At 34.6% G+C, this 63055-nt stretch overlaps 4 protein-coding genes across 4 annotated transcripts in view; all 4 read left to right on the top strand.

The window, feature by feature from the left end:
• The first annotated feature begins 2728 nt into the window (after nt 1-2728).
• LOC115989913 (putative F-box/LRR-repeat protein At3g18150) lies at nt 2729-8807 on the top strand. Its single transcript, XM_031113786.1, has 7 exons — nt 2729-3481; nt 3662-3877; nt 4021-4239; nt 5871-6063; nt 6521-6575; nt 7489-7628; nt 8794-8807. The coding sequence occupies exons 1-7, from the start codon at nt 2729-2731 to the stop codon at nt 8805-8807; spliced, it is 1590 nt and encodes a 529-aa protein (XP_030969646.1).
• Nucleotides 8808-28923: 20116 nt separating this feature from the next.
• LOC115989912 (receptor-like protein EIX1) lies at nt 28924-30741 on the top strand. Its single transcript, XM_031113785.1, has one exon. It carries the CDS (start codon nt 28924-28926, stop codon nt 30739-30741), a length of 1818 nt encoding a protein of 605 aa, XP_030969645.1.
• An 8802-nt stretch (nt 30742-39543) lies between these two features.
• LOC115989911 (receptor-like protein EIX2) lies at nt 39544-42291 on the top strand. The gene has a single exon (XM_031113784.1). The coding sequence runs from the start codon at nt 39544-39546 to the stop codon at nt 42289-42291; it is 2748 nt and encodes a 915-aa protein (XP_030969644.1).
• Nucleotides 42292-61231: 18940 nt separating this feature from the next.
• Nucleotides 61232-63055, top strand: part of LOC115989910 (receptor-like protein EIX2) — a 2123-nt gene continuing 299 nt past the window's right edge. The window contains exons 1-2 of the mRNA XM_031113783.1: nt 61232-61721; nt 62411-63055. The exon at nt 62411-63055 is cut by the window's right edge and continues 299 nt beyond it. Of these exons, the coding sequence (XP_030969643.1) occupies nt 61232-61721; nt 62411-63055 (1135 nt within the window). The remainder of the gene's footprint in view (nt 61722-62410) is intronic.

Genomic DNA, 63055 nt, shown 5'->3' with positions numbered 1-63055 from the left:
GCAACTCAATCTATTGAAAATTACAAAATCAAACTCTGATGTGTTTAGAATAGATTTAGGCTAGAAAGAAGGACGATTTTACCAAGATAGATTGTCCAGATAGAGAATAGTACCATTCCCACAATGATTTTATTAACTGAGTTCAATGTCAAAAAAAAAAAATTTACATCATCGCAAATAAAAATGTGATTTAGTGGAATTCCTCTTCTTTTAAGTGCTAATCTTAAGTTGCTTTGGCCAAAAGCCTAATAATTCAACTAACACTTTTTAATATTTATAATAAAGACACCCAAGATTCAAATTCTCATACTCTCAACTATCTAATTATAAATAAATAAATAACTAGGTTATGATGCAATTTAGTACATTAGTGTTGGTATGATCGTACTTAGGGCTGAGCACAGACACGTCCATCCCTACCTAACCTCTCAAGTCTGGGTTTGGCTTACTTCTAATACCTTTTTAACTGAAAGTTTCCTTTTATTTTAAATATACAATGACAAGTGGTAGTGGGTTTTAATTTCCATTTTTTATTTAGTTAATGGGTGATATGAAAGTTTCTCATTAGAACAAAAGGAGATTTTAGTTAAAAAAGTACTAGAAGTAAATCAAATCCTTCAGGTCTTGGGTGGGTAGAATATTGGAAACTCGGGTTGAGTTCTGCCATATATTCTGGTTTGCTTCAGGTCTTGGGTCACTCTCGAGTCCAACCCGACTCGCCCGATTATTAAAAAAAACATAAAATATTTTTTATTGCCGTCCATGATAGAGGTCTTACGTAAATAAAATTGTATTAAGGCTTTTAATTTACGGCTGGGACTTGGAGATGGGAATGCATATACAAGTAACTTTTTGCTATTTCAAGAGGCTGCGTGTTTAGCTTAGTTGAGTTTGCTTAGTTGACTTTCATTACGGGTGTGATTGGTGAGATTTTATATAAGGTTTTTTTTTTTTTTTAGATAATTACAATATGTTGTTAACCCGCAGATCGAACCCCTTTTCCCCCTAAACCCTTAAGCACTTTGTGCATAGAGATGTGTCATTTCAGTTACAAGTTAATTTATTTGAATTAAGGTAGATATGAAGATTAACTATTGTTAATGAGAAAATCAAGCAATCTAAATGTAATCTAAGAATTAAGAGTAATGTTAGAGATACAAACTTTTTTACAAAAAATTTTCCAATCGCTAATGTGGTGAGTTGTTATTGGTTAATGGAAAAGTGATGACAATGATGGCCGGACTAGGATAAAAACTAGTAAGAAGTTGACCACATTAACAATTTCTAAAAATATTGTAAAATAGTCATAAGTTGTAAAATGTTGTAAACTAGTATTTCAGGTTTGAAATTGTTGGTATAGTTTATAAATAAAATTTGTCACGTTTAAAAATGGCATGGCATGATCAATATTAAATTTAGTTATAATTAGTTTAAACTTTTTGATATTATTGTAAGTTGTATGATGATTAATGAACCATTTGACTAATACACTCTTAAAAAAAAAATTATTAAAAAAAAAAAAAAAAAAAAAAAAGGAAAGAAAGAAGTTAACTCAATCCAAATCCGATTTACGCACCAGAGACCCAACCCCACCCAAGTGTGTGAATTTTGGGTGAGAGAGAGTTGTTATTGGTTAATGGAAAAGTGATGACAATGATGGACTAGGATAAAAACTAGTAAGAAGTTGACCACATTAACAATTTCTAAAAATATTGTAAAATAGTCATAGTTGTAAAATGTTGTAAACTAGTATTTCAGGTTTGAAATTGTTGGTATAGTTTATAAATAAAATTTGTCACGTTTAAAAATGGCATGGCATGATCAATATTAAATTTAGTTATAATTAGTTTAAACTTTTTGATATTATTGTAAGTTGTATGATGATTAATGAACCATTTGACTAATACACTCTTAAAAAAAAAATTATTAAAAAAAAAAAAAAAAAAAAAAAAAGGAAAGAAAGAAGTTAACTCAATCCAGATCCGATTTACGCACCAGAGACCCAACCCCACCCAAGTGTGTGAATTTTGGGTGAGAGAGAGTTTGGGCCAATTCTTTAAAGTTGAGTGTGGGTTGGGTCTGAACTCAATCTAGATTATACTCAGCCTTTATTCGGCCCCTAAAAAAAAATAAAAACTGAGTTTCTTTGCTAACATTGTTTCCGTTTCAGAACACATTTGTGCACAATACAAATAACTATCTTGATAAAAATTAAAAAATAGCTATGGTTCCGCTTTAGCTTATTTAGACCTTGCAGCAGGCATAATTAAAGTACTTTTTTGGGCTCATACAAAAAAGGCCTAACAGGCCAAATTATGTGCGCAGAGCCAACCCATTAATGAGCATAGGCTTTTTTTTTTTTTTAATAGGATGTGGGCATGGGCTTTTTTTTTTTTAATAGGACGAGATCCAATTAGTTTCAGCTTTTGGAATGAAATCGAATTCTATTCATTCATGATTCATCTAATCTAATTATTATTATTATTTTTTTTATATAAAATAAAAATTCTATTTTAACTTAATAATTAAAATTTAACAAAAAGTAGTAATAATTGTTTTTCGAATTTACTTAGGAATCCTTTTTCCTAGTCCTACTGTCCTAGGACTCTTCTACTTAGTTTTATAAGAACAACCGTCTATGTATTATATATACACAAGAGTGTCTCCTACATGAGCATACTTAAACAACATCGTTTCTTCTCAAATTTGAGCTTTTCTATGTCATGTTATGGACCGTATATCAGAATTGCCAGAACCTATTCTACAACACATCCTCTCCTTCCTTCCATTTAAACAAGTTTTTCAATGTGCAATATTGGCCAAAAGGTGGAAACATGTGTGGTCTACTTTCCCAATTCTTCGGTTTGATCATACCTATTTCAACTCGTTATCAAAAATCGCGAGAGGCCGGGATGTCTGGCTGAAGAGAGGGGACTTGTACAGTTTTGTGGAGCAGAATTTAGAGAGCCGACGAAAGCAGAGGCTTCTTGTAAAGAATTTTACACTTAGCGACCGCTTGGGTAGACAGAAATCAGCGTCTCGCGTTGACCGTTGGCTTAGCTTTGCACTTGAGAGTAACGTGGAAGAGCTGAATCTTGATTTTGAAAGGTTTGCTAGTGTATGTTATTGCTTGCCTCAGAGTGTTCTGCTTTCTAAATCATTGCGTTTGTTAAGTTTACATCGCTGTAAGTTCGATACAAGTAGTACTGGTGGTCTTATAAACATGTCCTCTTTAAGAAAAGTGTGTTTAGTTGAAGTTCATATGGATAATCAGTTTTTACAAAGCCTAGTTGTTGGGTGTCCTGCGCTAGAAGACATGAATTTGAAATGGTGTTATGGTTTGAAAGGTATAGAATTGTTATGTCATCATGGATTAATGGCTGTTGGCATTGAAGAAAATCGTGACCTCGAGAGAGTTGAGTTGGAAGCACCAAATCTTTGTAGTGTTCATATAGTTCAGACATCTTGTGAGATTAACCTGGTCCATTGTAAAAATCTTAAGAAGTTAAAGTTACAAGCATGTATAACAGACGATTGGCTCAATGACAATCTCTCTGAACTTCCACTCATTGAGACCTTAGAACTAACTTGTTGCTCTCTGCTGAAGAGAATAGAGATTTCAAGTGATCAGCTAAAATCATTGGCCTTACTGGCTTGCTAGAATCTAGTTGAAGTCAAGCTTGATGCTCCTAAATTATGTAGATTCGATCATTATACTCGTTCTGTAATATCGTTATCATCATTGAATGCTTTGAATCTGTCGGTGGCTACTTATGGCATGATTAGTCGTGATGATCCTTGGAATGTTAAGAAGATTGAATTCCTCTCAAAGCTGAGTAATTCAAAGTTATTGAGTTTGTCACTTCAGTCGGCCGAGGTCTTTATGATTTATTTTTTTACTCATCTTCCTCATTGATTTCTTTTGTATTAATTTTTCTTTTCTTACACGTGTTCTCTTGAATATCAAATATTAACATTTATTGTAAAAGTCTAATTTGTTTGTTTGTTTGATTTGTGAAGAATGCGATTATGCCAAAAAGATTGAGAAAAACTGTATCATCACCAACATATAATGTCAAGCACCTGCATTTGATTTTATCTTCTCCAATGTCATTTACAAGATATGCAATTGGCGAACTTGTGGATAGCTTGCTCTGGATTTCTCCTCTTCTGGACTCTCTAACAATAGAAGCCGGCTCCATTTATAAGCCAGATGATTATGACAAAATATCTTTCAAGGTATTATATTTATTTATTTATTTCTTAGAATCTTGAATTTTGCTCCCTATTTTTTGATTGATGAGGATGCTAAATAGTGCTTTGATTGCTTTAAACAAATTCATTATTGTAAAAGATGATTCTTGTTATATGTTTTTGCTTCTCATGCTAAGCAGGTTTCTTTTTCATGTGGTAAGGATTTTGGTGTAGTTAATAGTTAGGGAAGTCCTTATTGTCTAAATGTTTGTTATTTCTATATATGATGCCTGTTTAAGGAGAATGGTCTGATAATTTTATGGTGAAATCTTGTTATCCCACCCTCCCCCAAACATGCGCAAAACAAACATAACATCAAAATTTGGAATTTTATATTTAATTATAGACAAGGTTTCTCTCCAAAATAATTTAGAGAAAAACCCTTCAAACTATTCATATATCTTTCTATTAGATGTGAATTTTAAAATTTTAATCCGTTGGATTGCATGCTATTTATGTTAGTAACACACATGTCAAATTTCATTGAAATAGGATGTTATTTACTATTTAATCAATAAACTTATTTTTTATACATAATTTTATATTACAAAAACTTGAAATATAAACATTTGATTGATGATATAGCTATTCATATCTTCAATTTAAAAAAAAAAAAAAAAAAAATTTGCAAGCATTGAGGATATAATAAGCACATACAAATACAATCTACTAGTTTGATTTTTAAGCAAATATGTTCTATAATTGAAATGACTGCAACTCCTTTTTAGGCTTCACCTAGGGGCACTACGACAATGATCCCTTGATCTACACAATCCAGAACCAAAATACAGATTTTAGTGATCCAAACTTTCTTTTCTTTCTGTTTTTTTAGTTACGCTTTTCAAAATCGTTGTAGTTTTTGCCTTTGTTCAATTCCCCATTGGATGATTGTACAGAAAGCAATAAGGATGGAACTTGATGGCAAAATCTAGAAACCTAATTGCACTACTACAGGAAAATCATAGCAATTTAGTTTGTGTCGGCATAAAACTTCCACTTTTATAAGGTGTAGGTGAGGTTATGGCAGGTACCCAATTTAGCAGTTTAGATTCAAAGTCAAAATTAAAAATAAAGGAGAAGTCTTTGTCTTTTCTCCAAGTAATTGTTGTTCTCGTGTAGAAATTTCCCAACATGAGTATTTTAATAAGTTTTATCATTTATGAGCCCAAAACTTTGTATCATCAATCAAAGGGTCAGCCATATCAAGTAGAAGTAACCTGTCTGTTATTTAGCAAAAAAAGTAACCAATCTGTTATTATCGCAAAGAAGAACATAATTTGCTTTACAGAATTTCTAGCAGCTTCTATCTGAATCTAAACAAGAGGGAGAGAAGATAGGGATAAGAGAAAACTTTAGCAAAATTAATTACTTATAATAATAAATAAATAAAAATTTGCTTGACAATCGATGTCAAAAGTGGCAAAGGCAGTTTTACAATACTAGTGCAATGATGAAAATAAATTCACAGTAAAATCTGATTGTCACTGAAATCATAATTTGATTTTTCACTCAACATTTTCTCTTTTGCCCTTAATGCTATTGAGACTCTTAACTCAAGATGGTTTTTTTATTGGCCTTTACATATTGCTAACTAACTGGTTGCTTGTATATTTCAGCTGTCATATGAAAAGCCTGTTTATAAAGGGGAGAATTCTAGCTGTTGCAAATTCCTTCCATTTCCATGTTGGAGGCATTGCTTGAAGACCGTTGAGATTGACAATCGTAGAGGAAGTGCAGATAAAGAAATCCTAAGCAATTATTTTTTTGAGAATGCAAAAACCTTGGAGAATTTCCAGTTTCTTGTTGGTGGTATTAGTTGAAGAGTCCAAGATTGAAAACTTTAGGGAATATGCATCTACAAAGATCTTTTAAGGGTATACTTTTGTAGGATGCAGAAGTGTTGAGAATGGTCTCACATGTGCTACTTTTGACTCATCTTGTAGAATTTCAGTTAACATGAATTTTATGGAATTAGCAATACTTTGTAAGATTACTTTGGACTTTGCATTAGCAATATTTTGTAGTTATTTTACAGTAAATTTGTGGTTTGGCATCTAAATTATTTCTACTAGTTGCGCAAGACATTTTTAAATAAATGTGTAGCATATTCGTGCTCTATCATTTATGAAATAATTTTCCATTGTCATTTACAATTTAGAAGAAAGGAAAAATTTTCAATTCTAAATAACATGTGCTTACAAGATCTATTGCACCATAAAAGTTATACAATAAATTGGCAATTATTTCTGGGCTGTTTGCTGGACAGGAAAGAAGATCATCGATGATGGGACTTTTGGGACACCAGAATATTGGACCTTTGAGTAGGGAAGATACTATTCTGACCCCATTCTCTGTTTGTTTTTTTGGAGAAACTCCTTTGGTTTAACAATGTTCTCAAGAAAGAAAAATGTTTTCAAAATTTTGCACCATCCTTTTTTTTTTTTTTTTTTTTTTCAAATAAAAAATCTTTCTGGCTTACTTTGGTTTTTTACAATGGAAGGAAGCTCTGCTCCATACACTGTTCTTCATCTTCAAAAGATTACTCCAATAGTGCCATTTACATTGCCAAGATTTGCAATTTGCATTCCCTTAGTTCTCTCCTTTGTCTCTCTCTCCCATTTTCCTTTTTTTTTTTCCCCTTCTTTACTTCAAGTAATTAATACTTAGAGGAGTGCTTTTTAGTTTACAAAATACAAGACTTCTAGTACTACTTAATCCAATTCTAATACAATAGAGCTATTAAGAGAATGACCATGTATATGGCTAAAAATTCATACACTTCAAAAGCAAAACTTTTATCACTCTGAATATAATAAATTATTATTGATTTGAAAAAAAATATGATTAGTTATTTGATTCAATTCTTTATGCATTTCAATGATTATTGTCTAATTTGTAGCCATCTTTTAACTTATTAATAATTTTTTTTTTTTTAATATCATTATAATTAATGTGTTGTAATTTAATTTGAAAGCCTAGGTCGATAGGGAAATTAATCCACTTAACTAGTATTGTATATATTTATGAATTAAAAAAATTAAAAAAAAAAAACCTTATATTGTATATTGTATTGTGTTTATAATACTATTTTAGATAATTGTACATAGTATATATAGATGTAGTATATATTAATAAAAACATTAATCATCTATTTACTACTAGACCCTAGTAAAAAATTCGTAGCTTTGCCACTATGTGGAAAGGACTCCATCCCTTGGGCCTTTACAACCAAAGGGGAGTTCCCCTTAAAAAATCTGCATATATACCTGATTGTAAAATGATTAAACACCTTAAATCCCTCTACTATCTAGATCTGTTGAATCTAGAAAACCAAAATAATCCAATGAAGCCAGTCATTTCTTTGGCTATGTTTGGTTCGAGGGAAAGGGAGAGAAGAGAAGAGAAAGGATCCTTTGTCTTTTTTTTTTTTTTTTTTTTGGGGGGGGGGGCGCGGGGGGAATGAAATGTGGGGAGAAAATTTCTATAGATCCCACCAATTTTGTATTTTTAACTTTCCCTCAAAGTCCATAAAATTACTCTTATTCCCTTAAAAAGTTTTGACTTTTTGTGTGAAATTATGTTTATATCATTATTTCTTTATTAATTAAAATGATAAAGTATAAAATACATTCTATTTCTTTCATTTCTTTTCTAACTCTGTTACATCCAAAGACATTTTTTCCCCTTTATTTTTCCTTTCTATTTCCTTATACTTTTATCTTCTCTTCCCTTCCCTTCCCTTCACTTCTCTTCCCTCTAACCAAACAAAACAAAGCCTTTTGATTTGTGTAAAGGAAAAAAACTTAATGGATATTTTAAGGACAATGGTTTAATAAACTTTTTAGAAATTATTTTTAAGAAAAATACAAAAACAACTGATTTTTTTAATAACTTTTTGGTGTCAAAACTTTCATAAAATGATTCATTAATAAATTTTCTAAGAGCACTCATTAACCAGCAGACCGTGTGTAAATAATAGTATCTCCGGTTCAAGAAGTGTTGGGTTCAAGAGGGCTTTAATCTTGCAACATGTAGTGTGTGTGGTAACCGGTAAGGACCGTGAATCTATAGTACGTGTGTTAATGGACTAGCTTTGCTAAGGACTTTGGAACCAAATTGGTATCCCTCGTACGCTGTTACCTTCCTTAACAGAGAATGGCTAAATTCAAACGGGACCTCCAATTGTGCACTCACTACATTGCAACATTATAGGTCTGCTTGACTTTGTGATGAAAAATGGGTACCCCTTGCAAAAATTAAAATTTCCCAAACAAGTTAGTGGAGCTACTGACTAGCAATATATATACCCAAGAGTGCCTAGGTTGAATTAGATTGGGTTTGAAGTATTTTCCAACCCAACTCAAACATTTTGGGTTGAAAAATCAACAAACCAACACATAGTACTTGTAAACATTAACACAACCTAATTTGTAGGGATCAGGTTGAAATGTGTTGGGTTTTCATTCAACTAATTGCACCATTTATTAAATAAATGGATACAAATTATTCAATTGGTTTTAATATTCCTGTTTTATCTAGGTAGGTCGGATTAATCAGTTAACAATTTTGCTAATCCAAACCCAACTCAAGCTAAGCTTAAAGATGAAAAAAAAAAACCACCGAATCAGCAACTCAAGGTTTTTAATTGGGTTGGGTCAGGTCATGTTGAATGCACACCTCTAATAATACGTCTTGCCTAAATCTAACAATTTCAATTTTCTTTTCTCACATACCTTTTTGGTTTTTAATAATTACATAACTAGTGTGTTTGTGTATAAATAAAAACGAAGTTTCTTCGTGTGCATGAAAATGAAAACTACATAGCACAATTGGAGGCATTTTTTTCCCCAGGGATCAGCATCTAAAACTGGAGTAGATGTTAATGTTCTGTTTTTACTAGTATTATTGTTGGGCTTCTTTTTCTGGCGTACATTATTATTATTATTATTATGGATGTATTGTTTTTTAAAGTCTTACACTTTTTCATTTTTTTGGAGTACAATTATGGTATTGCCCAATTTATCATTTTAAGGAAAACAAGCCAATGAACTATACCATTATCATGTTAAAATTATGGTTAAGAGATTAAATTCATAATTTTCTAATAGTTTAGTTTTTAAAAAAATCTATAATTTATCATATTAAACCAAATTAACCTAATGGATCTTAACATTAATTATTTTTATTATTTTATAAATTTAAATATTTATATCTCTTATAAAAATGTCATTTAATTCTATTTCGGCAAAAGAACATTTATGACTATGATTCCATATTGTAAATTTGTACATTGTACACTTTATTAATGAGACAACAAAATGAACCTAATTTTTTTTTTTTTTAAGAAAGTTTCAACTTATAACATCCGTTCCTGATTTATCTCCACTAAATCTAGAATCATATAGATTTCTAAATCTTTATTCGAAAGGATTTGTCAAGAAGAGGCTTTTATTTTTGGTTTAGTGAAAACATTAGACTTAGTGGTCCTATTTTATAGCAAAAAAAAAAAAAAACTATCTTTATTTTTTATATATAATTTTTATTTTGAGAATCTAATTTATAAATGGATAAAGCAATTTGACCCTATATTTTAGGCAATATTTTAGTGAGAGTTAGAGTTATATCATTACTGGATTGTCCTTTAGTTTTATTTCTATATAAATATAAGAATGTAGGGGTATTTTTGAAAAAAAAAATGAGAATATAAAATAGGAGAAACACCTTAAATAATAGTATAGATAATGAACAATGACCAAGAGCCCCAATTTAATCTAAAGCCCATGTAGAACAAATCCTAATTCCTATAGAGGGTTCATTGTAAGAAATAATTGATAATATGATGCTATTTTGTTAGATCGATGTAGTCATCAATGGTTTTATACTAAAAAATTTAGTCATCAATGGTTTTATACCATATTGAACCACATAACTCTCTATGTTCTCACTTCTACTTTCTCTGGAATATATTTTATGTTTCATTTTAATTTCAACATCTAACTAATGGGTATCAAATTTCAAACATTCAGCCAATGCCTTCTCTCTTATGCTTCAGAATCTCAAACAAATTTCGATATCGAAGAACAAAAACATTAATAAGCTCTTTTATAAGTACTAACATTAGAATCAAGTAATTGATCTTACATTTGCTTTGTACATGCGTAGCAACATGATGGTTTATTTTTTACTTTCGATTTCAATATTACAGATCCTATCACATCATATCATACACACTGTTAGATATAAGAAATAAAATATTTATGGTCTCTTCATTTCCCTTACATGATTATTGATAGATATATTGGTATAGTATTCAAATTTTGCTGAGGACCAAAAAGAAATCAACCTTACTTTATGAACATGAAACCAAATATGATTGATATTAAGATAGGTTTCCTGGATTAATAATTACAATAGAACATCGTGATCCACTTAAAAATGGAACTCGATCGGAATAGGAAACTTCTCCCTTCTACATAAAAATCCAGAAATATAAATATATTTAAAGGGAAAGGGAACCCCTTAGATCCACAGATCAGATACAATAATACAACTTTCTCACTTTGGAGAATCATGAGTGCTACTCTCTCCATGCTCCATGGTACTCTTCTCGTAGTAATGATAGACTGCTGCACTAGAGAGCACCGCCAGTGTTAAAGCTTGTGCGTGCATCCTAGCAACAAAGAAGGCACACGATTTTTGTTAGTATCTTAACACACAAACACGCACTTCTTAGAACTTAAAAAAACAATTTGATACAATATATGAGGCCGATGTACATACCTGGCATGAATAAGCTTTAGGCTTGGCTTGAGGTGAGATCTTTTACGTGAATTATAAGCTAGTGATGCTCCAATTCCTGATGCCCACAGTGCCCCTATAGTAACCATTTCATGATGATGAGTATATTGATAATTCACAAAATTATTCTGATGTTTCAATTACCACAATTTATATTATACATAGAACTTACATGTTAGGGTCTTAGTATTTTTACTACATAGATTTAAGAAGAAGAAGAAGAAGAAGAAAGGATCATATTAATTGAGAAAGACGGTTTACTATACTGACCAATGGTGGTGAGCTTGTTCTTGGAGACCCAGGTTTGAATCGCTTCCATTTTCTTGTTTTACAAAGTACATTCAGTAGTGTGCTAGTGAATGAATCAGTGGGGTGGTGGTGGTTGGCTTAATGCATAGGAAGGTGGGTATTTATAAGTGTTCTATGTTGAAAAATGTGCTTTCGTGTTTAGTTTGGCCCATTGATTTACTTTATTCTCTCTTTTCACTGAACCACTCTTGGTCTTGGAGCTTAAACTAGAGGCTTGTCTAATACTGTGAGCCGTTGGATTTGTATTTAGGGGAAATTCTAGGAGCTGGAGAAGTACAAATCTCGGTCTAGATTTAAGAGTTCACTTTGACTAGGTACTATTGCCCGTGGTATATATAGTGGATTTTCAGCAGAAAAACGCTCATTTCTTCCATTCCTTTTTATTAAAGTAGTTGTCTACTTTTGATGATCTACTTTTTCTTTTTCTTTTTTTGAAATGGATGATCTACTTTTTTTGAGTCAGCTACATAATAATAGAACAATGTCAGAAAACGAAGTGTCATATATTTTAGAAAATAGTAATGATATCTTCTTTAAAATCCAAACTATCGGACAAACAAATTAGTGTTGTGGGTCCAGCCCGATTTTGTGGCAAGAAATCCATGTAGTGAAAGAATTCTATTAAAAATAGGAGACCTCATGATCCAATTTGTGTTTGAGTAGGAGTCTGTGTGCTACAAGGATGGTGTAGCGGCAAGGTATATATATAAACAAGGTTTATTAGGTATTAGGGTGCCGCCCAGTGAAAAGAAAAAGAAATAGGGTGCCACATAGTGAAAAAAGAAAAGAGAAAGGATTGCTGTATTTGAGAAAGAAAATTTATGTGTGTGAGAGCAAAAAAAAAATAAGAGAGATTTTTTTTTTCTTTAGCTGTGAGATATATACAAAAATTATTGTAATTGATTTGATAATAGTGAAGTTATTCAGAGTTTGTCCCTTGGTTTTTCCCTTTAAGAGAAAGGGTTTTCCACGTTGATTGTTATTTTGGATTGATAGTTTTTTTTTTTTTTTTGATAATATTATTTGGGACCCAACAAGTGGTATCAGAACTAGGTTAGAGTGAAAGCAATGGCCGGAGAAGAAGGCAAGGGTTCAGGAATTGAGAAATTTGCTGGAACAGACTTCGTGTATTGGAGGATGCAGCTGATTGAAGATTATCTTTATGTGAAGAAATTGCGTCTGCCTCTTTTGGGGATGAAACCTGAAACTATGAAGGATGAAGACTAGAACCTTCTTGATAGACAGGTATTGGGAGTTATTCGATTAACTCTGTCAAGGGAGTTATTCGATTAACTCTGTCAAGGGAGTTATTCGATTAACTCTGTCAAGATCAATTGCGCACAATGTTGTGAAAGAAAAGACCACAGTGGATTTGATGAAGGCTTTGTCTAGCATGTATGAAAAGCCGTCAGCTAACAATAAGGTGTATCTGATGAAGAAGTTATTTAATATGAAGAAGGCAGAGGGCACTTCTGTAGCACAACATATAAATGAGTTCAATACAAATACTAATCAATTAACCATGATGGGAATTGAATTTGATGATGAGATTCGTGAATTGATACTCTTGGCTTCTTTACCAAACAATTGGGAAGCCATGAGAATGACGATGAGTAATTTTGCAGGGAAAAGCAAACTCAAATATGATGATATTTGAGATTTGATTTTAAGTGAAGAGGTTTGCATGAGATATGCAAATATAGACAATGCACAAGATCAAGCTTTTGTCATGGGGAACAAGAGCAGAGGTAGAAGCAGAGGACCTAATGATCGAAAATTCAATGGTAGGTCACAATCAAGAGATAGATCTCAGTTCAAGGAAACTAGAGAAAGCTTCCATTGTGGGAAAATGGTCACTTAAGAAGAGATTGTTGGCATTGGAATAAGGAACAAAATAAAGGAAAATATGAAAAGAATGATAGTAAGAAAAACACTACAGCTGCTATGATTGATGAGGATGTTGTGGTGCTCTCTATTGAAGAGCAAAAATGTGAGCATGTTACTAATAATGATGTTGAGTGGGTCGTTGATTCTGCAGCCCCCCACCATATTATCCCTAAAAAGGGGTTGTTTACCACATACAAAGCAAGAGACTTTGGTACAGTGAAGATGGGTAATTCTAGTTACTCAAAAATTATGGAAATTGGTGATGTGTGCATTGAAACCAATGTTGGTAGCACTATAATGTTGAAGGATGTGCAACATGTTCCAGATTTAAGGATGAATGTGTTTTCTACATTGGCTATGGATTGAGCAGGTTATTGTAACTACCTTGGTAATGGAAGATGGAAATTTACTAAAGGGCCATTGGTTGTTGCAAGAGGACATGCACGTTGCAGTTTGTACAGGACTCATGTGAAGAAGAAGTTCAATGAGATTAAAAATTTTGAGAAGACTCCAAAGATAAATGTTGGGATTAATGGTATTGAAACTAAGAGGGTGAAATTCTCATTGCCTAATAGTGCTTCAGAAGAGGAAATGGTAGGTGATGAAGAATATGAAGATGCTAAGGCTACATGGGATGATGATGAAGTGAAAGATCCTAGAGATCTTAAGCAAGGGGAGCAATATCTTCCACTAGAGATTATTGAACCCCTTGAGAAAAGGAGTACTGGAAAACATCATACTGTTAGCTTTAAGAATAATTGGGCTTCTAATGAGGGGGAGCCAAGGGATTGGATTAAAGAAATCCAAGATGAGATTAATTATTTGAGAATGAAAGCGATTAACGATGAGATTAATTATTAGTGAAGATAATGAAAATGGTCAAGCCTTGCGTTGACTTGACTGACATAAAATTGAATTGAAGAGATGGAATGAAGATCTTCTCCCATTGGTGGGTTGGAGGGGAAGATTGTTGTGGGTCTAGCCCGATTTTGTGGCAAGAAATCCATGTAGTGAAAGAATTCTATTAGAAATAGGAGACCTCTTGATCCAATTTGTGTTTGAGTAGGAGTTTGTGTGCTACAAGGATGGTGTGGCGGCAAGGTATATATATAAATAAGGTTTATTAGGTATTAGGGTGCCGCATAGTGAAAAGAAAAAAGAAATAGGGTGCCGCATAGTGAAAAAGGAAAAGAGAAATGATTGTCGTCTTTGAGAAAGAAAATTTGTGTGAGAGAGCAAAGAAAAATAAGAGAGATTTTTTTTTTCCTTTAACTGTGAAATATACACAAAAATTATTCTAATTAATTTGATAATAGTGAAATTATTCGGAGTTTGTCCCGTGATTTTTCCTACAAGAGAAATGGTTTTCCACGTAAATTTTGTGTTCTTGTGTGTATTGTTATTTTGGATTGATAGTTTTTTATTTTTTTATTTTTTTTATAATATTATTTGGGACCCAACAATTGGGAGGGACAACGAAATAGTAATTTGTTCAGAACAAACTACTAAGGGTCATGCTAACGAGCGCCTTTAAGACAATTGTTAATGTAGGGCCAGAAAGCTTATGATCCGGCCCACGCTCTATCCGGGCTCAGGGCCCGTGTCGAGGAGGTAGTGTGCCGAGGACGAGTGATCGAAGGCCGAGGGGTTAAGGGGAACAGTTGAGGACGATCCTGTCCTCGGCCCTCCAAGGCTTTGATAAGAAGAGCAAAGTCTCGGTGAAGGTAATCCACAAATAGTCCCCTAGAGAGGATGTGAGTGGAATGGGGCCCACATGGAGGTACGGTGCGAAATAGGTTCGAGGAAAATACGTCCCCTCCACATTAAATGCACCGGCCAACGTCCTGATCATGTTGACGAGAAAAGACGCTTGGACGGTGTAACTTCGATCCTCGCGACTAAACAGAAAAGTAAGAGGGGACAGCTGATGGAACAGGTACAGAAGTAAGCACCTGCCTGACCAACAAATGGAGGGATAGGATCAACCAAGAGGGACTATACAATGTAAAAGTTAGTGCGCCAGAAAGGGGCTGTGAAAAATGGCCAAAAACCAGAGCCTCACAGCCTGCCTCCAAGAGAAAGACTCCAGGGGTGAAGATAACTTAATCATGTACGGATATCACGAAAAACCCACCACCTGGTGACCAAGGCCTAGCCTTTCAAACCCACGTTCTACAAATGATATTGTTTAGGCCTTTTTTACGTGTGAACCCAAAACTGTTACGGTTCGTTACGAATTGTGTCCTTACAGTTAACAATTCATTTTAAAAAAATTTTGACATTATTTTTATGGGAAATAGAAAAAACTGTCAAAATATTAATTATTTTATTATTTTCCCCATAAAAATTTTATTTAAATTAATTATTAACCATTACCTTAAATGTATCTGTTAGCATTTCCCTACTAATAATATTCAATTAAAAAAAAAAAACCTTTTACAAGTTGATGAATACGTTAGTTTCAAAAAAAATTAAAAGTTGATGAATACGTTTACTTTGATGCAATTTATATTCTTGAGAGGTTTCTAAGGTAATAGAACAGTCTTCGGGCACAAAATTTGTCATAGATTATGATGCTCTTTTCTTTTTTCGACAAATTGATGTCCTTAATTAGTGGCACAAAATTTGTGTCATAGACCCTCTTTTTAACAAAAGTATGGGATCTACAGATGTGCACGTGCATCAGCATGACCAAGGAGCTACATTGTATTATTGTAAGAAAAAAAAGAAAAAAAAAAAAGAAAAAAGAAAAAAGAAGAAGAAGTACTAATACAACTAGGAGTGTCATAAGTCTAGTTTCAAAAAATGAACAAATATTTTATGTTTATTTTGAAGCAAAGAAAAAAAAAACCTATGTTTTTATTTTATATATATATATATATAATTTTTATTTTGAGAATCTAATTTATAAATGAATAAAACAATTTTAAAAATCAACAGAAGAGTTAGCCTTTTTTTGGCAATGTTTTAGTGGGAGTTAGAGTTGTATTTTTACCGCATTGTCTTTTAATTTTTTTTCTCTATTTAAACATAAGGGTGTAGAGACATTTTTGAACTAAAAATAAATAAAAATCTCAAACAAAAAAAGGCCTCTTAAATATAAGAGTTCATTAAATCAGTCCATTTTCAACATATCCCTCAGATTCTAAAGCTACAAATATCTTCCAACTTCTTTTATTCCATTTCTATATCCTTATTTTTCTTGAAATATTTTTTTAATAGGAAAATACCCAATAATTAATAAATAACAATCATAAAAAATAAAAATAAAATAAAATAAAACAAAACAAACAAACAAACAAAAAACTAGTTAAAATATTAATAACAATGATTGTATAGAGAAAAAAAAAATGATGGTAACAAGAAAAATCCTTTTAAATAATGTATCAATATATTATTGGTAACCTAGTATATATATAGCTCCAACATATTATGTAGTAGGTTTTTTTTTTTTTTTTTTTATTTAAATTTTTTTATAGGGTTATGGTATGGTTCTAGTATTGTTAATTTGTCACAATTATATTAACAATATGTTTTTGAATTTACTTGCCTATAATTTTTGTTTTGCTTGTAGTTTTTTTTTTTTTTCTTTTTTGTAATAAAAGGTTTCGTTAAAATTAGCTACAAATAGTCTGAGTCAAAGGACGAGTAGAATGATTTATAAAAAAACAAAAAATTTCTAAAATTGGTGACATCCTCTATTCCTTTTTTTTTTAAGATACTGGATCGGTTTTTAATGTTGAGGCCCAAAGAGAATCTCCTTCAGTTTTTGAGCCTCCATTTTAGCTTAGCTAATAGGGCCAAGTTCCTGGGCTTTGCAGCATCATCAAGCCCCAAAATACCAGCCCTCTTTTTTTTGGTGATGTGACTATGTTCCAGCCTACCAAAAGTAAAAGCCTCTAATGCCATCGTTTAATTCTAATGGACTTTTGTGATAGCCTAATATCAATAATATGAAATTGGGACACCACATATTTATTTATTTATTTTTATATAAGATAGAAATTATACTATCTTAATTTAAGTGTATGTGTATATGAAACTTTCTCTTAAGGACTTAAACCCCGGTCCTTACCCCCCATACCTCATAAACACTTATATTTGTAGAGTGACTATCGCGTCAAAAGTACGCGGTAGTGGCCATTACTTATTCATAAACTGATAAAAGTCTCAGAAAATTGGAGTCACTTTTAAAAATGCAAAGTGTACTTGTGGCAAATATTTTTGTCTATTTTAATATAAGAATCAACTTTTTTGATTCTACGCAATAAATTTTCAAAAATACTTATACTAGATTATTTATTCTACATTTTATTTCAATATAATATTCATTTTTTCATTTATTTTTTATTTTTTACTATTTTAATAGATTGGGGAGAGAGACAGAAAAAGAGAAGAAGCAAGAAAAATAAATAAAAAATTAGCATGCACATGAACAATAGTCATATATATTTACACAGTTACTGTAATTTGAATGTCAATTTGCATAATTTTACATAAGTTGATGTGGGTGATTTTTGAGGTTGAATGTGCAAAATTTTTCCCTTAAGCTATCATGCATTGACTAATGTGAGTGTTCTTGCTAAGATAGAAAGTGTAATGAGTCCAATTCTTTGTTGGTTACTTCAACTAAGGGTCCGTTTAGATACTGCTTATTTTGCTGAAAACTGAAAACACTGTACAAAATAAATTTTAAATATGTGAATAGTACCGTGGGACCCATTTTTAATGAAAGTTTTGTTGAAAAAAGAAGTTTGTGGGTCTCGTGAACAGTGCACTGGACCCACTGGAAAGCACTAAAACGTGCTTCTCAATAAATAAATAAAAATAAAAAAACGCTGAAATGCAAATGCACTACGTTTCAGTTGTACCCAAACAGGTACTAAGTGTGCATTTGGATGTGGATTAAAATTATAAATCAATTCACTATTCAGCTTATTTTTACTACTATTCATGGCCTCACTGCACTTTTTGACACTATTCATGAGCTTCACTGTACTATTTCAATTAACTTTTACTTTTATTTACAGTACTTTAAGTCAAAAGATTTTAGTTTCAACAAAATAAACGGTATCCAAACAGACCCTAAGACCTTTTGGTTTAATAAATGGGCCACTTCAAAGGAGTCTAGATCTCCAAAGTGAATTTTTACTAAAAAATAATATTTTTAATACCCTTTATTATTCCACAATCTAGTTAGTAAATACGTGTCCTGTAAACGTACAATACACGTACGTTCATAAAATTAAGAGTCCGTTTAGGATCTGCTTTTTTCTGAAAGTACTGTAAATAAAAGTAAAAATTAATTGAAATAGTACTGTAAAATTCATAAATAGTACCAAAAAAAGCAGTGAGACTTATAAATAATAACAAAAATAAATTGAATAGTAAAATAAGTTAGGAAAAATAATCTTTGCCAAATCGACCTTAAATTAAACTTTTCTCTAACGTTTTGTTTCCATTGGTACAGAAGTAAACGCGTTTTTTAAACTAAAAGTACAATAGCCGTTTGTTACGGCTGTCGTAAAAATCAAATTGTTAAATTCGTAGCTTTAACATTCACAACCGGGAGAAAATATTGGTTCCTTCGGGAGGACCACTGATGTGGTCCTCCCGGCTCCTGCCAGCCAATAAGAAAGTGCCACATGGCCATTTTTTCTGATTCACATCAACACTTACCCATTACCTTAACTCAGTCGGAAACCCAAAATCAAAATTAAAATACAGTCCTCCTCCTTTGATATGCCAATACTACTGCAAAAAAAAAAAAAAAAACCAAAGGCGACAACAAATTGGTAGAGATCCGTTTATGTATTTAACGGCATGTTTTTTTAGCACATTCCAAATTCACAAGCAAGTTTTTCTTTCTTTTCTTTTGTACTATTATACTACACAAATAATTGAAATTCAAATCCATTCACAAATAAAGTTTTTTTTTTATAGAGAATCCACCAAAACATAGAGAGACGCTTCTCTGAATGAACTAAAAGTAAATTTCCTTATTCAAAATCCTCATCAAAATGAACTTGAAGGCGCCAAATATTTAGGAAACAAGAAAAAAAATGTAGAGAAAACAAAAGAGAGAAACTTTAATTAGTATGCGTCAATCTCTATACATGCTTCAACTTCAATATGCATAGTTACAATTATGCTATTTCCTCTGTTTGGCTACCGAGAAAGTGTAAGGAAAAAAAGTGAAGAAAATACAACTCCTAATCTCAGATTCTGCTTAACTCGGCTGAGGTGAGTTATTCCGATCCAAAACCACTTAAAATCTTTTCAAAAAAAAAAAAAAAAAAAAAAACTCGGTTCTGCTTTTTAACTTGCTTTGCTATAATATTTTCTCTGTAACCAAACGGAGAGCAAGAGTTAAAAAGACCTAGAGATTGGAAATGGGAAGTACCTTCCGAGAAAGCCATGGTAGAGGAGAGAAATCTGGAGGCAACGACAGTGACTCTTATCATGCATGGAGAGAGTGGAGTCACGATGGACTCACCGGAGAACCCATGGTTTCCAGCGAAGGTGGATCAGAACCCCAGAAATCACAATAAACAACAACAATAAAAAATTTCCATAGAGAGAAAAAAGAAAAGAAAAAGAGAGATTGAGTTGAGAGCGAATATCAGAAGAAGAAGGAAGAAGAAGTGGGAGCTTGAGGCAGAACAAGTCTTTGATTTTGGGTTTCAGGCTGTGGGTAAGTATGGAGCTGAGTTTTAACCTTGGTTTGGTTTTGTTAACAAGAGTTAAGATAATGGGTAAGTGTTGATGTGGAGCTGAATCAGAAAAATGGCCACGTGACACTTTTCTATTGACTAGCAGGAGTCGAAGGACCACATCAGTGGTCCTCTCGGAGGAACCAATAATTTCTCAACAACCGGGTAAAAATAGCCTGACAGAGTAGGATAAATGGATAAAACACTAAATAAAGCCTACTCATGTGATGGCGTCAATCAAACATTGGAACGGTAGGAATAAAATATTAAAAAACTATCAAATCAATTTCTAAAAAAATATATTAAACACAATAATTCCCATTTAATATACTTATTTTATTATATCTTATTATAAAACTTAAATCTAACCATTTATTAAAAAAAAAAAAAAAAATCAATGCTACAAGTATAAATTATTTTACAATAATTTTATAAAATATTTTTGAGATCAATTTTTACTAATTTTTATTTATTTTCAACAATAACATCACGTTTTTACTTATCAATAACTACTCGCTATATTAGTTGTAAGGACGCGATTCGTGGCGGACCGTAACAGTGTCGGGTTCGCACGTGAAAAGGCCCCTAACAATATCATTTGTAGAGCGTGGGTTTGGAAGGCTAGGCCTTGGTTGATAGGCAGTGGGTTTTTCACGGTGTTCGTACCAGTTTCAGTTTTCCTACACCCCTGGAGTCTTTTTCCTAGAGGTGGGCTGGGAGGCTCTGGTTTCTGGCCATTTTTCCCAACCTCCCAATCGGTGCACCTTCCTTTTTATTATATAGTCCGTCTTGGCTGATCCTGACCCTCTACTTGTAGGTCAGGCAGGAGCTTGTTCCTGTGTCCATCCCATCAACTGTCCCGTCTAACTTTCTATTAGTTGCATGGATCGACGTTTGCACCGCCCAAACGTCTTTTCTCATTAACCAACTCTGGGTATTGGCAGGTACATTTACTGAAGGGGGTGGGACGCACTTTCCTTGGTCCGAGTTCACACCCTGCTTCCCTATGGGCCCCATTCCGTTCTCATCCCTTTGAGGGGGCTGTTTGGGGATTGCCTACACCAAGGTGTTGGTCTTCCTGTTGAAGCTATGGAATGCCGAGGACAGGGTAAGTTCTCAGCCGTTCCCCTTGCTACCTCGGCCACTGAGCATTTGTCTTCGGCAAGGTACCTCCTCGGCACGGGCCCTAGGCCCAGATAGAGTTTGGGCCGGACTGCAGAGCTCTCGGACTCACAATAGCCCCTCAAAATCCTGCTATCCGTCCCCTCGGACGGATAGGAGGGTTTTGATGACATCATGGATCTGCCAATGCCTATCAATCCTTGTCATCTAGCGATTCCCGAGGTTTTTCACCTGCCTAAGGCACGTTCCTAGAGCCGTTGGAAGGCGAAACGTGGCCTCATTAAATACGGGCGGCTTGGTGCTTCCCACGTTCAACGGTGTGATGGGAATCGAACGGTGGTGATCTCCTGGCCTCTTTGGGCGGGAAAAAGGGGCGTGCTGTTTACCCTAGAAAGTATAAAAGATTTTTTGGAGATGGATCCGTCTCTCCAGTTCTATACTTAAGAGTTTTAGTGCGTGTATCCAGGGTTCATCCGAACTTCCGCCCAAATTCAAGTCTATCTCAAGCACATATAGCCCATCCGAAGCTTAATTCTCTTTTTATGTAAGTTCCCTACCTCTATTAACTCACGTTTTTTCTTTTCTGGATTTATTTCTCTTTAGCTCCCTTTCTTTTCCGTCGCGGGTTAGGTTTGTTTTAGTAAATGGCGAAAGCGGCTAAACTGAGATTGAGGAAGTTGGTTGATACTGAAGAGGCGATGAATAAGTTCATCGTTGATTATAGGATTCCCCCTAACGTAAGGCTGGAACACTGTAAGATGGGGGAATGGCACATTAAGAGGGGAACGGGCGCGGTTGTAATTCCCGTCCTCGCCTCTGTAGAGGGAGGTATGAGAATCCCCATGGGACCAGTGACAAGGGGTTACCTCAGGCATTTCCGTTTAGCCCCTACCTAGTGCGCCGGCAATGTTCTTAGGATTTTGGGTTGTGTGGACGCTTTAAACGAGAAGATGGGTTTAAGACTGACCCACCATGATGTAAACTGGTGCTATAACCTCCAAAAATTGAAAGGAAAAACCTACTACATGAGGTCGAGGGATGATAGGATTCGGTTGATCCAGTGCCTCCCTGATTCCAACAAGGGACTGAACAAGGATTTTCTTATCGTCTCTGGGAAGTGGCATGATGGCGATCCATGCCCCGTAGTAGAAGGAGAACCAGGTGGGGTATTAGGAATGGAAGAGGGATAACCCTTTAAACCATTCTAAACTTACTTCCTTTGATGACTAACTATGCATATATGTTTGTTGTTTTAGTAGATGAACGCGCCTATAAACGGCATTTTCATTTAGTCAATCGGGCAGATTTGGAGACCGTTTTACAAGCGGCAGTTTTTGTGAATGACAGTGATGGCCAAGTTCGTGCAGCTCACAAAATACTAGGGTACCCTCCGGTTCAGAAGTCGTTTGGGGACGCGAAGCACGTGATCAGTGCCCGCCGTCCTTGGCTTCCAAAGATTACAGTGGTAGAGAAGGGGTTCTTGATCTCGCAGGAGCCAGCTGTCCCCAAGAACATCCCCCTGGTGGGCCCCTCTTCATCCCATCAAGCAGCAGAGGACGAGGGTGAGCCAGATCAGCCGGAGGAAGGGTTTGGGGTATTCGACTTAATCTGCCAATCCGAGGACCCTCCGGGTGACCTAGGTGACCCAGCCTTGTCCGAGGCGGAATTATCATTAATAGGCACCTCTTCTCAAGCCGAGATGGGAGTCAAAAGAATACCTTTAACCCCCCTTCTCCAACTCCTCGAGGACCAACCAAGGAAGGATACCCAGGAGGCACCACAACCCAATGCTCCTCCTCCACCAGCTCGGCCCCTTACAATTCAAACCAGGTCATCCTCCGCCAAGTCCCAACCACAGTCCACCCGTTACGAACCTCCCACCTCCTCCCAACCAGCTCGGTCTCCTCGACCCGAAGGTGCTGATTCCAAGAGAAAGAGGAGCACCAAGGGCAAGGACATCGTGGACGAGGGAAAATCCCAACCTCCTAAGGAGAAGGATGAGACTCCGCCCACAAAACAACCGAAGATCGGACCCCAAGGCAGAGGCAAAGGACCCGCAGTTCAAACCTCTCAAGGCAAAGGAAAAGGAATTGATTCCCAATCCTCTCCGAGCGCCTAGCTTCCTGCCCCAATGCTTCACGGGGGTCCATTACTGGAAATTGCCTCTCTGAGGGACCTTGGAGACGGCGAGGGTGGATACGTGGCAGATGCATTAGGGAGAACCATGCTACTTCCTAATGACATGGAAGAGCTGAAGCGAATGAGGATGCAGGAGGTTTTTCTCAGTACTAAGAGATACTTGGGCATGGTAAGATTTCTTGAAACCTAACACTTTACTAATTCTTGTCACCAGTTTGTCACTCACTACACGTTCATCTTTCTTGACAGGCTCTCCAGGTAACCTATAGGATGGAGGAAGAAGTGCATGACAGGAGTAAGGTGGCCGAGAACGAACGCAAGAGGCGCATAACGGCCTCAAAGACTCTCGAAGCTACTGAAAAGGAACTTGCCCAAGTCAAGGATGACTTAACAATGACCACTCGCGAGAGGAATAACGTCTCGGCGGGCCTTGCTAGTGCCCAAAAACAGGCCAAGGACCAAACCAAGCGCGCAATTGAAGCCGAGGACCAGCTGCAAATAGCCAGAACTCTGATCGACGATTTAAATAAGCAGCTGGCCACGGCTCTGCATGAGAAAGGAGTGGCAGAATATGCCCGTGATGAAGCCGTAAGGGCAAAGCAGGAGGCCGAGTTTGCCAGGAATGAGGCGGAAGCTGCCAAAAATACGGCCGAGGACGATGGTTACAACATGGGAGTAGCTGAGACCCAGGCCATCCTTAAGGCGCAGATCCCTGGTGTGTGTAGGTTTTATTGCTCCCAGGTTTGGGAGGAAGCATTGAAGCGAGCTGGGGTGGATGCCTCATCCGATTTGTGGAGGGCGGAGAGCATATTCTACCCGGCAGCCATCCGCGAGGCCACTTCGACTAGCCCCGCGGCTACTCGTGATCAGCCCGAGGAAGAGATCACCCCGTTGGAAGACTCGCAGGCCAGCGGTTCTTCTAGCAAGGCGCCCAAAGAAGGAGAACTTCAGGATGTGACAGTGATATCCCAGCGCATGAGTTCTGAGGCACCTAAAGAGGTTGCCGAGCCCGTGGCTGGCATTCAGGTGCCTAATACAGAGGAACCCATCATACTTGCAGAGCCGTCGCAGGCCACTTCCCTTGCTGTGGTTCCCCAGAGTACCAGTGCTGGTCCTGTTCAGCCTTCCGCGGAAGGGACCATCCTTCCAGGCACCGAAACTGAATCTGCTCCCATTTCCCAAAATGTTACCGACAAAAAAGCAGAAAAGTAGAAACCCTCGTTGGGCTTTTTTGTATTCGTTTCTATTTGAACGATTAACTTGTTTCTTTTCCTTTCACAAACTTCCTAATTTATTGATGGTTTACAAGCATTTGAACATGTATATATGAAATCTTGCTTTTTCTTTTTCCTTCTGATTACATCGTTAACCGCCCTAATAGACGCGCACTATTTGCTTATGAACTCTGCGCTGATTTATTTTAACATGTACAAATAGCTATGCATGTAATACATTCATCACCATGTTCCCCGAACCCTAATTTGCTTGCGCCCACAAAGGCCTTAGATTTATTCCTAACCTTTGTCTTACGAAGATATAAGCACCATTTTTAACGTTACGCATAATAGTTAAAACTCGCTTAGTGCCTGGTTTTCCTCATCCAAGTAGTTGGTTTCCCCGTAGGCTTGAGTCCGAGGACCATACAATGCCTTGGTTCTGTCCAAAACCTAGTTTTCATTACATCCAGGTAGTTGGTTTCCCCTGAGGCTTGAGTCCGAGGACCATGCAATGCCTTGGTTCTGTCCAAAACCTAGTTTTCATTACATCCAGGTAGTTGGTTTCCCCTGAGGCTTGAGTCCGGTGGACCATGCAATGCCTTGGTTCTGTCCAAAACCTAGTTTTCCACATCCAGGTAGTTGGTTTCCCCTGAGGCTTGGGTCCGAGGACCATGCAATGCCTTGGTTCTGTCCAAAACCTAGTTTTCATTACATCCAGGTAGTTGTTTCCCCCTGAGGCTTGAGTCCGGTGGACATGCAATGCCTTGGTTCTGTCCAAAACCTAGTTTTCCACATCCAGGTAGTTGGTTTCCCCTGAGGCTTGGGTCCGAGGACCATGCAATGCCTTGGTTCTGTCCAAACCTAGTTTCCATCCAGGTAGTTGGTTTTGAGGCTTGAGTCCGGTGGACCATGCAATGCCTTGGTTCTGTCCAAAAACCTAGTTTTCATTACATCCAGGTAGTTCCCCTGAGCTTGGGTCCCATGCAATGCTTGGTTCTGTCGTTGGTAGTTGGTTTCCCCTGAGGCTTGGGTCCGAGGACCATGCAATGCCTTGGTTCTGTCCAAAACCTAGTTTTCCACATCCAGGTAGTTGGTTTCCCCTGAGGCTTGGGTCCGTGGACCATGCAATGCCTTGGTTCTGTCCAAAACCTAGTTTTCTCATTGTGTGGGATCTTGGCTTTAGGGGAGTTAGCTTCTCGGCCAAGCCCCTAGAGTTTATCCATACGGTTAACGTTATAAGGTACCTAGTTTACTCTTTACAGGGGACCTTGGCTTTAAGGGAGTTGGCTCCCCAACCAAGCCCCTAATCAAGAAACATAGTTCCTAACAGAACTTTATGCTAGAACTCTATAACCGACGGTTAGATATAATGAAGAAGCTCTATCGACCCACTTCCTATACCAACACACAAGCCTTTCCCACAGACGGCGCCAATTGTAAGGACGCGATTCGTGGCGGACCGTAACAGTGTCGGGTTCGCACGTGAAAAGACCCCTAACAATATCATTTGTAGAGCGTGGGTTTGGAAGGCTAGGCCTTGGTTGATAGGCGGTGGGTTTTTCACGGTGTTCGTACCAGTTTCAGTTTTCCTACACCCCTGGAGTCTTTTTCCTAGAGGTGGGCTGGGAGGCTCTGGTTTCTGGCCATTTTTCCCAACCTCCCAATCGGTGCACCTTCCTTTTTATTATATAGTCCGTCTTGGCTGATCCTGACCCTCTACTTGTAGGTCAGGCAGGAGCTTGTTCCTGTGTCCATCCCATCAACTGTCCCGTCTAACTTTCTATTAGTTGCATGGATCGACGTTTGCACCGCCCAAACGTCTTTTCTCATTAACCAACTCTGGGTATTGGCAGGTACATTTACTGAAGGGGGTGGGACGCACTTTCCTTGGTCCGAGTTCACACCCTGCTTCCCTATGGGCCCCATTCCGTTCTCATCCCTTTGAGGGGGCTGTTTGGGGATTGCCTACACCAAGGTGTTTGTCTTCCTATTGAAGCTATGGAATGCCGAGGACAGGGTAAGTTCTCAGCCGTTCCCCTTGCTACCTCGGCCACTGAGCATTTGTCTTCGGCAAGGTACCTCCTCGGCACGGGCCCTGGGCCCAGATAGAGTTTGGGCCGGACTGCAGAGCTCTCGGACCCACATTAGTAATTTGTAAAAAAATTTGTAAAATAATCTGTAACTCTGACATTATCTTTTTTTAAATGTTAAAAAAAATTATGAACTTTTTTTTAGACTAAAAAGAACAAAAATAAAAATCATCAGAATGTGTTAACTAATTGAATTATAAGACTCTTAGACATACTTAATAAAAATTAAATAGTCATGATGCAAAGATTATTGTATTTGTATCGAAAAAATATGATAAATGTTTCCGTATTTTTGTTACGATTAAAAAAAAAAAATGTACAATACTCGTACTATACACATACCGTTTTTCACAGTTTCCGTATTTTTATGCTGAATTTTTGAAATGTAATTTTATGAAAAATGCCGAATTATGCCTGCCCGTATATTTACAGTATTAAACGCGTACCGTATTTTACTAACTACAAAAACAAGATAAAAGTAATATTTAAATTTAAAAGTAACATAATCTTTATTTACTACAAGTACATAAGATTTATTTAAACTCTAATTAATCTTACAATTCATCATATTCTTATCTATTCATCCATTTCCAAATAAAAAATATATATACAATTATAAAATTAATAAAATAGAGACACATGAAACATAAATTTTTTTTTTTTTTTTAGAAGGCACATGAAACATAAGTGAAAGAGAGAAGTGAGTATGTATTCTTGGGCTAGTAAGTCCCATTATACATGCAAGATTAGGCAAAGATACAAGAGCATTGCTAGGAAAGAGCCTAGTGTAAACATAGGTGATAGATCAACATGTTCAAGACTTCAAGTGCCTGGAATTGAACTTTTTTGCCTGGTATTCTCCAACACACCGAAAACGAGGACCAGATCCACTAATCATTTCCGTGACAAACACTTGGTCAATTCATTGGAATTAGGGATGGCAATTTTTTCCTGCCTCGCTTGACCCGTCCCTCCCCGCTTCACCCCGTGCAGGTTTTCCCCGTCCCGCAAAGGTGGTGGGGCGGGGATGGGGCAAGATTTTAGACCCGCACCACGGGGCGGGGCGGGGATGAGTTTACACTTTTTAGACCCACCCCGCCCCGCCCCACATTAATAAGGGTTAAATTGCAATTTTATCGTACCCTAAAACCCTACTATTTGATTGAATTTATTTTATCTATTTTTAGGTTCTTCATCTAACATAGATGGAATTGAAGATAAATTCCAAAATATCTTGGATGATTATGATGATGAAGAAGAAAGTGGCGTCACAATGATGGAAGAAAGTGGAGATTCTTTTTGAAGTTCTAGGCAATTTTTATTTTGTTATGTATAAGGAGTTTGGATTATTTTATTGTGTCATACTATGAAATTTTTGTTGTGATATTTTCTTGTTAAACATTTAGATAATATTATTTAGTTTTTGCTAAAAATTAGTTTGATTTGATAGGATAAATTTATTTATAATTTCAAGTATATTTTTATTATTGAAACATGTCATTTTATTTGAAAAAGTGGTAATAGTTGTAGGAAAAATTAATAATAAATAAAGTTTTACGGTGTAAGGCGGAGCTTCGCGGGTCTTCGTGGGGCCTTAAGGGGCGGGGATGGGGTAAGAAATTTTCCCCATCATGCGGGGCGGGGCGGGGATGGGGCAAGAAAAATCCAAGCAGAACGGAGACGAAGATCTCATCCTTCAACCCCACCCTGCCCCATTGCCATCCCTAATTGGAATGCTGCTTCTTTTCTTTCACATTGGTTCATATTGCATCAACATTTTCTTCTTTATTAACGGTAGCAATGGCAGTATGTGTAAGCGGATTTGATTTATATAGAGGGACCCATCGCTACTTTAGCTTATTTAATACTTTATTTTTTGAAAACCTTGCTAATTTTACTACTTGAACTGTTTTCCATAGCTAACAACTTTTTCTAGAAGCATTATTTCCATTTTCTTGTGCCAAAATGCCAACAGATGAAAAGAAGGAATAAATAAAGCCAGATTCAATATGGTCATTAAAAAATGTCTTATAATCTTGAAATAATTATCAAACACTTTGCAGGCAAACAGAGATTCCACTTAACCGAAATATAGAATAGGCAACAATTCAAAGTCTTGACGACTTTGATACAAAATAAAGAGAACAATCACAATTACTATGTGAAACACCAGTTTTTTTTTTTAGAAGAAAACCTGAGTATTGATTTTTGGTGTTTGGATCAAGTCAACAAGTCAAGGTCTTCATTATTATTATTATTATTATTATTATTTTTTTTTTTTTTGGTTTTTTAAAAGTTGATTTTACGAATAATCACTATATATATTAGGATGAGCTAGTAGTCTCCAACATGCTATGAACCTTAAAACTTCTCTTCCTTTGTTATTGCCTTGTCATGGGTGCCCCTTTTGCAACTCATTTGCTTTTCTTATTTTGCTTATTTACAGCAACCTTCAGTTTAAACTTCTTCAAAGTAGAATCAAATGTCTCTTGCCATGCAAAAGAGAAACAAGCACTTCTAACCCTCAAACAAGGTCTCATTGATCTTTCGGTATTGAGCCCTCTCTCATCTTGGTCTGACCAACAAGATTGCTGTACGTGGGACGGAGTTCGATGTGACAACAAAACTGGTCGAGTTATAGAGCTAACACTAAATGGGATAGCTGGTGAGATTAGTCCTTCATTGCTTGAATTAAAGTTTTTGAATCACTTGGACTTCAGTATCAATGACTTTAATTGTTCCCGTATTCCAAGTTTCCTAGGCTCAATGGGCAATCTGAGACATCTTGACCTCAGCAATGCTGCGTTTTGTGGACTCATTCCTCAACAACTTGGGAACCTTTCAGGCCTTCACTATCTAGATCTTGGAGGTAATTCATATCTTTATTTAGATAACCTTCATTGGATGTCTGGTCTCTCTTCCATTCAATACCTTAACCTGAACTCTGTCAACCTTCACAAAGAAGTTGATTGGCTTCAAATAATGAGTAAGCTCTCATCTCTTTCTGAGCTATACTTGTCAAGTTGTGGGCTTGATAGCCTGAACCCATCTCTTAGATTTGTCAATTTCACATCTCTTCGAGTCCTTGATCTTTCCCAAAATCATTTCTATCATGAGATACCTAATTGGTTCTCGAATCTTAGTACGAGCCTCTTAAAGCTTTATCTGAGTGAAAATTCTCTAATGGGCAATATACCGCCTAGCATTTTCAATTTACAAAGATTGGAATATCTTGAAGTCCAACTTAATTCTTTGAGTGGAAAATTTCCAGAGTCATTAGGTCAGCTTAAGCATCTATCATATCTCAATCTTGAAGGAAATTCTTTAAGTGGTCCTATTCCTTTGTCCCTTGGGAATTTATCTGAAATGCAAAACTTAAAGCTCGCTAGAAATAAGTTAAATGGCACCATTCCAAAGACTCTTGGGCTTCTCTCAAATTTAGTGTCATTGTCTATATCATTTAATCTCTTCACAGGCAGCCTAGATGAAGTGCATTTTGCCAAACTTTGGAAATTGAAAATCCTAGATATGTCTCATACACTTTTGTTCTTTAATGTGAATTCCAATTGGGTTCCTCCTTTTCAACTAGAACAAGCCGACATGAGCTCCTGCAAGATTGGTCCCAAATTTCCTCCATGGCTACAAACACAAAGATCCCTCCAGTTTTTAGTTATGCCCATGTCAGGAATTTCAGGCAACGCTCCGAGTTGGTTCTGGAATTGGTCTTCAAACATTAATACGACCGATCTCTCTGAAAATCAAATAAAAGGGGATGTACCAGACATTTTGTTGAATTCTATTGTCTTAAATCTAAGATCTAATCACTTCAAGGGGAGGTTGCCACGATTGTCTACAAATGTCAAAGTGCTTAATATAGCCAACAACTCATTTTCTGGACCCATTTCCACTTTCTTATGCAAGAAGCTGAACAGAAAGAATGATTTAGAGGTTTTAGATGCATCAAACAATCTCTTTTCTGGAGAACTTTCTAATTGCTGGAGGTACTGGCAATCTTTGATCCATTTGAATTTAGGGAGCAATAGTCTATCAGGTAAAATTCCTTATTCCATGGGGTCTTTAGTTAAACTCAAATCATTGCGTTTACAAAACAATAGCATCTTTGGGGGTTTTCCTTCTTCGTTGAAAAAGTGCTTAGATTTGGGGCTCATTGATATAGGTGATAATCATTTGTCAGGGACCATACCCCTCTAGATTAGGGAAATGACACATCTTATAGTTCTCCGTCTAAGATCCAATGGATTGAAGGGAAATATACCCTTAAATGTATGCCAACTTTCTTCTCTAAGAGTATTGGATCTTGCAAATAATAGCCTATCCGGACCCATACCAAATTGCTTGAAAAATATCATCGCCATGGTTGTGCCTGAACCCAATACTCAAGATGCTTATTTTGACTCTTTAGAGTACAACTTTGGCTATGGCTCCTACATTGCAAATCTTATGTTGGTTCCTAAAGGAAATGAATTAGAATATGAAGAGAACCTTAAATTTGTTAGGATCATAGACCTTTCAAGTAACAACTTGTCTGGGTTAATTCCAGTTGAAATTTCATTTCTTTCTGAATTACATTTTTTGAATTTGTCTCGAAATCATTTGATGGGAAGCATACCAGAAAAAATTGGGTATATGAAAGAGTTAGAGTCAATTGATCTCTCAAGAAATCATATATCTGGTGAAATTCCTTCAAGCTTGTCTAATTTGACATTTCTAAATTACTTGGACTTATCATACAACAACTTGTCTGGTAGAATTCCTTCGAGCACCCAACTTCAGTCTTTTGATGCACTCAATTTTATTGGTAACCCTCAACTTTGTGGTGAGCCTCTCTCAAAACATTGCACAGTAAATGAAGAAGCTCATAACAGAACATCAATGGGCAAAACTGAAGATAACTCTCAAAATTCTAGCTTCTCTATGGGTATGGGAGTTGGATTTGCAGTTGGCTTTTGGACAGTTTGTGGAGGCCTCTTCTTTAATAAGACTTGGAGACATGCTTATTTCAAATTTCTCAATGACATAAACGATTGGCTTTATGTGACTACAATACTAAAGGTGAATTGGATACTAGAAAAGCTAAGAAGCAGTCACCTTAATTAGCAAGTGAAAGGCCATCATTATCTACAAAGAGGTATTACATCAAACATTATATGCCATTAATATTGGTTTATTCATGTTAATGTTTTAGACTTGTAGCCACCTACTTTGAAAACAGTAATTTCTTTTTTCTTATATATATATAATATATATATATATATATATTTTTTTTTTTTTTGATGAACTTCTTTTCTTTTCTTTTCTTTTTCTTATATATAATGCTTTGAATACATTATAATTCACCGTTTAATGCTATTGTGATTAATTTGGATTTTGTTTTTGTTTTTTTAAATTGCCTTTTAACTTCAGTCTATATCTGCAGTTAGCCCTATTGGCTCTGAATAGAATTTTTAAATATAGTTCAGAAAGGTTTGAGGGGGAAAAGTTATGGGAATACCACGAATTGATCAAAAAGAGTGATGTTACGATGGGCATAAAGTTTTTCTGATGTACGTACAACATCAAATATGAGTAATTTATCAAAATATATATTGCAAAGCCATATTAGGTCCCCTCCAATTTTTTATTTATTATTTTTTAATAGAAATCTTAAGTATGAAAAGTTAAAATAGTGGGGCTTAATTATGACCTCCAAATTTGAAGTATAATTTATAATAAAAAATAATTGTTTAAGTATATAAATTTCATAAAAAAAAAGTTTAGAGATATTTATATTCATTTAAATGGAGTCATAATCTAGTCAATAATGGATTGTATACCAATTATTTAATTAAATATTTATAAAAATCATATAATGAATATATAACTATCTTAAGAATCATCTAAAAAAATATGGAGTAAAAGGGGACTTTTATTTAGTCCTTAAACTATATGGGTTGTAATTTCAGCTATTTCATTATTATTATTATTATTATTTATTGGCAGCTATTTTATTATTGTTTCTTCGTATTTGTCTACTTCAGAATTCATAAAAAATAGTAGATTAGAGAATAAAAAATAACAGTAAGAATTCATTCTCAAAAATATATATATATATATATATATATATAGCAATAAGATTTTTTTTTTGGGAGAGAATAACAATAATAAATTAATAATATTCTATTTCTGCGCCAGCATGCTCATTTGGGATTTCAGTACCAATGGCATAAGTTTATCAAGTTTAATAGATTTAGTACACTGACCCAACTACCAAGTATTTAATTTTCATTTTTAATTTTGTTTATAGTACTTTGAATTATATACACACACAGTATTTTTGACAATTTTAGGTCCTTGTGTATATTTCAGGAAGTGATATGCATGGGTTCATGTTTTTCAAGAGGCCAGAACGAATCATTGGTAATAAAGATGTACTGTATCTTTTTTTTTCTTTTTCTTTTTTTGATTGGTGTACTAGATGTTATATCTTTGTTTTATCTTAAAATATACATTGAATAAAATGTCAGAAATTATTAGACGTTATTTAAACAATAACTTTTGTTGTTTAATTAATACAGCACGTATTTTCATAATGTTTTTTTATCCACATGTATTTTCAGAATACTTAAATAATATTACTAGAACGTCATTACCAAACAAGTCCACGTAAGATGTGTAAGAACTAATTACTTTTACATGGTGCTAGTCATTTAAAGAAGAGCTTAGCATGTCATAATGTGCATGGATAACCTTTGAACTTTAATCTAGTTACACTAACATCCTTAAATTATTATTATTAATTTTTTTTTTTTGCCAATTTAGTTGAATTGTTTATAGGTAGCTATTAGTTTAATTTATTTCGTATTTTGAGACTTAGGTAACATTTGGATATAGTGTCTCATCCTCACATCTGCGTTTCTGCGTTTAAAGTGGGACTTGCTTACACTGTGCACGTTCAGTCATTCACGTGTATTGTGCAGTTTGTCCATTCACGCAGTTCAGCCATTGTGCACTGTGCATGTGTCAACATTTAGTTGCGTAAACAGTTTGTCCATCTTTGCTGGGACCCACATGTGCACTGTTTAGTCTTATTTTAAAATTATTTGCTACAGTATTTTCAATTTTCAATTTTCAGCATAATAAGCGATATCTAAACAGACCTTTAGTGTAAACACCACCTTTTGCAACGCTTCATTCTCTTTGTTAATATTATTATTATTATCCCAAGAAAATTGGTCTCTTTTTATGTTCAAAAAAGTTCAGATAATTGTATTATTAATGTTAAAATCTGATTGGTTTGATTTATGATCCTACCAAAGAAATGCATGCAAGGGATTATCTAAAATTAATTCTAATTTGTCCATAAAATATATTAATAGAATTTTAGTTAAAAGACAAAATCCTATTGGTTGGCAATTCTGATTATGGTAAACATGCAAATAAATATACAATTCCATGCAAATAGAGTGGACTCTCTAGTTAAATGTAAATAACCATCCAACCACATAAATACAATTCCCAAAAAAAATGTATTTATGTGGTTGGGTAATGCATTTATTTTATTTTATTAATTAAAATTTAAATCAAGTAAATAAAAACACAATATCTAAAATAGGAAGAACTATATCTTATGTGGGACTTGTTTATTGTGAGAGAAATGGTGCATACACCCGAAATAAAATATACATTCTCTTAAGATAAAGTTGACATGCTTAAAAGACTAATTTATCTCTTAAGAAAATGTTTAAAAAAAAAAATGATTTTTTTTTTAACCATTGGGACCTTAGTCGAAAACCTACTGGGACTTGTGTTTCTGAATAGGAAAAACACAAGGCACAAGTGCTGATTGGCACTTATGTCTCTTTTAATTAGTCTAAACTCAAGTCTCATAGAAATTTGTGTTTCTTCCTAATATTTTCTCAATAAGATTATGCTCTCTCTCTCCCACACAAAATACTAAAGAGAGATAAACCACTTGTTTCACTTTCAGCATCAAATGCACATTATGAATATCTTCTGTATCATAAATTGTATACCACTCTATGTATCACTTTTTTTTTCTCCTACTCAACTAACGGGAGAGGCAAACATAACTAGAGAATCCAAGTGTCAATTTTTTATTAGTGGTAAATGAAGTGGTACACAATTTATGGTACAAAAGATGTTCGTTCAAATGCACAACTTTTGGTTCCTAAAAGTAAGGAGAATATTGATTAAAAAATAATAACAAGGAGAATGCTATCCTTTTTAAATATTAGAGGTATGCAAACTTAGAGGACAGGATTTTTCAAAAACTTAATGTAGCTCTATAGTGCTTTAGTGTTCAACCCCCATACCCGGTAGCTACGAATTTTTTTTTTTTTTTTTTTTTCTACATATTTCCACATACATCCATCATAAAAAATACACAAATCAGCTTAGATTTATAGGATTAATCCTTTTTATCAAAGCATCATCATAATCGGTAAGTGAAGAAAAGTTCGTCACTGCCACTATCTTTTCAAAGAAACTGTAACTGATGAAGAACTCTACAAGCTCAAGATCAAACAATTCTTTGCAGTGAAGAGAGCTAAAATTCATCCCCTGGCCATTACCAGATCATAATTCGGAATTTGCATGCTGGTAGTACTCTCAACCTTTAGAGTTAGGACTGAGTTATTGTTTCTTATTCAAAAATCCAAAAAAATATGTTAGAATGAATCTTTTGTGATCATGTTTTAGAATATAGCATATTAGGGTTTTCGGATTTGATTATCATATGTCATGTACATGTTTATATAGATTCAAACATTTAGATCTAGGATTTTCAATGTGTAGATCTAGGGTTTCATGCTTTTTATCACATTTTCAAGCATATTTTTTATTTATCATGATTTAATTATTTGTGCATCACATTAAATATGAAAAAGCAAAAATTATTTTCTATTTTAATTTGATTATACATTCACATGTCATTCAGATCTAACGGTTGAATGACTCATATTTACATGACACAAAAACTTGAATATATCCAGGGTTCCATACCTACCATAGATTATATTACGACTCATCTTCCATGTCCATTGCTAACCTCATATGTTGTTTGTTTCCCTTGCGAGATGTTTTCGTTCATCATGCGGATTTGGAGTCAATTTATTGCCATGAATTACTTCTATTATTCCTTGTTTGTTGGAATGGTGGATTATGTTATCGGCCTTTGTACCTTAAGTAGATCAACTTAGCGAGTGCATAGTAGAGCGTCTAACACATCCCAACTTTGATAACTAAACTCCCAAATAAAATCTTTGGGATGTAGATTCGGAATTTTCCTGTAATTTCCTTTTTCTTTACTTTCTTTAGATTGTAACGGGGAACACAAAGTCTTATACTTTTCTTTTATAGAATTTACTTAGGTCTAAACCCTAGTAATTAATTTTCTTGCAATACATGTATTTATTTATTTATTTATTTATCAGTATGTGTATACTTTTCTAGTTTTTTAAGAAAAACTTTTCTCGTAATTAATTAAGTAATGGCTCCATTATGCAAATCCATTATCTTACGGAGAATAATATTGGATCTCCAACAGTGGTGGCGGGGGTGTCATCCATTACTAAATCCCAGAGTTTGCTTTGGGCTGTTGTTCTCACACTTTGGTTTTGATGAAATTAGAATAGTAGAACCAATTGTATAAATTGTACTCCTTTCTTTAACAATGGGTGTAAATAATTGAATGGTAACCCAATTTTTAGGCCTATGACCCAAATCAACGACCCAACACAATTCCATTTTGATCCCTACATGATAGATTTGGTGGTTTTTAAAGCTACTATGTGTTGCATTGGTGATCTCTCCACCCAAAAAGGTTGGATTGGGTTGAAAAATACTCCAAAGACCAATCCAACTAGGCCCATGCACACATGGATTTATATTTGTCAGCATCAATAGCTCCACCAATAAGGGCCCGTTTGGTCCTAGTTTTAAAAAATTATTGTATAAAAAGATGTGAAAACTATGGTTTAAAAAGTGTTGTTAAAAAAAGTGTTTTTAGTGTGAATAAAACAAAAAAATGTGTTTGGTATCATGGTTTAAACAACATTTTTCAATGTTCAAAAAATATAAAATATGTGTTTGGTATGTGTGTTTTGAATAATAAAAAAAACTAACCAAAGTACAAAATAAATATATTTTAAATCAGGAGAGAGAACATGATGGGCCCATAAATCAGGAGAGAGAGCATGGCTGACCAAAATATTTTTAAAAATATTGACCAAAGTACGAAAAAGCTGACCTGAGCACTAGTGTTTGTTGTTTAAGATAATTACAGAATTGCTACTGAGCACTAGTGTTTGTTGTTTAAAAACCGTCTGGAGGTGATTTCAAAAATGGGTTTTTGAACAATGTTTTCCAAACAATAGGGAACAGGACTGGTACACCAAACACATTTTTTTTGTTTTGTTTTTTGACACTAGTGTTTAGGTGTTTAAACACTGAACACTAGTGTTTAAACATGGTGGCCAAACGGCACCTAAGTTTGGGTAGTTTAACTTTTGCAAACGGTGTTCATGTTTCATCAAAAACATTGGTAGAGGGGAGGGGGTCATGGCCCTCTAGCATTTTGAATTTCTCCCCCCTCTCCTTATTTATGAGTAAAATTTTATAGAATGTATCATTTTTATTTATTGGCCCATTTAATATTTAAAGAAAAACATTGCATAAAAAATCATTTGAAATGAGTATTATTATCTCATTTTTCTTTTAATATTCACTTTTTTTTCAGCTATAACTTATTAAATTTAGGAGCATTTATTTATTAAAAAACATGTATGAGCATTTAAACCATATGTTCGTAAAAATAGATAAGTAAATCTATTTCGTAAAAATATTAAATTTTTTTTTTTTTCATTTTTCATTTAGAGAGTTATAAGGGATATAAGAATGCTTGTATTTTCCATTAAAAGAAAATATGCTATGATTTTTATGGCTCAAACTTTGGGACATATGCTACTTTTTCATCCATAAGCAGAAGAAAGTATTTCATTTAGTTTTTTTTTATGATTATATATTTCCTATTTACATTATATATGTTAAGACATATTAAAACTTATATTTATAATTCAATCTAATTGAAATTAAAACATTTTATGTTTTCTAAAAACATTGTTATATCCTAATGTGAAATCTTTAATTTTTTAAATTAATGAAAGATTACTTTTTTGAATTATGTAATATCGATTATCAACTAACTGAATATGTATATTATACATTTTCAGTATATATATATATATATATATATATATTATATATGTGTGTGTGTGTGTGTGTTTTTGTGGATTTAGTCGTGCTCTTAAAAAAAATTTATTACTTCACCACTGACCACATAGTCAAGTTTTCTCTTTTAGATGGTCTAATTGAGTATTTCAGGTTGAGGCCCAAAGAGAATCTCCTTCAATTTTGGAGCCTCCAGTTTAGCTAAGCTAATAGGGATTATGTTCCTGGACTTTACTTACAGCATCGAGCCCCAAAGCACCAGCCCTTTTTTGGTGAAGAGACTTTGGGTTCCAGCATTTCCAGGTGCATCTTCTTTTTCTCTTTATTTGAACCCCATTAGAAGTTTTTCTCGTTAGGTAACAACAATCCTTTATAAAATACACTATGCCAATGGACTTTTGGGTAGCCCAATATCAATAACATGAAATTAGGCTACCAGTCTCAGGAATACTGGAGTCACTTTTACCACTTTACCAATATTAGCTTGTTGCAAGAAAATGACTGACAATAATAAATCTTACTTAATTATTACAAATGCTTTTTTTTTCCCTCACATACCCATCTTTTAATGATTACATAACTAGCACAACCCTTTATTCACTGTTATCAATTTGAATTGAATGCTAAAAGAATTTCTTATTTGCTACTTTTAGTTAGTTCAAGTGGTAAATTATCTAAGAAATTAGTTCAGTTTGTGTATATAAATAAAAGTTGGAGGTGAAAAAATAAGATCAGAAATTTTATTAGGCTGACCAAATTAAGCTTCATAATTACTAATGGAATTTAATTTAATTTGACTATTCTATGATTCCTAAAGAAAAAAACAGAGTTATGGGCCATCTAGAAGTCGGAGATTTGACATGGTCTAGTATTAAAATTATGCAGCATGGTGGAAAATAATGTAAAGTGTTGAACAAGTCACCTAGCGAAAAGTGAAATAAGTCACCAAGTCAAATTCTTGATGAGTTTGGCATTGATCAGGAATCTCTACGCGGTACGTGAAAGATGGTTTTCAAATGAAACTACCACGACTCAAATTTGGGATGTGTATTTCCTGTATACTCTGATTTTCTGAGCTTCTGACAACGCTCATGGCTTAATTATAGTATCAACAGAACTGTAATGGAAATTTCCATAGTTCACCAAATAACCAACCATTAGCATGGTAAATTAGAACCAAATGATAACTCCATTAGAGAGCGTAGGTTCTAGGATAAACAGATTTCTCAATAAGCTAACAAGAAATACACAGGTCAATATGGAAAAGGATCAACGTTTCTATCAAGGTGGGGAAAAATGATATTGGCAAGTAGCAACATTTCAACATGAACTTTAATTAGAATAAAGCTTTTAACATGAAACATCCCAGCTAAAACGCATATGCCATAGTTAAATTTCAATGAGAAACTGACAATATGAACTCTTTAGTTTAGTACCGACTGCATATTCAAAATTAAAGACATCAAATTTTGGACATTGCCATGGATACCTTCAAGCCAGGGGATAGCACCCACCTAGAATTTAGATAATTGCATGAAAATGATGGTGCAGAAAGGAAAATAAGTCATCGATCAAAAAAACAGACCAAGTCTGCAAGTCAAAAGTCTTTGCAACAACCTGCTATGAACCTTCAAACTTTCGTGTGGTAATCCATGATCTCTTGCGTTAGGCTTAAAGCCTATAGTGTCATGAGATAGTAGTATCCAATTTGATATGAATCTTCAAACATCTCTTTGAACATTTCTCTTTCTCTGTTATTGAGTTGTCATGGGTGCCTATTTTGCAACTCATGTGCTCTTCTTACTATGGTTCTTTTCCGCAACCTTCACTTCAAGCTTTTTCAAAGCAAACTCAAATTTCACCTGCAATGAGAGAGACAAACAAGCACTTCTAACCCTCAAACGAGGTCTCACGGATCCTTTGAACCGACTCTCATCCTGGTCTGACCAAGAAGATTGTTGTAGATGGGACAGAGTTCGTTGTGATAACAAAACCGGTCGAGTCACAGAGCTCGACCTATCGCATACCAGGTCAAGTGGTGAGATTAGTTCTTCATTGCTTGAATTAGAGTTCTTGAATTACTTTGACTTGAGATGGAATAACTTTAATTGTACTACTATTCCAAGTTTCCTCGGTTCAATGGGTAGTTTAAGACATCTTGGCCTTAATTCAGCTAACTTCTGTGGAGTCATTCCTCATCAGCTTGGGAAACTTTCAAGCCTTCTCTATCTAAATCTTGGAGGTAATTCTGACCTTTATGCAGATAACCTTCGTTGGATGTCTAATCTCTCTTCAATTCAATACCTTGACCTGAGCTTTGCTAACCTTCACAAAGAAGTTGATTGGCTTCAAATAATAAGTAAGTTCCCATCTCTTTTGAAGCTATACTTGGCAGATTGTCAACTTGATAGCCTAAACCCATCTCTTGGATTTGTCAATTTCACATCTCTTCAAGTCCTTTATCTCCCCAATAATCATTTCAATCATGAGATTCCTAATTGGTTCTCTAATATAAGTACAAGTCTCTTCGTGCTTGACCTAAGGAACTGTTCTCTGAAAGGCGAAATACCTCATGGTATTTTGAATTTTCAGAAATTAAAATCTCTATTATTGAATTCCAATCTCCTAACTGGAAAAATTCCGGAGTCATTAGGGCGGGTTAAGCACCTAATAAACCTTGATCTCCGATTTAATTCTTTAAGTGGTCCTATTCCTTCATCCATTGGAAATTTATCTTATTTGGGAGATTTATTCCTTTATGATAATCAGTTGAACGGCACCATTCCAAAGAGTCTTGCACTTCTCTCAAATTTAAAGGCGTTGCTTGTTGGATATAATCTCTTAACAGGCACTGTAGACGAAGGACATTTCACTAAGCTCTCCAAATTAAAGTACCTAGATATGTCTTTTACATCTTTATTCTTTAATGTGAACTCTAATTGGGTTCCACCTTTTCAACTTGAATATGCTTGGATGAGCTCCTGCAAGATAGGTCCTAACTTTCCTACATGGCTACAAACACAAAGATCCCTCAAAATTTTAGAAATGTTCCAGACAGGAATTTCAGACAAGGCTCCGAGTTGGTTATGGAATTGGACTTCGAGCATTGAAATAATCGATCTCTCTAGCAACCGCATAGAAGGGGATGTCTCAGGTATTGTGTTGAATTCTACTATCTTAAATTTAAGATCTAATCACTTCAAAGGTCGAATGCCACAATTGTCTACAAAGGTCAAAGTGCTCAATATCGCTAACAACTCAATTTATGGATCCATTTCCACTTTCTTGTGCCAACAAAGGAATGTAAAGAATAAATTAGAGATTTTAGATGCATCAAACAATCTCTTATCAGGGGAGCTTTCTCATTGCTGGAAGTATTGGCCGTCTTTGATTCGTTTAAACTTTGGGAGCAATAGTATATCAGGTAGAATTCCTTATTCCATGAGTTCTTTAGTTGCACTCCAATCACTGCATTTACAAAACAATAGCATCATTGGAGAAATTCCTTCATCATTGAAAATTTGCTCAAATCTTAGGCTCATTGATATAGGTGATAATCATTTGTCAGGCATCATACCACTCTGGATTGGAGATATGACAAACCTTTTAATTCTCCGTCTAAGATCAAATAGATTCAAGGGTCATATACCTCTACAAATATGCCAAATTTCTTCTCTTAGAGTGTTGGACCTTGCAAATAATAGTCTATCAGGAACCATACCAAAGTGCTTGAAAAATATTAGTGCCATGGCAATACGGGAACCCAATATTCGAGACATCTCTTTTAATTCTTTACGATATATGTATGATTCTGGATCATATATTGAGAATCTTAAATTGGTTCCCAAAGGGAATGAACTGGAATATGAAAAGAACCTTGCATTTGTTAAGATCATAGACCTTTCAAGTAACAACTTGTCTGGATCAATCCTAGTTGAAATTTCAATTCTTTCCGAATTACATTTTTTGAACTTGTCTCGAAATCATTTGATGGGTAATATACCAGAAAAAATAGGGAGCATGAAAGAGTTAGAGTCAATTGATCTCTCTCAAAATCATCTATCGGGTAAAATTCCTCCAAGCTTGTCTAATTTGACATTTCTTAGTCACTTGGACTTGTCATACAACAACTTCACCGGCAAAATTCCTTCAAGCACTCAGCTTCAATCTTTTGATGCTCTCAGTTACATTGGCAATCCTCAACTTTGCGGTGATCCTCTTCCAAAAAGCTGCACAATAGAGGAGGAATATTTGAATAAGTCACCAATTGGCAAAAAAGAAGATGAATATAAAAGTTCTAGCTTCTATATAGGTATGGGAGTTGGATTCACAACTAGCTTTTGCGCAATTTGTGGGACTCTCTTCTTCAACAGGACCTATAGGCATGCTTATTTTAGATTTGCAGATTATATAAAGGATTGGATTTATGTGACTACAGTGCTAAAGATGAATTGGTTACTGAAGAAGGTAAGAGGATGCCACCTCAGCAAGCGTAAAACATCGTTATCTAGCTAAAAGGTATTGCTTCCAACAATATGTCCCTAATATTAATTCTAAAGTTACATACTTTGAAGATATGATTAATTCATAGCTAATGTGATAGTGATTTAAATATTATTTCACAAATATAGCATATCTTTAGCTTCAATATATATTTGCAGTTAGTTAGTTTTTCTTGAAATAAAGTTCATTATATTATTTCTCATATATATATATATATATATATTAATAAGTAATGCTTAGAGAAAATTCAATTAGGTTTTAAATTGGATTTCAGTTGTTGTCCAATTTTTTGCCATGTGTCCTATTTAAATTTTCTTAATTTTTGTTCTAGGTGAGTTAATGAGATGCAAAAAAAAAAAAAGTCTAATATAAATAAATCATCAAAAAATCAATAAACAAAAAAAGAAAAAAAGAGTAAACTCAAGTGTATATCCAAAAGAAATTAAATAAAAAAATAAGAGAGAGAGAGAGAGAGAGAGAGAGAGAGAGAATAATTTAAATCCATATATTCGAGTAATTGTAATTTTTTTTAATTGTACCATGCATATACACGGGTTATACACTAATATACATAATACATCAAATATGTGGTGTAGAGGAGTTTTAAATATTATATATTATTCAATGCATAGCTTGATTTCTCACTTCATATGATGTAATTCAGTAGGAGGATTTACTAATAGAATATCAAAGACATGAGCTTAACATGAATTCTTAGAATTTCAACATTATTGAATTGAAATTAAGCTTGATACTGGCCATGCTCCTCATATTCACATCACCACTATTGAATATTGCAATTCATTGTGTATACTTCAAGAGGTGGCACTGGTTCATGCTCTTCAACAGGCCAGAAAGAATCATTTGCAAAAAAAATATACTTGGTCTTATTTCATCTTGGTTTTATAATAAAACATACATGAACAAAATCCTACATATTATATATAATTCTTGTATATGATTTGTAAGAACCATTTATCTATATGGTTCTAGTCCTTTAAAGAAGAAAATATTGGCCTAGTTGGTTATCTTTTTCCTTATTTAACTAATTAAGTTTCAAAACTAGCAGATTGACTACAATGTTAGTGAAACTTATATTATGTATAAGGGGTTATATGCGTGTGCTTACTTTTAAGTGGCTGATTGCAGGGAAAGTCTAAGGAGAATTCCTCAAGTTATGATCTGCCACTGCTATAGGGAGGTTAATAAGTGTGTGGATGGACTTGCTTGGAGGGGTGTCCACCAAGCTCAGGATTTTGTTTTGTTTTCTGAGCCTCCTTCTAATGTGTAGTTGCTACTTAATTTGGACCGTGTTGGTATGGTGTATGAACGTTGGGTTCCTTTTGGTGGGGGCTAGCTACCCTCCTTTATTATATTATCCCTTTTACAAAAAGAAAAAAAGAAAAAAAAAAAAAGGTATCTTTTGTACTTGTTGATTGTAATTGTTCAGCTGGTAATGTAAGCCTCTTTTTGGTATTTTAAAAAATAAGAATATATAAAGAAGGAAAATGTTTACCACTAAACCGATTCAAAAGAAAATTTCTCTAACCCACTACTTGGTAATCGATAAAACTATTTATATGTATGCATATGACTTAAAACATGAGTTAATTAACACGTTGATAATTTTATCAATCATCATGTAATAGGTTGGAGGAAATTCCTCCAAATTTGTCCAATAAACAATACACTATAATTGCAAACTTGTGAGTAATAATGTCTTCAACTAAGTAAACTATTTGAAAATTATGACAACGTCTTCTGCATATTTGAGTGTTAAATAACATATCAGGCCCGAAGTTACACTAACCCCGCCTTTTTATTTGTCAATCTTTCTTCTTTTTCTTTTTATTTTTATTTTTTTTCTCTCTCGATGAATATATATATATTAAAAGTTACTTGTCTATCTCTTAAAAGTCAAATGATTATTCAAATTATGACATGGTTACTTTTGCAAATTTGAGTGTTAAAGAACCTATTAGGCTGAAAGATACACTAACTCCGATTTTTCATTTGCCAATATCTAATAAGTCAAATGATCGTTCCTCCACCATTCAAAAAAACAATTTTTTTTTGATGCATCACGAATAACACTAACTTTCATTGAACAAAGAGACTATTAGAAGTTAAACATATAAACAGTTTAGTAAGTAGAAAAGTACTTATAGAAATCATTGGAGTCAATGACCAAATTTCATGAAATTTGGTGAATTGAAGGGAATCATCATGAAATTTGGTGAATTGAAGGGAATCATCATAAGGATCAAAGCTCATCACCTTATGGTCATGACCTACATCACTTTCTAGGCAAATTCATTTATTTAGATCTTTAATTAATCTTTTTGCTATTTATGGTAATTTTATTTATTTATTTATAACTTTTGATTTAAATGGCGAAATAAGGTCCCATGTCTTTTTGGATGTCTCCTAAAGACTTTAGGATTTAATTTTGTGTGGGGCCAGAGAATTTGTGACCCTGTTCCACTTTACATTAAGGCCCAAGGCTCGAGCTGAGGAGGGATATAGCCGAGAACATACAATGAAAGTCCAAATAGCCTTGAGACATAGCCGAGGGTGATTCTGTCCTCGGCATCCCCAAGGCACTCCTAAAAGAAAGGGCAAGAACGGTATAGGAACAGTTTTGGGAAAAACCGAACACATCCACGTTGATGGAGAAAGGACCCCTGGACAATATGGTGACAAAGGACAAAGGAAAGGATTCCATTACTGCAATTAAATACTCTGCGCCAGACAGAGCAATGTTTTTCAGCTTTTACAACCACCCCCAACCACTTTGAGTATGAGCTGATGGGACAAATATCAGCCCTGAAAAGCTGAACCTACACGTGAACGTTGGAGGAAGAGTAAAGGCTAATATAAAAAGAGAAGAATGCAATCAAAAAAAGGGGCTTGGAAAAAAGGCCAAGAACCAGAGCCTCCCAGGCCATGCCGAGGAGAAAGACTTCTCGAGCGAACATGGTTCATTTCTGTATGAGTACCATGACTAACCACCGTTCGGTGACCAAGACCTAGCCTTTCAAGCCTACGCTCTACAAATTATATTGTTTGGACCCTTAACATGTGAACCCAACATCATTTTGGGGTCGTTACAAATTGAGTCCTTACATTTTGTAATTTTCTCAATTTTGTATTTTTTTGGGTAATTTTTCCTATTTTCTTAGCCTAAGTTTAACACAAATTATGGGTTTAGGTGTCTTCTAGCCACCCTAGGAGTCCGGTTAGGGTTCTTTTAAAGGCATCATGGCAGCCCTAGATTATCCCCTCCTATTTAAATGCATTATAGCCCCCAACACAATTTAGTTTGGATCAATAATATTTCAAAGAGTTTTAACCTCTTTTATGGGGGTGGAGTTCTTTTTGTGGATTTAAGGGTTATCTTGAAATGAATGTGATTTGTATCTTGGGGCTTTCTACCTACATAATTTTTTTAGCAAATTACACATACTTACCTTGTGCTATACCTGTGGAAAAAAGGCTATTATGTGTTTTATTTTGCGATATTTACCTCTCTATGCTTTACTCTATCAGTATCAGGCATTTTCACTAACTTTAATTAAATTTTATGATAAGTCAAGTCAAGGATGGAGCCTGGATTTAGAGTCAACGGAGGCAGTTTTGCTGTTGGCTATGCGCGGCAATTCTGGCCTCCAGCTCTATCGCTTAATTAATTGCTAAGGGATTTTCTATTTTCTATTTATTATTGTTTTGTGCTTTTGATGTGTGCATTGTTGTTGGGTAAGAAAAAAAATTATTTTATTTAAATTTTTTTAAAGGGTTGGTTTGTTTGTTTTGGTTAAAATTGGTTGATTAAACTTAATTATTTTTAGGTTTACTATTGGTAATTTTTGTTATTAGGATAATTTTTTTTGGGCTTGTACCTATACATTTTTTTATGGCCTCTGGAAAAAGGAAAATGCTAGAGTTACAATTTTTATTTTACAAATTGTTGATGTTGTGAGTGGTTATTAGTAAATAAAAAAGTGATGTAATTGGTAGGTCTAGATGCAAACCAATAAGAATTTACAACTTCAACAGTTTGTAAAAATATTGTAGAAGAGTTTGTAACTATAACATTACTTTTAAAAGAATCAATGATATTATTAAGAGAGACAAAATATAATTTTATAAAACAAAATTACTAAAATTAATAATTATATATATACTAATATTTTTTATAAAAAAAATTAGGGTGGGCAATTGCCCCCCAATGCCAAAGTTTACCTCCGTCCATGAGTCAAGTGCCTACATCACCTATCGGAAAATAGTTAAAAGAAAATTAATATTTTACCCTAAAGCTTACACCTTGTGAACAAGCATAAACCCAAATTTTCTTCAATTATTTATCACTAGATAATGTCGGCAAATGTCATATCATCGAATTCCATTAAAGTTAGTAGAAATGCCTCAAAGAACCGTTAGGAGAGGTTAAAGAGTCGCAAGAATAAAGGGTTTTCTTCTTTTGGCAATAAAGGTTTCGTTAAAATTAGCTACAGGTAGTCAGAGTCAAACGCCAATCCATCATTAATGACCTTTCTCACTCCTTTTATCGAAGATGTTCTTTCCTGCCTTGCAATGCAAACCGCCCATATTCTAGATCAGGACCTTTTGTGCTGCCAGCGTCTAGCGTTTCTAGCATTTAGATACTAGGCTTCTAAGGTTCAGGCCCAAAGTGAATCTCCTCCAGTTTAGCTTTAGCTAATAGGGCCAGGCTCCTGGGCTTTGCAGCATCAAGCATTCAAGCCACAAACTACCAGCCCTTTTTTGGTGAAGTGACTTTGTTCAGCTTACTAAGTAGCGGTGTCAATTCGGATTATCGTGTTAGGTAGGGATACTCGATTAAATGACTCAACCCGAATCCGATTAATTTAATAATCGTGTCATGATCTTTCAACCTTAACCCAACCTGTTAATAACGCAGGTTAACTTGACCCAACCCACTTGACACGCTTAATAAATGGGTCATATTAAGTTGACACGAATGTAACTCAACCCATTTCAACTTGTTTAATATTAAATATAACATCTTTCTAGATTTTTTATTTTTTTTATTTTTTTATTTTTTTATTTTTTTTTTACATCCTAAATGTAGTGTATACACTTCAAGTCTTCAACCTACATTCAAAATAATATAGTTAAACAAACATATACCATTCATCTAGAAATAAGTTTTTTACAAAAATATAAGAACATTTAGAGATTTAGAGTTTGTAGGGTTTAGAGATCTAGAGTTTGTAAAGTTTCAATTTCCAATGATCCCTTGTAAGTTTTTGTAATTACTTACTTTTCTTGTTAAATTTAAAATATAGATTGAATATACAAGGTATTTGACAAATCTAAAATAAAATGAATATTTATTTGTTATACGAGTTAAATGGGTTGTGTTAAATGGGTCATTTCGGGTTGATAAAAAAAAATTGACTTGTCAAACGTGTTTATTGCGGGTCACGCGGTTAACCCGTTTATGACTTGTTTCTTATCCTGTCGCTTTCAGGTCGACCCGTTATAACCCAAACCCACTAAGTCCCAACCCTAACCCGCAAAAACCTGTGTCAGGTTTGTGTCATGTTCGCGGATTGGGTCGAACATTAACACCCCTATTACCAAGTGATTCTTCATTTTGTCCTGAGTTGAAAGACATCAAGCAACACTAATATTAAGTTAGAATTGATTTATGTATTTTGTGTGGAGATTGTATTTTCAAGATTTATTCTCATACATTCACAAATGAGGCAGATTGTCCCATTTTATAGGTGGCTTAGGTAGTGGTTGTGCTCATAAATGCCTCCCTTTCATATAATTAGAGGTGATTATATTACCTTGGGTGTAATGGTTATTATCTTGATAGGAGTTTAAGACTTTTAGAAACGATTGGCATTTAATATGTTGAATGTACTTGAACAGTTACTCTTTTTTTCTTTTTTTTTCCTTTAATGACTTGACGATGAGACAAGATCGTAGATTAAGGTGGATGACCTTACCAATTTTTCTGTACTCATCATTATCCACTAGTGGAATATTGGGCAGAGATATCTACCTTGAAATGGTAATCGACCTGCAATCATATCATTAAGGCCACTAAACAGGTTTGCATGAATAGTGTTTCATATGCATAAATAGAGGAATTAAAGAAGCACATACATGAGATTTTACTCAATAATGGGCAAAAAAAGAGGCCGAAGCGCGGAAGCCTTTCGTCAAACAATTATAAAATACTAAGCAGGAATGCCATGGTGCGTGCATACTAAATCCTAGAGTTTGCTTTGGATTGTTGTTCTCACACTTTAGTTTAACATTGCATAAAAAAATCATTTGAAATGAGTAATAAATATCTCATTTTTCTTTTAATATTCATTTTTTTTTATATATAACTTATTAAATTTAGGTGCATTTATTTTCTAAAAAGTTGTATGAGCATTTAAACCATATGATCGAAAAAATAGATAAGTAAATCTATTTAGTAAAAATATTTTTAAAAATACTTTTTTTCATTTTGCATTGAGACAGTTTTTTTTTTTTTTTTTTGAGGGGATGCATTGAGACAGTTGGGGATATAAGGATGCTTGTATTTTCCATTAAAAGAAAATATACTATGATTTTTATGGTTCAAAGTTTGGAACATATGCTACTTTTTCATCCATAAACAGAAGAATGTGTTTCATTTAGTTTTTTCATTATTATATATTTCCTATTTACATTATATATGTAAGACATATTGAAGCTTATATTTATAATTCAATCTAATTGAAATTTATTGATTTGCAAACATTTTATGTTTTCTAAAAATATTTTTATATCCTAATGTGAAATATTTAAAAATTTTAAATTAATGAAAGATTTTTTTTTTTTTTTTTTAAAGCTCAAATAGTGTAAAACACTATAGCTTGTTTAGACTCTCAATTTTAAAAACATGGCTTCGTTGCTTTTACTTTAATTTATCTAAGCACGGAACAAGAGTAAATAATACACAATAACCTAACTACTCTCTAAGCCATAACCACAAGCAAGCAATAACAAATATAAAGCTTAAAGAGTAAAATAAGAGAGATGCAAACACAAGATAGCACTGAGATGTATTATCGAAAAGGAAATCGAAGTACTCAGCGAAATACCTCTTCGTGGCCTTCCAAGCCGAAATTGATCCATTAGTGAATAAAATTGGAGTACATGAATATAAAAAAGACCCTCCAGGCCTAATCTACCCAATATAATTGAACCATTCAAGTTCCAGCTACTAACGAGCTTCACCGAGCCATGTCTTCACTAGTTCCTTAGAAAAACTCCTTACAATTTCGTGAGTAATGTAGGCTTATATAACATTGGTAAAAAAATGAGGAAAACACACTTTAAAAAGCTCCAAGCAAAGGGTTTCGCAAGTCACTCGTGACTTGGCTTGAGTTGCAAAGTGACATGCGAAATCCTGCCTAGCATGAGACTGTTCAAATTCCAGCATGTGTTTCTCACATGGCTTTTCGCAGGTTGTCCACTCGCGAGCCAATTGCGAATCAGTTGCGAATTCACTATTCTTTATAGATCTTTACCAAACTCTCACACTCAAACCTTACATTAAATCCCACAAAAATACAAAGAAATAATTGAACAAAATACAATCAAATTTGACACAAAGTAAAAGCCAACATAAACATAGTTGTATATCACAACTTCACAATTTTTTTTGAATTATGTAATATCGATTATCGACTTACTGAATATGTATATTAAACACTTTAAGTATGTGTGTGTATATGTATGTATATATATATATATATATATATATATCGGTGTGTGTGTTTAGTTGTGCTCTTAAAAAAAATTTATTACTTCACCACTGACCACGTAGTCAAGCTTTCTTTTTTTAGAAGAGGCCACATGGTCTAATTGGGTCTATTGCTTTGAGTATTTTAGGTTGAGGCCCAAAGAAAATCTCCTTCAGTTTTTGAGCCACCAGTTTAGCTAAAGCTAATAGGGATTATGTTCCTGGGCTTTACAGCATCGAGCCCCAAAGTACCACCCCTTTTTTGGTGAAGTGACTTTGGGTTCTAGCATTTCCAAGTGCATCTTCTTTTTTTCTTTATTTGAATCCCACAAGAAGTTTCTCTCATTAGGTAACAACAATTCTTGGTTAAATACTCTATGCCAATGGACTTTTGGGATAGCCCAATATCAATAACATGAAATTGGGCTACCGGCTTACACATTAAAGTCTCAGGAATACTGGAGTCACTTTTACCACTTTACCAGTATGAAGCTCTGCTCTCAACTCTATCCCTTGGTTCCACTTCCAGGGTATTCTGTATGCTTAGATCAGGGTAATTATCAGTGCTTGGTGCACCATTCACCATTGGGTTCTAGTAATCTTTTCTTATAAATGGGGTAAGCGTAAGAGTGATTGTGATCTCATCTTGAAGTATCAGGATAAAATGACAACCACATAATTATTTGGAGGGATATGGTTTATTTGGTTGGGATTCACACACACACCAAGGAAAAAAAAAAACAAACAAACAAACAAAATAATTCATACTAATAACATGGTGAGCTTTCATCACTATCATGTACTGTGTTGCTATATTCTAGAAATACCTAATAATTTTTTCCAATAGTAATTACATAACTAACACAAGGCTTAATTCACTGTTATCAATTTGAATTGAATGCTGAAAGAAATACTTATTTGCTACTTTTAGTTAGTTCAAGTAGTAAATTATCTAAGAAATTAGTTCAGTTTGTGTAAAAAAAAAAAAAAGTTGGAGGTGGAAAAAAAGATCAGAAATTTTATTAGGCTGACCAAATTAAGCTTCAAATTTACTTGTGGAATTTAATTTTATTTGACTATTCAATGATTCCTAAAAAAAAAAAAAAAGGTAAGGTATGGGCCACCTAGAAGTTGGAGATTTGAATGGTCTTGCTTGAATATTATGCAGCATGGTAGAAAATATTGCATCGTGGTTAACAAGTCACCGAGCGTAAAGCGCAACAAGTCACCTAGTCAAATTCTTGATGGGTTTGGTATTGATGAGGAATCTCTACGCCATACGTGAAAGACGGTTTTCAAATTAACATACCAGCTATCACCTCACATCACTTGTGTGAGGTGAGCATTGATCTCTGAGGTGACTGATGTAATCATCTCATTAAGAGCTAATACACATGAGATTTTACTCAATAATGAGCCTAAGTACATGACAAAACAGGGTTCATGGCTTAATTATTGTATCAACAGAACTGTAATGGAAATTTCCATAGTTCACCAAATAATCAACCTTTAGCATGGAAAATTAGAACCAAATGATTACTCCATCTGAGAGCAGAGGTTCTAGGACAAACAGATTTCTCAATACGCTAACAAGAAATTCACAGGTCAATATAGAAGAGGATCAACGTTTCTATCAAGGTCAGGAAAAATGATATTGGCAAGTGGTAACATTTCAACATGGACTTTAATTAGGATAAAGCTTATAGCATGAAATTAAATGTCCCAGCTAAATGCATATGCCGTAATTAAATTCCAATGAGAAACTGACAATGTGAAACTGTTTAGTTTGGTACTAACTGCATCTTCAAAATTAAAGACATCAAATTTTGGACATTACAATCTTCTATCATGGATACCTTCAAACCTTTGAATAGCACGAGGTTTTGTCATTTGACTTCTTCTTTGATCAATTCTATTTTTATTTTTATTTTTTAAGAAAATTAAATCAACTTCAAACTCATCATTTAGCATTTAACACCCCTCTTCACTCATTTGTATCTCTTCGTAATCCCAACTAATCAAACCAACATTTCTACTCATTTTTCAAGTCTTAATTCAGCCCTCCTGTACAATGTAAATTATTAGGACATTTGTGATTCAATGAGAGGAACATATGTCACTATTTTTATGTAATTGACTAATTTTTTGACAAAACGCATTTTACTTATAATTTGGTAGATATAGGATGTGTTTAATGCTTCAAGAAATAAGGTTTCAAGTTCAAGTGTTAAAGCCATGCAAATGTGTCCAAGAACCAAGTCAGAAAGATGTGTCCAAGAACCAAGTCAGAAAGTATTGTTCATTAAAACTTGACAACTAGCATCTATCGAGCCTAGAAGAACTGTTCCAACCCGTGGCTCGATAGCAGCTCGACAGATAGGGTATCTGTCGAGATTTATGAAACTCAGATTTTCGAGTCAGTTTTTCATCCAATCCATGATTATATATTTGGGCTTTCTTTTCTCACAACCCTAAACATATATAAGGATTATTTTAAGGGTCGTAAAAGATTACACATAATTGCATAAGAGTAAATTTCACAAGAGTGAAGAAGTGTGACCAGAAACCTAGTTTTGCCCTAGTTCTTGAAGAAGCTGTTGTGTTTGTAAACTATAGGGTTTTGTGACCAAGCAATTTCATGATCTGAAGAACCTTGCAGCCAACAACCTTCTCAAGTTGGTGATCAAGTCGCGTACTAGGATCTGCGCAATTAGTTAGTCACGTACTAGGACCCGTGTATTGAAAATGAGAGATTGTCACTACAGAACAAGTCCAATTGGGTATTGGGATAAGGGTTCAACTGTAAGTTGGTATAAGGTACTGGGATTTCTTTACTTGTAACCGCTTGTTTTGATAATAGTGGATTCTTGGGAGTAGTGACCTTAAAATCAACCGTTGGAGTTTTTGCCGTGTAGGTTTTCTCCATTTGTAAACAAATTACCGTGTTAATTTATTTTCCACTGCATACTTAGTTTAATTGGTGATTTGTTTGTGCTACCACATGATTTGCATGTTAATTTGATTAATTAATAGATTTGGCTAATTAATCAATTAATTTATCACAAGGGGTCAATACGTTTTTAGCCTATCATAAACTAATGGAGATGTATGGTTAAGGAAAATATACAATCACTCTAAAAAAAATGAAAATGTATAATCTAACCTCAACATCCATTACATTACATATTCCCGATTCCCAAATCAAATTGGATCCACGTTTCATTTCTTCTTGGCAAAACTCAAGGAATTTTCTACCTTTTACTATTTTTTTTTCTCTTTTTTATTCTTTAAATATTTATGTTGTCTACTTGAATATCAAATAAGTATTTCAATATTTGTTATAGCAAGTTGGACCAAACTATTTGTGATGCCTCAAATCACAAGTGAATATATATTTTTTATACACAAATGAACAAAAATGGTAGGTCCATCATAAGCATAAAGATGACCATAAGTTCAAATATTGACAAGCAATTGAGATTTTGTATTCATAGATTCTGATAACATTTGCCCTTTCTAAAAATCTAAACATTTTATTGGATTTTAGCCACAAATATTTGGCATATAATCTATGATGCAAAAGTAATTTTGGTATCCCATATGGTACAAATTAGAGAGTACTAAATAAACTTTTAGTTAGATGCACATCAATTTTGTTTTTTAAGCCTTCATTATATGGTCTGGCTTAAAGCATAATTTCTTTGGCAAAATTAGTGATATGTTCATTCAATCAAATATATAAAACACAAAGTTATGCCATATGTGATCTTTTTTTTTACTGTTTGTTCCTCATTTATATTTATATTGCTTTTTTTAAAAAAAAAATATGGTGGCTAATAAAATGTGCTTATTTAATTTATTAAAGCAAATCTATGTTTATTTTGAAAGATGTTCATTTCTATGAATCCTCTTCAAGCTTTGCCTGCTTACTCAATTCCTATTGATCTAAATAGTGAATATCAGAATCCTATAAAAATCAAGTTTATTGTTTTAGCTTGAAACCAACATAATATAATTATACATTTATGCAAAGTATGAGACCAAAATACTTTTAGGTAAAGTGTGTTGGATTTTTCCCTCTGAAGTTTGGAGGTGTTTGGATTTTACACCTTGACATTACAGAATTTGGATTTTACCCCTTATATTTTAAGAGTATTTGAATTTTACTCCTTAAAGTTTTGGGATGTTTGGATTTTACACTTTAAAGTTTCAGAATTGCGGGGTATAAAATCCCAACACTCCCAAACTTTAGGAGGTATAATGCAAATTATGAAACATCAGGTGTAAATTTCAAACACCCCAAATTTTAGGGGTAAAATTCAAGTTCTGAAATTTCATGGTGTAAAATCCAATCACCCCCAAACTTTAGGGGTGTAATTTGCAATTTATTTTAGTTTTATTAATATATAACAATATTAGAAAAAATGTATAACTCGTAGAATTGAATACCAGTGACAGAACTATAGTTGGACTTGGTAAGGCAGTGGCCCCCCCTAAATTTTTTCAAAATTTTTTTAGTATATATGTGTGTGTATTAATTTTAGCAATTTGTTTTAATAAATTTGCACTTTACCCTCTCAACAATATTATTGATCTTTTTAAAGGTTATAAAAAATTTTATTGATCTAAAATTTGAAATAAATTTAACAAGTTTAACAAAAAAATTTACCAATAACAAACTTAAGCCCAAACAACACCCCAAAATAAACCCACGCAAGACACAAAAAAAAGAATAATAAAATAAAAAATTCCTAAGCCAATTCTAACGAGTCTAAGTGAACCCACACACATTTGACAACACACAAGACACCCAAAAAAAGGGGGAAAAAAAAGCTTAACTTTCTAAATTGAGAAATGCTATGTCTACAACATTTTCACAATATTTTCACAACAAATCACATGCGGTAAGTTGTTACCGGTTCTAATTTGAATCCACAACTTAAATTATTTTTTTGCTCACTTATAACAACTAATAATAACCTACCACTTACGATTTGTTGTGAAAATGTAGTGAAAATATTGTGGACATAACATTTCTCTTCTAAATGAATGCTTACTTGGAGTTTAAAAAAAAAAATTGTTTATACTTTTGCCCTCCTAACTCTAAGTTCTAGCTCTGTCCCTGTTTAATGTTTAATACAATGACATTTTATAAAAATAAACCCATATCACATTTGTTATATTATTTTATTTCACTTTGTTTTAAATAAATAATTTTTTTTTTTTGAAAACTAAACTTTTTCTTTTTTAATTCAACTTTTCAAACCACACTACTTGTTCATCATTCCACTAAAATTTTTTTACCTATCTAAAAAAGTTAAGTCAATTTATGATTAAAAAAAATTGTTAAACTGAATAATTTTAAATATATAAGAATTTTTTAATTAAACAGTAGACAAGTAACATGGTGCATCATTGGATCTAAACGACATTGTGGTCATTAATTTTCGCAAAGGCAGAGACAAACAATCAGAGCGATGTTAGCCCAAGTCCAAGCAACTTCCGAAAGAAATCCAGATGACACGTGGGACCCAAGAGCATGAGCTCCATGCCTCCGCGGTTCTTACTTCTTAGTCACATGAAAACTTACGGAGAAGAAATTACAAACCAAAGGTTGTTGAAAAACTGTTAATAGGTTTGCCAGAAGAATATGATTACGTGGTTGCTGCAATATTGATGAATCTACTAATTAAGGATCTTTCTACTACGTCTGTTTAACAATTGATGAGCTCTTTAGATTCTCATGAACAAGGAAGATTAACGCATGCATGCTGATCTATCTATTGAGAGTAAATTTCATTCCAATCTTAGAGGTCATTAATTCAAGAAGAGCAATTCCAGAGTGGAGATCAAAGAAGATGGAAGTAAAATGACTCAAGCAAGAAGGAAGACACTCCATGTGTTTTCCCTGTCCCCCTTCCTTAAGGTCCCTCCCATCTCTCTATTCTACCATTAAACCCGAATATCCCTATTTCTCACTCCTTTTTTTTTTTTTTTTTTTTTTTTTTTTTTTTTTTTTTTTTTTTTAAATCATGTTCTTCACTTGTCGCATTAAACAATTCAAGAAATGTGACTGTACAGACAGAGTATGTCAACCCAGTCCCGAAATGTAGGCCCATGCAACAATGTGCTCAGCATGTCCTAGCCCACAGGCTGAGCTGAGAGAGGCCTACCAAATCTTTGGCCTAAATACCCCAAGAGTTTGGCGTGAACTAGGGATAATATCTTAGGGGAATTCGCTTGTCGAGCAGTAACCGGCATCATGCACAAGTTACCAGGAAGTCACATCTGCAGTAGGCGATGGGTCCCATCTGATCAAGAATATGGGGCTGATGGACCTACTGTGATGATAAAATCCCCTCATCATGACAACCCTATTAAGGGGAGGCTATAAATAGAAAAAGAGGAATAGGGATCAAAGGATAGAAAAATTAGGGAAAGTAACACGAGTGAAGTAAGGAAATACCCACCTTGGGAACAAAGAGATCCTACTCAAAACTTAGGGAAAGGGTGCGGTTGCATGATTGTAACCTCGGTTGGGCCATGAGAAGGGAAATTAAGGGCTAAAATAACATCTTTATTATATCAGTAAAAGGTAAAGTCACTTCTTGGACCTCCCATTGAGGGAGAAGCCTAACCCAGAACACAAATATATTGAAGGTTTGAGCCCAAAAGCCCATGGTAATTGAGTTTTGGCCGTTACAATGACCATATATATATCAATGATGCACTTTTTTATGCCTAATGCAAGAGTGATTACTATCTCATCCGGATGTAAAAGGATAAAACAAGTTATTAATGCGGAAGGCAGGTAACACCATTTGTGTTAAAGGAATAAATTGATAATTTCAAAAAAGTTTTGGATGTTCTTGTTATTCCACGTAGGTTATTGTATTATTATTTTACCCAACCATTTAAAATAAACTTGAGGTATTGACGAGTAGCGCATAAATGGTCGTCTATCACTCGCAAACTGTCCATAATAATGACGAGTAAGAGTATGAATGAGCGTAAGTGCATTAATTCTAGACTGCATTTAATGATTGAGTGATAAATAAGCATGAAACCGTTATTGTCATCCAATAATGTGCAGTTAAGAGTCCGTTACAGATGGCAACGACTGGGATTAAATGGTCATCATTGAGCATTAAATCCTTCAGCTGCAGTGCAACGTTATACTGAGCATTAACTCAGCATAAGGCTATATAAAGCTAGAAAAGACAGGTAAAAGGAGAAAAGACACACGCAAATTACTCAACAGAATTGAGATTCCTAAATAATTTGAGCTAACTTAAGCATCGGAGGTTCCTTGGCAGGCCCCAAACTGGTGTCATTATCCATTTAGTGTTTTCTCTTACATAGGATCTCAGGTCGTCCATTGTATTGACGAGGAACATACTAACGAGGCGAAATCGTTCATCATCAGTTTGGCGCCATCTGTGGGAACTGACCATAAGCCGTCGAACTCTCTGATTGACTATGATAGACCAAGAATGTATTGACCTCTTATGATAAATTAATTGATTAATTAGTCAAGTTTATTAATTAATCAAATTAACATGTGATGTACGTGGTAGCACAAACAAATCACCAATTAAACTAAGTATGTAGCGGAAATTAAATTAACATGATGATTTGTTTACAAATGGGGAAAACCTACACGGCAAAAACTCCACCAGGTGATTTTAAGGTCACCACTCCTTAAAATCCACTATTATCAAAACAAGTTGTTAGTACCTTATACCAACCTACAGTTAAACCCTTACTCCAATACCCAATTGGACTTATTCTGTAGTGAAAATCTCTCATTTTCAATGCACTGCTCCCAGTACATGACTAATCAATTGTGCGGATCCCAATACGCGACTTAATCACCAACTTGAAAAGGATGTTAGTTGCAAAGTTCTTCTGTTCATCACATGATGAAGATCATGATGTTGCTTGGTCACAAAACCCTATGGTGTACAAAACACAGCAGCTTCTTCAAGAGAAAGAAGAACTAGGGCAAACTAGGCTTTCGGTCACACCTTTCTTCACACTTGTGAAATTATACTCTTGTGCAACTTCTGTAACCTTTTACGGCCCCCAAAATAATCCTTATATATGTTTAGGGTTGTGAGAAAAGAAAGCCCCAACATATACCCATGGATTGCATTGAAATCAACTCTGAAAAATTGGATTTCATAAACCTCGATAGATAGCCATCTATCGAGCTAGCTGTCGAGCCATAGGCTTCAGCAACTTTTAAATCTCGATAGATGCTAGCTGTTGAACTAGCTGTCGAGTTTTAAAATCCTGCACTTTCTCACTTGATTCTTGGACAGACTTGCATGGTTTTAACACTTGAACTTGAAACTTTGTTTCTTGAAGCATTAAACACATCCTAGATCTACCCAAGTACAAGTAAAGTGTGTTTTATCAAAGGATTAGCCAATTACGTAAAATGTTAACATATGTTCCTAACATTAAATCACATATGTCCTAACAATCTCCTCCTTTGGCAATCCGTGACAAAATCACAACAAACAAATGAGATATAAGAGAAGTCATAAATCACTCAACTCATACTCACTTGTTGAATACAATAAAATCTATCATAACACAAACTCTTGAAAAATTTTGCAAGAAGAGAGTTTATGGCAAGTAGACTTTGACAACCTATATTTTTGAAACAGAAATAATAGATTGCATATATATAAGAAACATGTGTATAAAGATAGAAAAGAAACAACACATGGAGAGATAGGTGAAAGAACATACATCATTATATATAAAGCAGATATAAGTACAATGTATGTCAAAATGGTCACAAGACCAATATACAAGATGTAATGTATTTGAAATAGAGAGAAAAGAAAAAGATACATACAAGTCCTCACTACATCCCTTAAAAGTATGAACACTCTCCTTCACAAAAATCTCCTAATACTAACCCTCCCCCTATAAGTATGACTACTCTCATATCCAAAATTACTCCCCTTTTTTTGTCACGAGTGACAAAGGGGTAAATACATCAAGTAAACATCTCATCATCACTCGGCGAGTCATCATCATCATCCTCAGCATCATCAGCATTGTCGGAGCCATCACTCTCATCCTCAGATGCCTCGGGAGAGGAAGCCACTTTGTAACACCCATCATAGCCTGTCGCCACGCGATACGACTGACACGAATGTTCACCTGACACAACTCATCGCTGAGAGTGTCAAGGCAAGCATCCATGCGCACAAGCTGTGCCATGATGGCCTCAAGTGTCACTCTACCCGCTAAAGTAGAAGGAGCAAAGGTGGATGGAGCGGTAGAAGCTGGAGGTGCAGCCATCTGCGTCTTAGGCTGCCTTAAGCGAAGCTGTGCAAGACTCCGCTTAACGGTAGTAGCGTCAATGGCACGTATATATGAAAAATGGGGAGACACGGGAAATGAAACAGAAAAGTGGCGAAGGAGTCTCATGATAGTGGATGGAAAAATGAGCTTATCACGAGTCGCCATATCCCTAAAAACATTTATGAGGGAGAGTATAAAGTGTGAAGGGAAGTCAATAGTAAGACCCTTAATGAAGGATAGCAAAAACCGAGCACAAGGCTCTATGATGGTGTTATAATGAGACAAAGGATGAAGAATAAATGTCTTCACCATGTTAAGGATTCTCGGACCTTTAGCAAAGGCCGAGCATGAGGTGTTTTGACAATCACCCCATAAAGAAGGTGTCTCACAAAATAGAGACGAGAGTTTGTCTTTGGACACTGTCCGCAGATGCTCACAGCCAGGGTAGTCAGGATGCGCTACCCTAGGCATGTGTAGTACCTCAAATACAATATCTAGAGTAATTATAATGCGTATACCCCAAACACGAGTAGAAAATTGGGGTATAGAGTAATCAAATCCGTGCATATTGGAGTAGAACTCCTGTATGATCACGGAAGGGTACATGATTGGGGCGCTACTAGTGACTCCAAACCCCTATTATAGATGACAGTGGGCAGGTTAGTGTTAGAGAAGTTTGACAGAATTGCTTGGTGTTTCGAATGAATGCTTCATCGTGAGAAGTTCTCAAAGAAGTCTAATTTGGCCTTCTCATCATGGAACCGGACGTGAGAGGGAGTGGGGTCAGAAAGAGAAGAATAAGAAGATTCCCCAAAACGTTATCTTCTCTTATTCTTAAACGTTATCTTCTCTTATTCCCTCTCTTGAAATCTCCTTTTTTGACTTGCAAGTAACAATAATAAAACTTTTCTTTTAGTTGTTTCTCTCTCTCTCTCTCTCTCTCTCTCTCTCTCTCTCTCTCTTTTTGAGTTAATAGTAAACGGAGATCCCAGAGTCTTCCTTCCATTCTGTACTTGCTATCGTTAATTAACTACTGCATCAACAGCGAGGTATGTTCAATACGTATGGCTTAAGTCAACAGGTCGAAGTCTTCATAAAAATAAATAAATAAATAAAATTTTTGAATTTTTTGAAGAAGCACTATATATTTATATTATTATCACGAGCTCGTAGTCACACTAAGCTTTTCTTCCTTCAAACTTCTCTTTGAACCTTCATTTCTTAAAGCTTTTTGTCATGGGTGCCTCTTTCGCTACTCGTGCTTTCCTTACTGTGGTTCTCTGCTACAACCTTCAGTTTCACCTTTTTCAAAGTAGAGTCAAATGAGGTCTCTTGCAATGAAGAAGAGAAACAAGCACTTTTGAGCCTCAAACGAGGTCTAATTGATCCTGGGAGTCGACTCTCCTCTTGGTCTAATCAACAAGATTGCTGTAGATGGGACGGAGTTTGATGTGACAACAACACTGGTCGAGTCATAGAGCTACAACTCAATTGTTCATCGAATGCTGACAAATCGTTGGACCCCAAAAAGAGGTTAGGTGGTGTGATTAGTCCTTCATTGCTCCAGTTAAAATCTTTGAATTACTTGGACTTGAGTAGGAATGACTTAATTGTGCTCGCATACCAAGTTTCCTTGGTTCAATGGGCAATCTCACATATCTTGACCTTAATACAAATAGATTTTGTGGGCTCATTCCTCATCAACTTGGAAACCTTTCAGGTCTTCGCTATCTAGATCTTGGTTATAATCATCTTTATGCATATAACCTTCATTGGATGTCTAGTCTATCTTCCATTCAATACCTTAATCTAAGCTATGCTGACCTTCACACAAAAGTTGATTGGCTTCAAATAATGAGTAAGTTCTCATCTCTTTCAGAGCTATTCTTGTACTATTGTCAACTTGATAGTCTAAATCCATCTCTTGGATTTGTCAATTTCACTTCTATTCGAATCCATCATCTTTCCTATAATCTTTTTGATCATGAGATACCTAATTGGCTCTCTAATTTGACAAGCCTTATACAGCTTGGCCTAACCTACAATTCTCTAAAAGGCGAGATACCACCAAGCATTTTCAATTTTCAGAACTTGGAGTATCTAACATTGGGTTTCAATAAGCTAACTGGAAAAATTCCAGAATCCTTAGGGAAACTTAAGCGTCTAATGCATCTCGACCTTCAAGGTAATTCTTTTAGTGGTCCTATTCCTTCATCCATTGGGAATTTATCTTATATCGAGCAATTATCCCTCCACAAAAATCATATCAATGGCATTGTTCCAAAGAGTCTTGGGCTTCTCTCAAATTTAAAGAAGCTATCTATTGGAAATAATCTCTTAACAGGCACTATTGATGAAGCACATTTTACCAAACTCTCAAAATTAATTTACCTAGAAATTTCTCAAACACCTTTGTTCTTTAGTGTGAATTCTAATTGGGTTCCTCCCTTTCAACTTCAATATGCCGAGATGAGCTCTTGCAAGATAGGCCCCAACTTCCCTACATGGCTACGAACACAAAGATCCCTTAAAGTTTTGCAAATGTCAGAGTCAGGAATTTCGAGCAATCCTCCAGATTAGTTTTGGAGTTGGATTTCAAATAGTAGAATAATTGATCTCTCTGGAAACCACATAGAAGGAGATATATCAAGCATAATGTTGAATTCTAGTGTCATAAATTTAAGCTCTAATCATTTCAAAGGTCAAATGCCACAATTATCCGCCAATGTCAAAAAGCTCAATATTGCTAACAATTCAATTTTTGGACCGATTTCCACTTTCTTATGCAAAAAGATGAATAGAAAGAATAGATTATTCATTTTTGGAGGCATCACAAAATCTTTTCTCACTGCTGGAAGAATTTGCAATCTTTGACCTATCTAAACTTGGGAAGCAATAGTTAATCGGGTAGAATTCCTTACACTATGGGCTCTTTAGTTGCTCTCCAATCACTGCATTTACAAAACAATAGCATCTCAGGGGATATTCCTTCATCATTTCAAAATCTCTCACAATTAAAACTCATTGATGTAGGCGAAAATCATTTTCAAGTGACCATACCACTTTGGATTGGACAAATGACAAGTCTTAGGGTTCTTCATCTTAGATCTAATGGATTTAAGGGCCACATACCTCTACAAATATGCCAACTTTCTTCTCTTATGGTGTTGGATCTTGCCAATAATAGCTTATTGGGGCCCATACCAAAGTGCTTGAATAATATCAGTGCTTTGAAAATACCCAATACTAGAGACTTTGTTTATTTTGATAATGAAACTTTGAGATATGACTGGTATGTTGAGAATCTTGTGTTGGTTCCCAAGGGGAATGAATTAAAATATGAAGAGACCCTTAGATATGTGAGAATCATAGACCTTTCAAGTAACAACTTGTCTGGATCAATTCCTATTGAAATCTCACTTCTTTTGGAACTACGTTTTTTGAACTTGTCTCGAAATCAATTGGTGGGAAAGATTCTTGAAAAAATTGGGAGCATGATAGGGTTAGAGTCAATTGATTTCTCACGAAATCATCTATCTGGTAAAATTCCTCCAAGCATGTCTAAGTTGACATTTCTTTGTCATTTAGATTTGTCATACAACAATTTCTTAGGTAGAATTCCTTCAAGCACCCAGCTTCAAACTTTTGATGCACTTAGCTACACTGGCAATCCTCAAC

The sequence above is a fragment of the Quercus lobata genome, chromosome 5 (genome assembly GCF_001633185.2).
Source record: "Quercus lobata isolate SW786 chromosome 5, ValleyOak3.0 Primary Assembly, whole genome shotgun sequence".
Lineage (NCBI taxonomy): Eukaryota > Viridiplantae > Streptophyta > Magnoliopsida > Fagales > Fagaceae > Quercus > Quercus lobata.
This window is presented reverse-complemented; position numbering and strand designations above follow the sequence as displayed.

Coding starts and splice junctions, on each gene's coding strand:
- LOC115989911 (XM_031113784.1), top strand. CDS start 39,544: ATGGGTGCCTATTTTGCAACTCATGTGCTCTTCTTACTATGGTTCTTT.
- LOC115989912 (XM_031113785.1), top strand. CDS start 28,924: ATGGGTGCCCCTTTTGCAACTCATTTGCTTTTCTTATTTTGCTTATTT.
- LOC115989913 (XM_031113786.1), top strand. CDS start 2,729: ATGGACCGTATATCAGAATTGCCAGAACCTATTCTACAACACATCCTC. Junction 3,878..4,020: donor TGTCACTTCAGTCGGCCGAG/GTCTTTATGATT, acceptor TGATTTGTGAAG/AATGCGATTATGCCAAAAAG. Junction 6,576..7,488: donor CCAGAATATTGGACCTTTGA/GTAGGGAAGATA, acceptor TTACAACCAAAG/GGGAGTTCCCCTTAAAAAAT.